The sequence below is a fragment of the Aegilops tauschii genome, chromosome 5, assembly GCF_002575655.3.
Source record: "Aegilops tauschii subsp. strangulata cultivar AL8/78 chromosome 5, Aet v6.0, whole genome shotgun sequence".
NCBI lineage: Eukaryota > Viridiplantae > Streptophyta > Magnoliopsida > Poales > Poaceae > Aegilops > Aegilops tauschii.
Window position 1 is genome coordinate 80999137 of NC_053039.3, and position 60948 is coordinate 81060084.

Here is a 60948-nt window from a genome sequence, read left to right on the forward strand (position 1 = left end):
CGTGTCATAATAAACAAAACGGTGGAAAGTTGCATGGCAATATATCTCGAAATGGCTATGGAAATGCCATAATAGTTAGGTATGGTGGCTGTTTTGAGGAAGATATATGGTGGGTGTATGATACCGGCGAAAGGTGCGCGGTATTATAGAGGCTAGCAATGGGTGAAGGGTGAGAGTGTGTATAATCCATGGACTCAACATTAGTCATAAAGAACTCACATACTTATTGCAAAAATCTATTAGTTATTGAAACAAAGTACTACGCGCATGCTCCTAGGGGGATAGATTGGTAGGAAAAGACCATCGCTCGTCCCCGACCGCCACTCATAAGGAAGACAATCAATAAATAAATCATGCTCCGACTTCATCACATAACGGTTCACCATACGTGCATGCTATGGGAATCACAAACTTTAGAACAAGTATTTCTCAAATTCACAACTACTCAACTAGCATGACTCTAATATTACCATCCCCATATCTCAAAACAATCATAAGGAATCAAACTTCTCATAGTATTCAATGCACTTTATATGAAAGTTTTTATTATATCCCTCTTGGATGCCCATCAATTTAGGACTAAATTCATAACCAAAGCAAATTACCATGATGTTCTAAAGACTCTCAAAATAATATAAGTGAAGCATGAGAGTTCATATATTTATTCAAAATAAATCCATTGTCGTGCTCTAAAAGATATAAGTGAAGCACTAGAGCAAACAACAAACTACTTCGAAAGATATAAGTGAAGATCAATGAGTAGTCAAATAATTATGCAACTATGTGAAGACTCTCTAACATTTAAGAATTTCAGATCTTGGTATTTTATTCAAACAGCAAGCAAAAGAAAAGTAAATAAAATGACGCTCCAAGCAAAACACATATCATGTGGTGAATAAAAATATAGCCCCAAGTAAAGTTACCGATGAACGAAGACGAAAGAGGGGATGCCATCCGGGGCATCCCCAAGCTTAGGCTCTTGGTTATCCTTGAATATTACCTTGGGGTGCCTTGGGCATCCCCAAGCTTAGGCTCTTGCCACTCCTTATTCCATAGTGCATCGAATCTTTACCCAAAACTTGAAAACTTCACAACACAAAACTTAACAGAAGATCTCGTGAGCTCCGTTAGCGAAAGAAAACAAAACACCACTTAAAGGTACTGTAATGAACTCATTCTTTATTTGTATTGGTGTTAAACCTACTGTATTACAACTTCTCTATGGTTTATAAACTATTTTACTAGCCATAGATTTATCAAAATAAGCAAACAACAAACAAAAACAGAATCTGTCAAAAACAGAACAGTCTGTAGTAATCTGTAACTAACGCAAACTTCTGGAACTCCAAAAAATTATACCAAAATAGGAAGACCTAGATAATTTGATTATTGATCTTCTGCAATTGGAATCAGTATTTTATAACGTTCTGGTGATTTTAAACAATTGTTTTTGTGAACAGAAAGTTTCTGGAATTTTCAGCAAGATCAAATAACTATCATCCAAGAAGATCCTATAGGTCTTACTTGGCACAAACACTAAATAAAACATAAAACCGCATCTTAACAGAAGCTAGATGGATTATTTATTACTAAACAGAACCAAAAAGCAAGAGACTAAAATAAAATTGGGTTGCCTCCCAACAAGCGCTAACGTTTAACGCTCCTAGCTAGGCATGATGATTTCAATGATGCTCACCTAAAAGATAAGAATTGAAACATAAAGAGAGCACCATGAAGAATATGACTAGAACATTTAAGTCTAACCCACTTCCTATGCATAGGGATTTTGTGAACAAACAACCTATTGGAGCAAGAATCATCTAGCATAGGAAGGAAAAACAAGCATAGCTTCAAGATTTTCAACACATAGAGAGAAAACATGATATTATTGCAATATGTAGAAGCATATGATCCTCTCTCATAATAATTTTCAGTAGCATAATGAATGAATTCAACAATATAACCAGCACCTAAAGAATTATTTTCATGATCTACTTGCATAGAAATTTTACTACTCTCCAGCAAATTTTTTCTTATTCATAATATTGGGAGCAAACTCAACAAAATAACTATCATGTGAAGCGTAATCCAACTGAAGATTAAAATCATGATGACAAGTTTCATGGTTATCATTATTCTTTATAGCATACGTGTCATCACAATAATCATCATAAATAGGAGGCATGCTTTCATCATAATAAATTTGCTCATCAAAACTTGGGGGACTAAACATATCTTCATCAAACATAGCATCCCCAAGCTTGTGGCTTTGCATATCATTAGCATCATGGGTATTCAAAGAATTCATACTAACAACATTGCAATCATGCTCATCATTCACATATTTAGTGCCAAACATTGCACTTGAGCAGAATTTTCCTTTCCATCATTCTCACGAAAGATATTAAAAAGATGAAGCATATGAGACAAACTCAATTCCATTTTTTTGTAATTTTCTTTTATAAACTAAACTAGTGATAAAACAAGAAACTAAAAGATTCGATTGCAAGATCTAAAGATATACCTTCAAGCACTCACCTCCCCGGCAACGGCGCCAGAAAAGAGCTTGATGTCTACTACGCAACCTTCTCCTTGTAGACCTTGTTGGGCCTCCAAGTGCAGAGGTTTGTAGGACAGTAGCAAATTTCCCTCAAGTGGATGACCTAAGGTTTATCAATACGTGGGAGGTGTAGGATGAAGATGGTCTCTCTCAAGCAACCCTGCAACCAAATAACAAAGAGTCTCTTGTGTCCCCAACACACCCAATACAATGGTAAATTGTATAGGTGCACTAGTTCGGCGAAGAGATGGTGATACAAGTGCAATATGGATGGTAGATATAGCTTTTTGTAATCTGAAAATATAAAAACAGCAAGGTAACTAATGATAAAAGTGAGCGTAAACGGTATTGCAATGCTTCGAAACAAGGCCTAGGGTTCATACTTTCACTAGTGCAAGTTCTCTCAACAATAATAACATAATTGGATCATATAACTATCCCTAAACATGCAACAAAGAGTCACTCCAACGTCACTAATAGCGGAGAACAAACGAAGAGATTATGGTAGGGTACGAAACCACCTCAAAGTTATCCTTTCTGATCGATCTATTCAAGAGTCCGTAGTAAAATAACACGAAGCTATTCTTTCCGTTTGATCTATCATAGAGTTCATACTAGAATAACACCTTAAGACACAAATCAAACAAAACCCTAATGTCACCTAGATACTCCAATGTCACCTCAAGTATCCGTGGGTATGATTATACGATATGCATCACACAATCTCATATTCATCTATTCAACCAACACAAAGAACTTCAAAGAGTGCCCCAAAGTTTCTACCGGAGAGTCAAGACGAAAACGTGCGCCAACCCCTATGCATAGATTCCCAAGGTCACAGAACCCGCAAGTTGATCACCAAAACACATCAAGTGAATCAATAGAATACCCCATTGTCACCACGGGTATCCCACGCGAGACATACATCAAGTGTTCTCAAATCCTTAAAGACTCAATCCGATAAGATAACTTCAAAGGGAAAACTCAATCCATTACAAGAGAGTAGAGGGGGAGAAACATCATAAGATCCAACTATAATAGCAAAGTTCGCGATACATCAAGATCGTATCATCTCAAGAACATGAGAGAGAGAGAGAGAGATCAAACACATAGCTACTGGTACATACCCTCATCCCCGAGGGTGAACTACTCCATCCTCATCATGGAGAGCGTCGAGATGATGAAGATGGCCACCGGTGAGGGATCCCCCCTCCGGCAGGGTGCCGGAACAGGGTCCCGATTGGTTTTTGGTGGCTACAGACACTACAAAAAAAATACACTTCCATGATGATACGTGTTTGTCACAGTAGGTCGCGTTTTTTGTCATGCATGTACATCCATGACAAATTTATGACAGAATCAAGATAGTCATACATCTGCTGTCGTAGAAGTGTTCCATGACATTACCAAAATTATCATCACGGAAGTGTCCACTTCCATGACGATAAATCGCGCGTCACAGAAGTGCTTTCGTCAAGGGTGACCGACACGTGGCATCCACCGTAACGGAACACCGTTAAGCTATCGGGTCGGGTTTTGGATCCAATAACCCGTTAACATCCCCGACCAATGGGGATTTTCCACGTGTCGGCTCATCGTTGGGACAGATGTCATCCACTCATTGGACAGAAGGCGCCTATGATACTTCGACACGTGGCACGGCCCAACAGAGGCCCATTCCTGTGAAAAGGCCGGCCCGTTTGACTTGGTCAAAAGGTGGCGGGTCGACCCATGTAAAGCCTGTTAACGGCCTGTTCGCATATAGCCCATTTACAGCCCGCTAACCCAAGGCACGTTACGCCCTATCCGAATTAGGCCCAGTAGCGTCATCTGGGCCACCCAATATGATTCCAGCCCGTTTTCACTTCTGGCCCATGTATGGCCCATGACGTCTTTCGGCCCATATGAGGCCCTATGTAACTCCTGGCCTATTAACGGCCCATGGGGAAACTGGACCGTAATGAACAGTGTATCACTTTACACCCATTAACGGCCCGTGGTGAAACTGGCCCGTAATGAACAGTGTATCACTTTATACGCATTAACGGCCCGTTATTCCGTTGGGCCGTTTCCAGCCCATGTTATCTTTCGGCCTTCTCAGAGCCCATTTATTCTTGGGTTCATTTCCAGCATTCGTTTACTTATGGCCCGTTACTGTCATTTTCTGCTTGTGGGCCAAATTCAGCCCGTGGTTACAGTCGGCCCGTTTGTGGTCCGTTAATACGTTGGGCCATTTTCATAGTGTCATCAAATACGGCCTATTAACAATGGCCCGTTATGGTCGGCCCATGAACGGACGATTCCAACTCTAGCCCGTTTACGGCCATAATGCGGCCTCTTATTGGCCCATGTTTGGCCAATCGATCATACTGCCCGTATAAGGCCCATTGATGATACGGCCCGTAGAAGGCCCATTGTTTCTACGGCCTGTAGAAGGCCCATTGTTTCTACGGCCCGTAGAAGGCCCACTGTTTCTACGGCCCGTAGGAGGCCCAGTGTCACTACAGTAAATATTAGCCCATGGTTATTGTGGCCTAGTTTTAAAACACATAGCTACTGGTACATACCCTCAGCCCCGAGGGTGAACTACTCCCTCCTCGTCATGGAGAGTGCCAGGATGATGAAGATGGCCACCGGTGAGGGATCCCCCCTCCGGCAGGGTGCCGGAACAAGGTCCCGATTGGTTTTTGGTGGCTACAGAGGCTTGCGACGGCGAAACTCCCGATCTATTCTGTTCCCCGATGTTTTTAGGGTATACGGATATATATAGGCGAAATAAGTCGGTCAGGGGAGCCATGAGGGGCCCACGAGGGTGGAGGGCGTGCTTGGGGGGTAGGCGCGCCCCCTGCCTCGTGATCTCCTCTTTGATTCCCTGACGTGCACTCCAAGTCCCCTGGATTGCTTCCCTTCCAAAAATAACTCTCCCGAAGGTTTCATTCCGTTTGGACTCCGTTTGATATTCCTTTTCTGCGAAACACTGAAACAAGCGGAAAAACAGAAACTGGCACTGGGCTCTGGGTTAATAGGTTAGTCCCAAAAATAAAATAAAAGTGTTTAATAAAGCCCATAAACATCCAAAACAGATAATATAATAGCATGGAACAATCAAAAATTATAGATGCGTTGGAGACGTATCACTCAACGCTGGCACCAAATAACAATTATTGAGGTCTAAAACTAATCTCGAAGGTAGATGTAGAGGTAACGTGCCGACGGCGATCACATTGGCCTTGGAACCATTCCCGACGCGCATCGTCACCTCGTCCTTAGCCAATCTTCGTTTATTCCGCAGCTCCTGTTTCGAGTTACAAATATGAGCAACTGAACCAGTATCAAATACCCAGGCACCACTACGAGCATTAGTAAGGTACACATCAATAACATGTATATCAAATATACCTTTGTTCACTTTGCTATCCTTCTTATCCGCCAAGTATTTGGGGCAGTTCTGCTTCCAGTGACCATTCCCTTTGTAGTAGAACCATTCAGTTTCAGGCTTGGTTCCAGCTTTGGGCTTCTTCACGAGAGTGGCAACTTGCTTGCCATTCTTCTTGAATTTCCCTTTCTTTCCCTTCCCCTTTTCCTTGAAACTAGTGGTCTTGTTAACCATCAACACTTGATGCTCCTTCTTGGTTTCTACCTCCGCGGTCTTAAGCATTGCGAAGAGCTCCGGAATCGTTATCGTCATCCCTTGCATATTATAGTTCATCACGAACCCTTTGTAGCTTGGTGGCAGTGACTGAAGAACTCTGTCAATAACACTCTCAACTGGAAGATCAATTCCCAGCTGAGTCAAGTGGTTATGATACCCAGACATTTGGAGCATGAGTTCACTGACAGAATTGTTCTCCTCCATCTTGCAGCTACAGAACTTGTTGGAGACTTCATATTTCTCAACCCGGGCATTACCTTGAAATATCAACTTCAGCTCTTGGACCATCTCATATGCTTTGTGACATTCAAAACATCTTTGAAGTCCCAGTTCTAAGCCGTAAAGCATGGCACAATGAACTATTCAGTAGTCATCAAATCGAGTCTGCCAGACATTCATAACATCTGCAGTAGCTCCTGTAGCAGGTTTGTCACCTAACGTTGCATCAAGGACATAATTCTTCTATGCAGCACTGAGGATAATCCTCAAGTTACAGACCTAGTCTGTGTGGTTGCTACCATCATCTGTCAACTTAGCTTTCTCTAGGAACGCACTAAAATTCAGGGGAACGGTAGCACGGGACATTGATCTACAACATAGATATGCAAAAACTATTAAGACTAAGTTCATGATAAATTACGTTCAATTAATCAAATTACTAATGAACTCACACTTAAATTAACATCCCTCAAGTTATCTAAGTGATACATGATCCAAATCAACTAACCCATGTCCGATCATCACGTGAGATGGGGTAGTCATCAATGGTGAACATCTCTATGTTGATCATATCTACTGTATGACTCGTGGTCGACCTTTTGATCTGCAGTGTTCCGAGACCATGTCTGTACATGCTAGGCTCGTCAAGTTTAACCCAAGTATTCTGCATGTGCAAAATTTTCTTACACCTGTTGTATGTGAACGTAGAGTCTATCACACCCGATCATCACGAGGTTCTTCAAAACGATGAACTTTGGCAACGGTGCATACTCGGGGAGAACACTTTTATCTTGAGATTTAGTGAAGGGATCATCTTATAATGCTACCGCTGTTGTAAGCAAAATAAGATGCATAAAGGATAAACATCACATGCAATCAAAATATGTGACATGATATGGCCATCAGCATCTTGTGCTTTTGATCTCCATATCCAAAGCATCGTCATGATCTCCATCGTCACTGGCTCCACACCTTGATCTCCATCGTTGCGTCGGGGTCATCTTGCCAACTATTGCTTCTACAACTATTACTAACGCATAGCGATAAAGTAAAGCAATTACATGGCGTTTGCATTTCATATATACAATAATTAAGAGACAACCCTAAGGCTCCTGCTGGTTGTCGATATTACAAAACATGATCGTCTTATACAATAACATATATCACATCATATCTTGACCATATCACATCATAACATGCCCTGCAAAACAAGTTAGACGTCCTCTACTTTTTTGTTGCAAGTTTTACATGGCTGTTACGGGCTTCTAGCAAGTACCGTTCTTACCTACGCAAAAACCACAATGGTGATTATCAAGTTTGTTGTTTTAACCTTCTTCCAGGACCGGTCGTAGTCAAATTCGATTCAACTAAAGTAGGAGAAACAGACACCCGCCAACCACCTTTATGCAAAACAAGTTTCATGTCAGTCGGTGGAACCGGTCTCATGTGCGTGGACATGTAAGGTTGGTCTGGGCCGCTTCATCCCACAATGCCGCCGAATCAAAATAAGACATTGGTGGTAAGCGGTATGACCATCACCGCCCACAACTCCTTTGTGATCTACTCGTGCATATCATCTATGCATAGACCTAGCTCGGATACCACTGTTGGGGAACGTTGCATGGAAAATAAATAAAAATTAAGCACACGCAAGATCTATCCATAGAGATGCATAGCTATAAGAGGGGAGAGTGTGTCTATGTACCCTCGTAGATCGTTAAGCAGAAGCGTTTATCAACACGGTTGATGTAGTCGAACACCTTCGCGATCCAACCGATCAAGCACCGAACGTACGGCACCTCCATGCTCAGCACACATTCAGCTCGATGACGCCCTTGCCTTCTTGATACAGCAAGATGGGCGAAATAGTAGATGAGTTCTGGCAGCACAATGGCGTGGTGATGATGGTCGTGAACTTGTTCCCGCAGGGCTTCGCTGGGCACTGCGGAAAACTAGATGAAGGACTAAACTGTGGAGAGGGGCGCCGCACACGGCTAAGAGATTGCCGTGGGTTGTGTGGCGCCCCTCCCTCTCATATATATAGGTGGGGGAGGTGAGGCAGCCAGGGTGCGCCCCAAGGTGGCCGGCCGGCCCCCTTGGGCGCGTGCCCTTTGGCGCCCCCCCCCCCCCTCCTTGTTTGCTTGCGGGGGGGAGGCAGGAGGGGGTGGCGCCCCCCCCCCCCCCCTCTTTCCTTCCTCTTTGGTGGAGTGAAGGAAAGAGGGGATAGCCCTCCCCCCTTTCCATCCATAGGGTCGGCGGCCAAGAGGAGGGGCGTGCCAATCCCTTGTGGGCTGGTGTGTTCCCCTCTCTTGGCCCACAAGGCCCATTAACCTCCCGGGGCTTCCCGGAACCCCTTCTGGTGATCCAATGACTACCCGATACAATCCGAAACCTTTCCGATGACCAAATAGCATCGTCCTATATATCAATGTTTACCTCCAGACCATTCCAGAGCTCCTCATCATGTTTGTGATCCCATCCAGGAGTCCGAACAACATTCGGTCACCAAATCACATAACTCATATAATACTGTATCATCAACGAACGTTAAGCGTGCGGACCCTATGGGTTTGAGGATGATGTGGACATGACCGAGACGCCTCTCCGGTCAATAACCAATAGTGCAACCTGGATGCCTATATTGGTTCCTACATATTCTATGAAGATCTTTATTGGTCGAACCTTATGACAACATACGTAATTCCCTTTGTCTGTCGGCATGTTACTTGCCCGAGATTCCATCATCGGTATCTTCATACCTAGTTCAATCTCGTTACCGGCAAGTCTCTTTACTTGTTCTGTAATACATCATCTTGTAACTAACTCCTTAGTCATTTTGTTTGCAAGCTTCTTGTGATGTGTATTACCGAGAGGGCCCAGAGATACCTCTCCGATACACGAAGTGACAAATCCTAATCTCGATCCATGCCAACTCAACAGACACCTTCGGAGATACCTGTAGAGCATCTTTATGATCACCCAGTTACGTTGTGACGTTTGATAGCACACAAGGTATTCCCCCGTTATCCAGGAGTTGCATGATCTTATAGTCGAAGGAATGCGTATTTGACATTAAGAAAGCAATAGCAACAAACTGAACGATGATATGCTAAGCTAACGGATGGGTCTTGTCCATCACATCATTCTCCTAATGATGTGATCCCATTATCAAGTGACAACACATGTCAATGGTTTGGAAACCTTAACCATCTTTGATCAACGAGCTAGTCTAGTAGAGGCTTACCAGGGACACGGTATTTGTTTATGTATCCACACATGTATTTAAGTTTCCGATCAATACAATTCTAGCATGAATAATAAACCTTTATCATGAATAAGGAAATATAATAATAATAACTTTATTATTGCCTCTAGGGCATATTTCCATCACTGTGATGATTTTTCTCGTGGTTCAGATAGTTGTCATTATCCTACTCCACGTTGATGGAGTCTTCGATCCATGAAGGATCTAAGATCACGAGGATCAAAGCAGAAAGTTCCACGAAGGACAATCACTATGAAGAGTCAACAAAAGAGAAACCAACCTATGCCATCATGGCGTGCCCCCATGAAGTACAAGCCTCAATTGGGGTAGATGTTCTCCAATTAGGCGATCTCCATGCCCTTACAAACTTTTTGGTTTCTTCACAATCTTCAAGACTCTCAAGCACCTAGTCTACCTATGAGGCGCACACCCTCCAAAAGTAGTATAATTGAGGTTGCTTGATGATGAACCCCTTCTCTGGTGCTTCAAAATATAATCTCCTCCACACTCAAACTCTCTCAAGATTTTTTCCGTATTGGAGAAGCGGGAGTGGGAAGCAAAGAGGCGATTGGATCTCAAAGAGGTGGCTTGATGGTTGCGCTTGAAAGTCCTTTGAAATCAACATAAGGAGGTGGATTTCTCTCTTAGAGCATAGGATATGAGTTGGGTTTGCTTCGAGTGAACTGATGGATGTGGAGGGCATATATAAGATGGACTTAAAATATCACTATTACACACGACTTTAACACGGTTCGGAAGGTCCGGAGTGAACAAATCGGAGGCACCAAAAACTACTAGAGGTGGAAAGTTTAAAATGACTTGGATGGTCCGACCGGATAGCTGATTGCTCTACATTTTACGCATTTTTAGATCTCATTTGATGCATGTTCTCTCCATATATTATGTCCCATTGAACCAAATATGTGTCCATTATACATGATTACCTATTTTGCACTTATCATTGTCAGCAATGCATATTTTGTATTTTATTTAGTTTTTATTAGTTTTCTTTCTTTTCTTGTGTCTATAGGTGTTTTAGTGCAGCCTTAGGACCAAGCACAATGAAAGAATCAAGGATGGGTTCAATACGGAGATAAAGGTCATTTTTTAAAGTTTTCCAAATCAACATCTAAGACCAGAAATGGATCAACGCCATTTGTACGAATCCAATGATCCCAAGAACATCAAATTCCAAGTTCGTGTGTAAAAATGGTAGCCATTTTACCGGAGAAGTTCAGAACAAAAGATGGCATTTCATGAGACCGTGGCCGGTCGTTTGGCTGGTCGTATGACGTGCAGACGGCTTCAAAAGTTTCCTCTCCAAACGGGATTCTTCATTGATTACATCCCCATTTGTTCCCAGGAGATCCTTGCCTCATAATGAAGGGATTGGGAGAAGATAAGGCTCATCTTGAGCCCTTGGATGACCATATCAATAGATGAGACACCGGGAGGCCTTCATATAAGCACCTCCAATCCTATACACCTCGATCATCAATTCACATGCAGCCATCATCCATCTACATCTCTGCTCCAAGAACACCTCCATAGAGAAGAGAAGGGCCAAAGTCAATAGGATGAAGATGGGGCGCCCCCACCACGCACACCGACCTTTGGGCCGGTGCGGTCTTCATCACCGGCGCCGCCACCATCACTGTCTCCACCACCGGCGTTGCTGCCATCGTCACCGCCGCCATGCTCCTCTCCTCCACCGGCTTCGTGCCAGCTTGTAACTTGCCTTCTCTCTCTCCTATGTTTGAGTAGTTATATTAGTTCTTGAGGAATTGGATGAACCTTTGCATGATTAGTACTTTGTTGAATAAGCGATCCGATCATTCTCTTTATATGCATTGCGTTGATTGTCTCGTGCTGTTGTGAAGGGCGCCCACATAGCATTAGCCACTTATGGGCTTGAGGTGATTTCTGTTGGTGAGCAGGCTAGTTGTGGAGGGTAGGTGGTGACAGACATAATCTCCCTTCGCCCCTGGTGATTGAAATAGGGATTAGTGGAGAACCCCTAAACTTAAGGTCGTCATCATGGGGAGTTCACTCCCCATAATCATCGTTGTGGTAACCGGAGTGGGAAAGCATGATGGTGGCACGAGTGTACACGGTAACCGGAGTGGGGATGCGTACTTTATTGGTTCCTCCCACGCAAGATCATATACAAGTGGATTAGTGATATAGTTAGAGAGCCATGTCTATCATGTGTTGTCAGTATCATACTTTTAGTGATGACTCCAATTTGCTCGAGAACGTTTACTAATCAAGCACTATTTCCCTTAGCTTAGTCTCTTTATTTTTCTGCCTTTTATTTCTTTGTTTGTAGTTTAGATAAACGCAACCCTTTTATTTGTCTTCCTAGCAACCTACTGTAATAGGCTATTTCCAAACTACAGTTTGGGTGTGTATGTAAGTGCGTAAGTGACAGCATAGTTGTTGGGTTTGTAATTCCTTTTTATTTGCTCCCTGTGGGTTCGATCTTCACTTATCAAGAAAGTGCTACAACAACCTTGTGCACTTGCAGGTCATCGGTAGCATTCGGAGGCTCCGAGAAGATTGCCACATCTTTGTCATACTCTTTGTAACCGCTTCAAAAATTCTTAGCAGATGGTTTCAAAAATTACAAGACAGAAACTCCAGACGCTTCGGTGGTTTCGAGTACTTGGCAGCTCCTAATAGGTAGGTTTTGCAATGGCTATATCTGGACGAACTGGTTGGCGGTTCTGACTAGAAGATCTTAGGGTGTGTTTAGTTGCTGTCATCAGGTGGAACGTCATAGGTCCATCCAGTTCCTATTGCCCATTCTCATGTTTAGTTAGTCCAACGGGCCGGAACCCACCAATCCTAGAAAACGGAATATTCCCTCTATATGCGGAACCGAGGGATACCTCCGATTCGGGGGGGCGACAGGGAACGAGCCCCTCGCATGCACCCAGCCCTATCCTCTCGTGACTCCCTCTCTCAGCGCCGCCAACCCTCCCGCGTCGCTCCCTGATCTCGATCTGCCCCCTCTCTCCCTCTCCGGCGCCGCAATCCCTCTCGTCCCCGTCGTCTTTCCTCCGTCATGGTGCGCATCAGGATCTTGGCGGCAACCTAGCAGAGGGTGGGGACTGGCAGGGCGGCCACTTGCAGCGGGGCGGCAACTGGCGGCTCGGCGGCCACATGTAGGGATGGCCACTTGCAGCGGCGAGGCGACTTGCAGCAAGACGGCGGGAGAGCAAGGAACGACCGGTGCGGCTGCTGTGTCTAGTTCTGCTACTAGCAATGAAGGGGTGGTACATCTGGTTCTGCTGCTAGCAGCCAACGAGCAGTGAAGGCGGCAACTGGCTGCTAGCAGTGAAGTTGGCATGTATGGATGTAGTGCACTTGTTGCGGGATGATTCGGTATTGTAAACTCATGTATGGCAGTGAACTTGGCATGTATGCATGTATGGATATATTGTTATGATGTTTATCTTTGAAATACAAATGAAATGCTGCCAAAATTTCGGGTTTTATGGGGTTCTATTTTTCATTCCATCTCTCCAACCAAACATAAGAACGGAACCAACTCGTTTCGCTTTTTTGTTGGTACCAAACACAGGAATGGAACGAACCTGTTCCTGTGGAATGGAACCATTCCATTCCGTTCCACTTGGTTCCTCAACTAAACACACCCTTAGCAGATCTGAGGTGTGAATTTAGATAGATAGAGTGGAGAAAATGACAGATTTTGAGGGCGTTGGAGTTTGATCTTTAATCACTAAGAGAAAGAAACACAGCTTAGCAACCCCATTCCCCTTTTGATAGTATCTGCATGCCTAGTGTGATCTTGGACGCCCCAGATTCAATCATACACTAATTATACACGCAAACGTATACGATCAAGATCATGGACTCACGGGAAGATATCACAACATAACTCTAAAATAAAATAAGTCATACAAGCATCATAATACAAGCCAGGAGCCTCGAGGGCTTGAATACAAGTGCTCGATCATAGACGAGTCAGCGGAAGCAACAACATCTGAGTACAGACATAAGTTTAATAAGTTGCCATAAGATGGCTAGCACAAACTGGGATACAGATCGAAAGAGGTGCAGGCCTCCTGCCTGGGATCCTCCTAAACTACTCCTGGTCGTCGGCGGCGGCCTGCACGTAGTAGTAGGCACCCTCAGTGTAGTAGGAGTCGTCGAAGGTGGCGTCTGACTCCTGGGCTCCAGCATCTAGTTGCGACAACCGAGAAGAATGAAAAGGGGGAAAAGAGGGAGAAAATCAACCGTGAGTACTCGTCCAAAATACTCGCAAGCAAGGATCTACACTACATATGCAATGGTATCAATGAAATGGATAGTATCTATGGACTGAACTACAGACTGCCAAAATAAGAGGGGGATAGCTAGTCCTATCGAAGACTACACTTTTGGCGGCCTCCATCTTCAAGCAGTAGAAGAGAGTAGATGGTAAGTTAACCAAGTATCATCGCATAGCATAATCCTACCCGACGATTCTCTCCTCGTCGCCCTGTGAGAGAGCGATCACCGGGTTGTATCTGGCACTTGAAAGGGTGTGTTTCATTAGGTATCCGGTTCTAGTTGTCATAAGGTCGAGGTACAACTCCGGGTCGTCCTTTTACCAAGGGACACGACTACTCGAATAGATAAACTTCCCTGCAGGCGTGCACCACATTACCCAACACGCTCGATCCCTCTGGCTGGATACACTTTCCTGGGTCATGCCCGGCCTCGAAAGATCAACACGTCACAGCCATACCTAGGCTCAACAGGGAGGTCAGCACGCCGGTCTAAATCCTATGCGTGCAGGGGTCTGGGCCCATCGCCCATTGCACACATGTATGTTGCGTACGCGGCCGGTGAGCAGACCTAGCAACCTCCATTACAAAGGAAGTTGCATTACGCGGTCCAACCCGGTGCGTGTTGCTCAGTCGCTGACGTCTAGGAGGCTTCGGCTGATACCACGACGTCGAGTGCCCATAACTGTTCCCGCGTAGTTGGTTAGTGCGTATAGGGGCCAGTGGCCAGACTCAGATCAAATACCAAGATCTCGTTAAGCGTGTTATTTTGAAGTAACCGTGGACACCGAGCAGCGCCAGGCCCACCTCTCACCTAGGTGGTCTCAACCCGCCCTGTCGCTCCGTCGCAAAGATCCACTCAGAGGGTCGTCGGGACAAATGTCCTTTCAGCCCCCAATCCGTGAATCACTCGCGGGTACTCTACGAGCCGACCCGATTTTAGTCAACACATGCACCATATATTATGTATATAAGTATATACTCGTGATCACCTCCCGAGTGATCATGGCCCGATAGTATAGCATGGCAGACGGACAAGAATGTACGGCCACTGATGATAAACTAGCATCCTATACTAAGCATTTAGGATTGCAGGTAAAGGTAACAACAGTAGTAGCAAAGACAGGCTATGCAGTAGAATATGATTAACCGAAAGCAGTAACATGCTACACTACTCTAATGCAAGTAGTAGAGAGAAGGAATAGGCGATATCGGGTTGATCAAGGGGGGGCTTGCCTGGAAGCTCAGTCGAGAAGGAGGGGTCGTCGACACCGTAGTCGTACTGGGTAGCAGCGGCGTCGGTCTCGGTGTCTAACGAGAGAAGAGGGGGAAGAAACAATAAATATAATGCAAACATATGCATGACGATGCATGACATGACAATGAGCGGTGCTATGTGTGCCCTAATGCAGTGCTACACGATACCGAGGAAGGGGGAACCCATCCGGGATAGTTTTCCCGGTTCTGGACAAATGTCGGACAAGTGACAAGAGGGGGAATGTTCCAGGTTCGGATAGTTAGAGGTATCCGGCAGGTATGTGGGTAGCGTATGGTGGTTCGACTCGTCGTTCTGAGCAACTTTCATGGAGAATGTTTTTCGATCCGGGCTACGGTTGAATTCCTATGAATTTCCAAAGTTTTTTGAAAATCTCCGAAATTCTGCCAAGTCTGAGAAGCCCTCAGTTTTAAACACCACTTAGCCGTTTTCCGGAGGCTATTGCTATTGATCTGTACATCCTATGATTTTGTGCATTATATCAATTGTGAGGATTTTTCTGTGATCTACATGTTAGTATCACTTTTATCCATATTAGAGTTCATTAGCTTGATCACCAACAGCTCTAAAGTAGCCATGAAAATAAAGCTGTTTTTAGTCTTTCACTTAACAGAACTTGACTTTTGCCATTTTCATAGCATTTCAACCTCACACCTTTTGAATTTGGTCCAACGAAATGTTTTGAACCTTGACAAGTGTACTACACATCCTTATAATTTTTGCCCACGTTCGGAAAGGTTTTGTTGTTGTTTTGCTGCTGTACAAATTGGCATCCAGTGTAGATTTGCAAAAGCTAGTACGCGCTACAGTGCACACACCAAACACACAGCACGCACACACTCGCACGAAAGCTCAGTCATGGCTGGTGTGCACGCACGGGCACTGAGGCCATGGCGGCCGAGGCTAGCAGCAGAAGGCACGGGAGCGGGCGTGGCCCGGCGCGCCTGGGCGGCGCAGCCCGCTTAGGCGGGCGCGGGCAGGGATGGCCGCAACAGCAGCAGGCAACGCCGGCAGTGAGAAAATTACCAGCAGAGGAGCATCCACCAAAACAGCCAGGACCCGACTCCCGCGTCGCCTCCCTGGCGGCTCGGGGGAAACAACCCTAGCCGCCGCAGCTTTCTCCCCCTCATCTTCTCGTCCCGCCGCCGCCGGAGGGCTCATCCCAGCGAAGCTCGGGCTGGCCCAAGGAAGGTGGCGGCTGGGCAGCTTTGGGCGCGGAGCGCGGGCGCGGGGCACCGGGCTGCAGCGAGGTGTCCTTCAGATCTACGCGGCGACGCGACAGAGGCATGGAGCTGCGGGCGGCGGTGCTGCGGCGTGGGCTCCGCGCCAGGAAGCTTGGGCGGCAGCCCCAGGGGCTCTCGACGGTGGTGCCGCCGCTACGGCTGCGGGGGGGCAGCGTGGTGGGCGCCCGTGGTGCCTGCTCGCGGCGGATCGGGCGTCCCCTGCTCAGATCTGGTCCGGCAAGGGTGGTGGTGGCATGGGCACTCGCCGGCGGCCCTGCTCGTCCGGCGTGATGCTGGGACATCGTCGGTGCCACGGGCGTGGTGGATCTGGAGGTGGTTCAGATCGATGGCTGGCGTTGTTGCTAGGGGTGCGGGCGGCGGGCGGCCTCTGGCCTGGAGCGGCCGGATCTGGAATTTGGCGGCTGGAGGCCCGGAGGTGGGTCGGCTAACGGCTATCTGCAGTCAGGTTGCGTGGTGGCTTCTTGCTGGGATGGTGGTCCGCGGTGGCATGGTCGGGGCACGGCCTTTGGGTTGCTCTGGCTTGCACGCTGGCGGCGCTTCGGCTGGTTCTTGGGCGGTGTAGCAGGTGGCGTCTGCTGCTCCAGTTTGGTGGTGGTGTGTTGGAGACGCCGTCTCCGGCATAGGTGCTCGGCTCCCTGACGAAAGTCATGCTCGACTTTGGTGTGGGATGGTGGCGAATGATGCCTTCTGGTGTGATTTTGCCTTGTTGGAGGCACCATCGAGGGGATCCGACACCTCTCCCTCCTCCGAGTTCTTGTCTCCTGGTGAAAACCGTGTGTAATGGTGGCGCTGTTGGCGTCATTACTTTGTTGGAAGCATTGCCTTGGAGTCAAGTCGGTTGCCGGGAGCACTTGGTAGTGGTGGTGTGGTGGATCTGAAGCGGGCAGCGTATTGGTATGCTTGGAGCCGTTGGTGGTGCATCCGTCTAGGGCCGGTCATTGGTCGGCAGGAGTGTGGCAGGAGCTCCCCTCGGTGGCATGTCCATCGGAGGTGATGGTGGTGGCACTTGGAGCACACACGACATGCTTGTGGCGTCATGCGAGTCAGGTTGGGCGCCCTCTCTAGGATCGGAGAGGCACATGTTCGCTCCTCTTTCGTCAGACATGTCGTTTCTCTCCGGCGAACGGTGATGTCGCCTTACATGCTCGTGGGGGTCTTTTTTGGCCTTTAGGCATTTCTTGTATGTCCTGTTGTGCTCGAGCCTAGGTGTGGTATGCTCTTTGTAAAGGTTTTAGCTCGGTTTCCCTTAATTAACCGAGCATTGGTTTCTTTACCGCTTCCTCTAATCAATCGAAATACACAGCTCTCCTGCGTCTATTTCAAAAAAAACGGCAGAGGAGCAGGCAGCAGCGACTGCAGTTGTGCGCGAGCAGCGGCGGCAAGGAAAGAAGCAACAGCAGTGCGGCAAGCAGCAACAGTAGCATCATCAGCATGCAGGGAGCAGCAGCAAGCAACAAGCGGCGCGTGGAGCAGCACCAAGCATCAGTAGCAGGCACCCGTAGTAGGACGCACGCAGCAGCGAGTAGGGCTCAGCAACCGGAACAGTAGAACTGCGGAGCGGGGAAGCGGGAGGGAGCGGTGGCCGGAGGCAGGCGCGACAGTGGCGGTGGTCAGAGGGCGGAGCTCGATAGATCGGCGACTACGGGGCACACGAGCTTCCCTGGGTCCCCAGGAGCTCGTCGGCGGGATGAAACAGAGAGGGGAAAGGAAGCGGAGGCTCACCGCGAGCCTGTAGTTGTGCTAGCGTGGGCTCGGGGGAGGCGCGGGGTAGCCGGAATCGACAGGGATGGCGGTGGTGGCCGAGGAGGAAGAAGTTGGTGCGGGCGTCGATGAGGTGGCCTCCCGTCTCCGATCCAGTGGCGAGGTAGACGAAGAGGACGTCGGCGGAGCTGATGGACACAGCGATGCGGTGCGATGAGGAAGGTGGCCTCGGCTACCCGACGACCACGGCCATGGGAGCGTTCGGATGGGGCGGATCTGAGGAGGGGGAGAGAGGCCGAGAGGGAGAGCGAGGTGGAGTGGGGAGGAGAACCCGAGGAGGCATGGGCGTGGCGTTCTTATCCGCCCGCCGTCGACGATGAGGTGGTCGGGCGGGGACGTGCCCCTGTTCCGACCCTGGTCGGGGGAACAGGGAAGGGGACGGCAGGGGGCGGGCCGGCTGGGCCGTTGGCCCAGTTGGCCCGTGGGTTTTCCCTTTTCCTTTATTTTTTTTGTTTACTGTTTTGTTCTATTCTTTTTATTTATATTTTCTTTTATTGTTTTCTCTTAGTTTATAAATATTTTAGTTTTAGAAAAATATAAAAGTTGTACCTAATTTAGTATATTTAATTATGTCACATCCTGAATATTTTAGTTTCAATATTTGAAAACTTTTGTTGTTTGCCCTATTTTGAATCTGAATTTAAATCAGTTTTTTAACTAACACGATTAGCAAATATTATCTGTAACACCCGAATTTGTATCGGAGGTGACGTGGTATCATTGACAGAGTTTCACTGTAGCTTAATTATCCGGGTGTTACAGATCTTGGATCACTAAAATAAAGAGGCTAAGCCCTTGGCTTTCCAACACTTGTCTTCATGAGAATGTATGGGTGTCACCTTACATCTCCTTTGTTTCAACCTAAGGGAACTTTCCAAAAATAAGCTAAATCTAGTAAAATCTTAGTCCCTTAAGATATGTTGACATTAATTACCAAAATACATCATAGGAATTTTTTGCACTTTTAGGAACTGGTCACTGCTAGGTATATAGCCTAACAGCTAGTTGCACTCCCAAGAGCAGGAGTTTATCGTAAGTAGAAAGATTTCCCTTGCTGAGAAACCAAGGTATGAATCCACTGCAATAAGCATAATTTCTGCAACACAAATAAAAGTTCACTTGTGTCCCGAATAGTGCTAACAAAGGTATCAACCATGCTAGAATTGCTAGTTGCACAAGACAAATAAAAGATAATGTGGTAGATAATAAACTAAAAATAAAGTGCGTGTAAAATTTGTTGGAAGGTGATTATTGTGATAGATGGATTTCTATTTTCGTGCCCCCGGTTCTCAGTTTTGTCCAAGCCAACTAACTTTGCTCACTTTTCCCCTCCCAACTCCACCACCTGCTCACAAAAGGCTGAACGGAGCATTTCCGTTGGGTCAATCCCGCTGACCGTTAGATGGACGAGTTCATGACGAGTGGGACCATTAAAAATGTTGACACGTGGGGCCGCTTAAAATGTTGACATGTCAACGGGCCCTTGCTAAAAAACAAACCCACTCCTCTCTTTGAATATCCATTTTTTTTAGCCTAGGCTCATCTGCACCCTGTGAGGAGAAAGCTCAAAACAAATACCAAAAAATTCAAAAAATCCAAATATTTTGCATGGAAGACAGTTTAGTGTGTGAGGTGCGCACCAAATTTCACATGATTTGGACACATGAGTTTATCTCAGAAAAAAAAGACAAATTCGGTAAGAAAAATACATGAACAGTAAACTTTTTCACAGACTCCAAATTTGTATTTTTTTGCCGAGAGCTAGTTGCATGTCCAAATGATTTGAAATTTGGAGCGCACCTCACGCACGAAATTATCTTCCATGCAAAAAATTGGAAGTTTTTGAATTTATGTACTATTTTGTGAATTTTCTGCTCACCATGGGTGCAGCTGAGATTGGGCACCGAATCACCTCGTCAGACTCCAAATTTGTCTTGTTTGCCGAGAGCTCCTCACATGTCCAAATGATCTGAAATTTGGAGCAGACCACATGCACCACATTATCTTCCATGGCAAAAAACATAATATTTTGGATTATTCTACTAGTTTTTATGAATTTTCTGCTCATCACAGGTGCAGCTGAGCTTGGGCACCGAATCACCTCGTCATCTTCTCTCTCTCTCTCTTTCTCTCTCTCTCTATATATATATATATATCTATTACATGTGGAACCAATAGTGCAAGGGGAAATCGGAAGAAAAAAAGCTCCCTATCTCTCTGGCCATGCCGGTGGCCACTGGACATCGCAAAGGTGGCTCAGTGGCTGGAGGCAGCCTGCAGACTCCCACGTCAAGGACGCCCTCCTCGCTCTTCTCTCTCTCGCCCTTGCTCGCACGCTCCATCTCCATGTCTGCTATCTCCTCCTGGTGGAACCCTAGTGTCGGCTTGGTCGGAGTCGCGCACTCGTCTCCAACCACCCCAACGAATTGAGAGCACCTCCAAGGCCGCCTCACCATCCTCGTGAGTCGTATGTGCTTTGATGTAGTGTAAAACCGAATCGACCACTTCATCCCCGACTCCGGCCGCCGTAATCTAAAAATAAGATTGAAATTTGAAATTTTCAAATTTCACAAGAAATGGACCATATCCATATCATATTTCCATAGATTATATGCAGTATTCACAAAAAAATTGAAAGATTCAACCCCTTTCTATGAATAGTCATGATGACAATGTTGAAAAATGAAAAAAGATTCAAAAACATGCAAACCTTTTGCATATGGAGTCCTTTTATGTGTACTACTTTCCAGGAAAAATGATAAACTAGGAATACAATGATTATTCAAAAGAAGTGTTCACAAAATGGACTATCATCTATGAAGGTTCATGGCTTTCAAGCCAAATGACCAACATCATGGCTATATCCATGTCATATTTCCCTATAAGGTGACAATATTTGTCACAAACATGGGCCTTACCATGCCAAATAAGATTGCTAAAGGGAGATTCCAAAATTTTGTTATAAAAGTAAATAAATCATTTTTCAAGTGCCAAAAATATATTTTTTGTGAAGCAAGTACAACAGAAAAGATTGGCAATTGAACTTTTGCAATGTTCACATGAAATGGGCAATATTAGAGGCCTACTGCCGGAAGATTTTGAGTTTTTGAGCTTTTTTGCTATATTCCATTGATTAAATGAATTTCTGGACATTTACTGAAAGTAATTCAAAATTGAACTACAAGTGTGTCATAGTTGAGTTACAAAAAGTGGAAAAAATAATTTTAAGGTACTTAGGTAGGATTATATGCGGTATTCACAAAAAAAGTTGAGACATTCATCCCCTTTCTATGAATAGCCATGCTGACAATGTTGACTCCATTTTGCAAAAGAAAATGAAAAAAAATCAAAAAATGCAATCCTTTTGCATAAAGTCCTTTTATGTGTACTACTTTCCAGGAAAAATGATAAACTAGGAATACAATGGTTATTTTAAAAAAATGTTCAGAAAATGGACTACCATCTATGAAGGTTCATGGCTTTCAAGCCAAATGACCAAGATCATGGCTATATCCATGTCATATTTCCATATAAGGTGACGATATTTGGCACAAACATGGGGCTTGCCATGCCAAAGGGAGATTCCAAATTTTGGTATAAAGTAAAAAAAATCATTTTTCAAGTGCCAAAAATGGTGTTTTCGTGAAGCAGGTACCACAGATAAGATTGAAAATTGATTTTTTGCATTTTTCACATGAAATGGACCATATTAGAGGCCTACTGTCAAAATATTTTGAGTTTTTGAGCCTTTTTGCTATATTCCATTGATTATACAAATTTCTAGACATTTACCAAAAGTAATTCAAAATTGAACTACACGTGTGTCATAGTTTGGTTACAAAAAGTGGGGAAAATCCTTTTAAGGTACTTAGGTGGGATTATATGCAGTATTCACAAAAAAATTGAAAGATTCAACCCCTTTCTATGAATAGCCATGCTGATAATGTTGACCCCATTTTTTTGCAAAAAGTGAATGAAAATGAAAACAAATTCAAAAAATACAATCATTTTGCATGGAGTCTTTTTATGTGTACTACTTTCCAGGAAAGTGATAAATAGGACATTTTTGTTAGAATTAGATTATAACTGCCATAAGAAGTTACTTTATGCCCAAAGCGCTACATACGCCTTCTTTGTATATAGGCACCTGTTCCCTACGAACAGGCATCTTTTCATCTAAGAGACGCCTCCTCTTGTTACCGACTTCCCGAAGAGACGGGACCTTGTATAAATACCTCCTCCTACGAACAGGCATCTTTTCATCAATGAAAGAACAAGTTTTCACTTCATTCTTTACACGTTATCAGCCACGTTAGTTCTACCGAAGAGCAAAACCAACGAGAGGAAGGGAGCGAGCACTCGCCGATGGTAAGATGTTCGGCCTCATCTCGTTCCTTCCTTCGCCTCAGCCACGAGGACGGCCCTCGTTGCCGTCTCGTCGCTCATTGCCGCATGCAAGCCATCCGTCAGTTCGGCCGTCACGCCGCTGGACGAGGCGCACGTGGTGGTGATATGGCCGCAGGCTCCTGCGCCGCTGGACACAGCCTCGATGCCGCTGCTCATGCACCGCCGGTGAACATGCGGTTTGACCCCTTGCTGGTGGCCGGCCCGAGCGCCCCAATGGTGCACGCGGACGCCGCCGCGCCTGCACCAGTTCCCTGGACTACGCCTCCACCCCCTCCTCCGCTGGTGGATAGGTTCGCGCCACCGACGGCGACTGCCGCAGATGAGGCCGCCGGCTGTAGCCACGCCCCATCTTGCTTCACCCCTGTGCCGATGCACGCCGCGGTGGACGTGCGTGACGAGCCCTTCCCGAGCTGTGGAGGCGGCGTCGTCTGCGGCCGCGGCCCTCGGGCAGACCTCCGCTGCGGGACTACGGCCTCCAGGTCGGCTGCCGCTCCCGCTCCGCCCGGCCGTGCCCGTGGCCGCCCAGCCTCGACTAGCCGCCGCCCGGCCGTGCCCGTGGCCGCCACCGCGCCTACCGTCCCTGACGCCGGCCACCCTCTCCAGCCCGCCGTCGGCTTCGCCTTCAAGCGGCTGCGGCCGAGGCCGCCGTGCCGGCGCGTGGAGCCCGGCCGCGCTTGGGCTCGCGAATGGCGTCTCCAACAGCGTCGCGCCGGGCACTCCACTACCCGGAGGATCCTCCGACGAGGACAGGCGCGGTGGGAGCTCCTCCCGTCGCCTGTAATGCGGCCATGGCGATGTCCGTCTCGGTGCTATCGAGAGTTTTGGGGATGAATCGCTGGGATTTTTTTCCTTGGGTTGGCTCTCCTTATCCACTCCTTTGACCAGCGCCGGATTGCCCTACGTGGCCTGGAGCCCATGTGTTGTCGCTGGGCACCCATGTGCTGCCGACGGTAGGCATCAACGGGATTTCTTTATTTGCTATTTGCTTGATCGATGCATTAGTACTATTTCACTATGTGAGCAAATAACACTAGTTCAAGCAGTAGTTTTATTCCTGTTTAGGTTGTTAAATTCAGTACAACTATTTTAAACAAAATGAGACCAACCCAAGAGCTAATCCTCGTTGGCTTTTCTTTATAGGAGAAACTCCGTGAGCACCGGGTGTCCGTGCCGGAACTCGAACTCGGGTGGGCTGGCAGCAACCTCAGCTGCCCAGCCAACGGGTCGACGCCCCGTCCTTCAGTACAACTATTTTAGTACTGTTTTCTGTTGAGTGCCGATGTATTTCAAATCCTAAATTAATGTAATATATTTTCATGTTTGCCACGTGTCGAGATTAATTGCATCTATTTGCAGTTGAGATTTCAAATCTCTTGCAAAATATATTCAGTACCTTTATAGTACTGTTTCTCTATTGAGTATGCAGTATTCCGGAATATTTCTATAATGTATCTATTTCCATGTTAAACACATGTCGAGAATAATACATCTATTTGCAATTGAGATTTTCAATTTCTTGCAAATACATATGCAAAATTCAAGGTGTCATCTTTAGCAATTTGAGATTCACACTAATGATTTCGAGCCATCTTCTTGAAATCTACTAATTTTGCAACATTAAGATGTATTTATATTACGCGATCTGCAATATAAATAAATTACCAGTTTTTCACCGGAGATGATATGTTCTATGTGTTTACCACATTGCCATTCTTCATGAACATGTCATAGCGGTCGAGATTGATTTCTCCCGCAAAACAAACTTGTAAATTTTTGACAATAACATCTCCCTCATTATATTAGGAAAACACAAGGTAATGAGTTGGATCTACTGCCCATGTGCAGACTATTTCTATTACTGTGAGATCTGTATGATCTTCAAGGTGTTATGTTCCCATAATTGAGGTTGAGCGTTTTCAAGTTATACACTTGAGAGAAATTTTTGCATTCTTATTACAAAACCATGATGGTTTTTAATTTACTTCTTGTAAATTAATTATCTCTGGGTTGCCCCTATAAGTAATCAATGGCTAACAATTTGAGGCTCTTGCCCTCAATGGCCACAACTTACTTAAGCGGGTCAAGGACATCAAGATCAGTTTTGCATCTCATGGTATAGCGCGTGCAATCCAAGCCACGCCACCGGGATGCAAAGGACCTCGAGGGTAATGGTTTGAAACTCACTTCAAACCCTCAACCTGACACCATCAAACTGTCACGAGACCCTATGAGCATGGAGAGCATGATGATTGAATATGCATCAACCGACATGTTTGGAGACTATACATTTAGTCCCTTAGTCTCCTTAGTGATCTATTTATTTATGTCCATTTATGATGTTCTAATAAGAACATGATTATTGTTGTCATTATATATTGTATATCACAATAAACTGTATCAGCACTTTGATACAAATACATTTGTATGTATTCTATATATCTGATAGTGATTTTTATATTGAGAATCTTCATGTCTATATATAAATTTCTACGGGAGTCAATCCGATGAAAAATGATATATGCCTTGTGGACATATGCACCACAAACTTTATACTCTGGGAAGTCCAGTGTTTCCACTCTCATTGAGAGAAAGGAGATATTTAAATCGCTAGACGCGATGCGGTATTTGTTGGCTCAACTCGAGTCATATTTACTATCCCTGTGGGTACTCGAGTAACATGTGGACGCTTTATTGCTTCCCAGGTTTAACTCGTACCCTACTAAACTATGAAGGTATCCGTCAAAATAGTTTCCATAGCGAAACTTATGATGACAACAAAGAGAAATAACTTATCTTTACCATATGCAACGGATATGGCAAGCACACTCTTTGTGTATCATTTGGATTGTACTACACATACAACACAACTCGTAGCACATGTTGTGTACGAGATAGTTTTCCAGAGTGTCTTGTACATGACAAACTTGGCATACTCGCCTTGGTCATCGAGACATTGGGTTGAAACCGAAACTATCAGTAATTCCAATAGTTTATGATTATTATGATGCTAAACTCTAATAACATTTGGATTATATGTGCACTACAAGTGACACACGGAAGCTAATTTTAAGGCTCGCACACCTTAAAGTCGACGCTGAACCACTCAGACTCCTTGAATGCATCAAGTCGAGGTAAGTGGCTCTTCCTAGCCATTGAGTAGACTATTCAGGTATTTAAGTGTGTGCTTTATTCAGACGAAACCATTGGCTCATTATCCTGACATCGATTTCAAGCAAATCGAATGGATAACATTGCAGAATTCTCCTTGAGGGCCTTCTCTATGGCTTTTTGGATTGAAGTTTAGCAATTTGTCCTAATGTCTAGACTCAAAATGGTTTGGTAGAATCCTATCCAAAAAGTTAAGCTCATTGCATTATCTTTACTTTGGAATTGCAACTTGCCAACTTTACGTTTGAGTCATGCAGTTTTACACGCTCATGACAGAACTGCATAATATTATTCCCCTCTATCTTTGATATGTGGATATCTACCAAGTATTTCCTATCTACGGTAATTCGGTTGCATACCGATATCACCACCCGGCATACAACATTGGCCCCTCAACATATAGTTGGGATCTATGTGAGGAATAACTGTATTTCCATCAATACCTCAAGCCCCTCGCATGGGGAGTTATTCAAGGCCAGTATGCTGATTCAATGAGGAACATTTCCAGGCATTAGGGGGAGATTTCAAGTACCATAAAGAATGCCAGGAAATTAGTGGAATGTTCAACACATTTCTGCCTCAAATCCACGTACTCAAAGATCTGAACCATGCGTTCAGAAGATTTGCAACACATTGCAAATAACCTGTCAGATTCATTTACTGACTATAATGGTGTCACACAATCCTAAAATCCTGCAAAAGTACGCCTGAGATAGTGGAGGTACCAGCAAAATCCACTCCACTCCCCGTTCAATGCAACAAGGGGAGATGTATGGCAGAAATACATCAGGATTCAGCTTCTCGCAAGTAAGGATATCAAGGCCTGTGAATCAGTAAATGCAAGTCAACTTCACGTTGACAGACATCTAATGGGTAGTATACACCCAGTGGACGGGAAACCTCCACCAACCCAGGTCATAGTGCACACAATGACCGGGACATCGGAATACCCGACTCAATCGCATTAGGAAATCGCGAGCAGTCACCATGGGTAACAATATTTCCATCAACTATATATTGATATATAGATTCTGAAGAAACATGTAACCGGAAGTCTACAATTGTCAACATACATTTCTCAACTATATTGAAAAAACCTTTCAAGTGATTCAGATCCAAAGACCATGGCCATGGCAAAGTGTGAACAACACTCGAACTGAACTCAAGCAAAGGGCATAATCTAGGTAAAAATAATATTGCTCGATAATGGGAAGGTATTCATAAGCAATACCTACACCCGTTTTCTTCTGGAAACAGAATTGAGAACAATGAGGTGGTGAAACATAGAGCAAGTATTGTAGCACAAGGGTTCACGCAGATACCCAACTATTCTCTAGAGATGGAATCTCTTTCCGATAACTTATATCATTGGCAGTACAAAATCATCTATCTCTGCAGTTGATAGATGTAGTGATCACATATCCATGTGGCTCACTAGATTCAGACATATATGATTGGTTTCCGATGTAATCTCAGTTCTGAATCGAAGTACAAAATGCAACATACATTGTGTAAAAATCAGTAAGTCACCATACGACTTATTGTTGTCGGTACATATGGTACAACCGACGTAGTGAGTTCCTTACACACAAGGATTACTCCTACAATTATGATTATTCATGTTTGCGTGTCTACAATGACGACACATGTAATCATCTAAATGACGGAGTTTAAAATGAAGGATTTGGGTAAACCAAAATACCACTCGTTACTACAAATCGAGCACCTTCATTCATACATTATGGTATACTATGTTGTCTATATCCATAATATATTGAAGAAATTCATTGTGGACAAATCTTTTCCACCCATAACTCTCATGGTAGTTCACTCTCTAGACGTACAGAAAAATCTATTTAGACCATGAGATGATGGAAATGAGATATTGGGACTCAATGTTCCATAATGCCATTGGATCCACCAAACACAATTGGTTGGTACTTAAGAATATTTTTCGATATCTCCAGGGCATCAAACATCTTGTCCTGATTTTTCATTTTCACAGAAATGTGAACACCGATATCATTGGATACATCGATCAGATCCCCACTATGTCAGATCGTAGATAAGCTTAGTGTTCCTACTAGGTGTGGTAGCCCTCTCATGAAGAGTATTCGAAACAGACCTCATGGCTACATCCACCAACCATTATCTCAAAGATAATGTTTCTTGTATTGCCCAGATGCAAACAGGTTACATAATAAGCAATATCACTATATTACATATCTTGCAAGTCAAATCATGTTACTGATTTGTTCATCAAGTCTCTACCAACTTTTACATTCCAGAGATAGATTCATGGGATTGGTATGTGACGGCTTCAGAATTTGCAAGAATCAGGGGGAGTACCTTCCTGGATTGTTCCTCTTCAAAGCATCATATTATACTCTTTTTCCCTTCATGAGTTTACTTTACAGGTTCTCATAAAGGTTTTTAATGAGGTAATATCAACATGAGATAATATGTCATGCTTTCCGTTTTCCCCACCGGGGTTTTAGCAAAGTATATACGACATATTTATTGTCCTCTAAATTCTATGAATATACTTCATATCGAGTTAACAGAGGCTATAATCATTATATGTTGCACCATTTTCTCCTTATGTTTCCACTGGGTTTAAAGGAGTTTTAGCAACATATTATACACACTACTCTCCTCATATTTTTCCCACGGGGTTTTTGGAGGAGTTAATCAAGATAATATACACTTGTGATCAAGACGAAGGTTTTCAAGATTATACAAGGAATTCAAGTTCATACAAGAAATACAAGAAGAAACTTTGTGCAAGGGGGAGTGTTAGAATTAGATTATAACTGCCATAAGCAGTTACTTTATGCCCAAAGCACTACAGACGCCTTCTTTGTATATAGGCACATGTTCCCTACGAACAGGCATCTTTTCATCTAAGGGACGCCTCCTACAGGTGCCTCCTCTTGTTACCGACTTCCCGAAGAGACGGGACCTTGTATAAATACCTGAGTTATTGATCAATGAAAGAACAAGTTTTCACTTCATTCTTTACAATTTTGTTGAAAACAAATATTTTTTTATTTTTCAAGTGCCAAAAGAGGTTTTCATATGTGTGAAGCAAGTAGCACAAATAAGATGCAAAAGTTCACTTATCCAATTTTCACACAAAGTAGACCATATTGCCAAAAGATTTTGAATTTTTGAAGTTTTTTGCTATATTCCATTGATTGTATGAATTTCATGACATTTGAAGAAAATAATTCAAAATTGTACTACAAGTGTGTTATAATTTGGTCCAAACAATTGGCAAAAATAATTTTCAGATACTCAAGTAGGATTGTATGTAGTATCCACAAAATATTTGAAAGAATTAGAGAGCGGCCATTCGGTGCCCAGCACCCACGCTGAAGAAAAATTCAAAAAAATCTAGAAAAATTCAAAAAAATTAAAATTATTTTGGCATGGTAGATAATTTGGTGCGTGAGGTTCGCTCCAAATTTCATATCATTTGGACATCTGAGTAGCTCTCGGCAAAAAAAATTAGATTCTGTAAAAAAGTTTATTGTTCGTGTACTGCTTTGACTTAATTTTTTTTTGCTGAGAGCTACTCATATGTTCAAATGATTTGAAATTTAGAGTGCGCCTCATGCATCAAATTATCTACCATGCAAAAAAACATTGGATTTTTTATTTTGGCAAACTAAAAAGCAAACAAAGCAAAGACTCATATAATTCATGACGCTCCAAGCAAAACTCATATCATGTGATGAATAAAAATATAGCTCCATTAATATTACCGATAGTTGGTAGAAGAAAGAAGGGATGCCTTCCGGGGCATCCCCAAGCTTAGATGCTTGGGTGTCCTTGAATATTACCTTGGGATGCCTCAGGCATCCCTAAGCTTAGACTCTTTCCACTCCTTATTCCTTCATCCATCGTGATCTCACTCAAAACTTGAAAACTTCAGCACACAAAACTCAACAGAAAACACAGGAATCATCTAAGGTTGTAATCTCTGTATGTAGATGGCTGGCTGATTTGGCTTCAGAAGGGCATTGCATGAGAGTTACTGCATTGGGCGGCTAACAAGTTTGGCCATCTGGCACTTCTAGCCTGATTTCTTCATATAGCTGCCCTCTTACATTGTTTGTGAACTTTTTTGGTATGGTCTGCAGGAATAATGAGATAGGAATATGTTTTACTTGTGAGCTAAGAGAAACTCTAGCAGACCCCACATCCCGCCCCGGCCGGTAAAATAACCGCCAAAATGCGGGCCGGGGCGGAAAAACCCGCCCGATCAGACCCCGCATCCCGCCCGGCCCGCAAAAAATTTTAGGGGGCGCGGCAAAATCCCGAGCCCAACCCGGGAAAACGCGGGTTTCCCCCTCACGGCTGTGGTGCCCTGCATATAAGCGGAAGCGGTTGGTGGGGGACATTTCATCCCGCGCTTTCTCCCACCAACCACCTCTCCTCTCCCCTCTCGCGTCGCCGCCGGCCGCCGCCCAAGATTCCGGCGACCGCAGCCGGCAGGAACACGCCGGAAGGCCGCCACGCGCACGAGGCCTTCCCCCCTCCCCCCTGCGTCGGCGGGCCGTCGGATTTGCAGATCTGCGGCACTTCATCGCGGGCCCGCCGGATTTGGCTTTTTCCGGCCACTGGTTGCTGCCCCAAGCGATGGAGTGGTCGGGGAGCCTCTCCCGCAGCCCAGGCAAGGGCGCATCGCCGCATGCAGGTGCGAGTTCGTCCGCCCGCCGTCGCCGAAGGTTTGCGGGCATGGACTCGTCCGGCCGTCCACCGGGCTCGGTGCTCGCGCAGCGTCTTTGTGGCTTGCCGATGCCGCTCATAGAGTGCGACGACTGCACGCGAAAAGTGCTGCGGCTCACTTCGAGCACGCCGAAGCACCCCGGATGGGTGTTCTTCAAATGCAAAAATGACGGGGTACGTGCACTTGCGGTAGCTCGTTTCACAGTTCATTCTTTAGCTAAATTGCGGTGGCTCACTTCGAGCTTGCTCATTCTTTTGTGTAGGACGAAGGATGCTCATTTTGGTTTTGGGAAGGGCAATACATTGATTTGTTGATAGAAAGAAATTTAATAGATGTTAGTGCACTCCTTAGCACAATCGAAGGCAATGATGCGGCTGCATGTGGAACTAGAGGGGAAGCAACATCTACTTCTTCCGAACCAAAGATGAAGAAAGAAGACTGCAAAATCAAGAATCCGAAGATCAACAACGAATGCATGGAGAAGATATTAGTCCAACTAGTGGGAGCAGTTATGGAAATTGGAAATCTTCTAAAATGCATACTTGTAGTTCTTGTTTTCTTTGGTCTTGCTATTCTAGCAAAGATTTGGTGATGCTTTGTGTATCCAATGTTGTTATTTATAAAACAAAGCAATGCAATATGCTAGATCAAATTAAGTTGCAAATTTAAGTTTTGCGGGCCGGGAGGAGATGCGCCAGATCAGACGCCACAACCCCAACCCGTAAAAAAGCATATTCTGGGAATATCCTTTTTTACGGGTCCATTATGCGGGGTCTGCAACTGCGGCCGTCCGCGCCGACCCACAAAGACGTTTTTCCGCGACCCGCAAAGACGTTTTGCGTGTCGGGAGGATGCGGGGTCTGCTAGAGTTGCTCTAAGGCAGTCACTATAAAGGCAATCAAGAGAAGCCTACAAATTTAGTTTGTCACATGAGATTAAATTACATTCTGTTCTTCAAGATGGCACATAGCTTCTGAAATATTTCTTTTATTTGGATCAACAACTATCCAATTGTCAGTTTGTCTTCATGCGTATTCAGCTATCCTAAAGCCATGAACATTCCATAATCATATGTAGACTTCACCACAAGATCGTGGTTCTTGAGGTTCTGGTTTGAAATCCCATCCCCCTCCAAGTAAACAGGTACATAGTTCCCTCCTGTGCAATCTCCTTTTCTTTTGTATACAGAAAATAGCTTAGTGCTGGTAACTTCGCTAGAAAATCAAGAGAAAGCGTGTTAAAGTTATGAACATAGAACTTTGATTATTCAGACATGCTTCATGCAATAATTTAATTGTTCAGTTAAGTATATTGAGAGAATGGTTTTGAAACCCCCAACTTTGGCATGAAATTTATAGAATTGCTGGATCAGTTCGTTCCCAAAAATAACAAGCTGAAAAACTATAGAAGGTGTATAATTGACAATGTCTTACCACTCCATTTTCTGAATCATTGACATCCATCTTAACCATGAAGAAACGCATTTTATCCATATGCTGCCAATAGTGAAATACAGAACACCCCTTGCATGTTGTGTGACATTTGCTCCTCATGTTACCAGATCTACCATGTTAATTGAGATGAAATTGTTAAAGAAACTTTAGATCCGATTTCACACATGCAAGTGTTGTGCACACGCGTATACATATGCTGCACAAAGGTAGACGAGCTAGTATGCCGCACATAAGACTAAGAAAAAATATTAACTTTACTAATTTATAAAATTATAGGCAAGAATATCAAATACTCTCTCTGTAAAGAAATATAAGAGTGTTGTTGCTGACCTTTCATTTCTTGGTGATTGCATATGATTATCCTGAGACATGTCCCTTTCATTGACACAAGAAGTGTTGTTCATGGTAACACATGACAACTCTTTCTCACAGCAACTTTGATCGAATATTCGAACATCAAATCTGGAGCTCCCACTATACTCAAATAACAAGATGTCACCCTGTTCAAGTTCATAAGCACTGGCAAACGTTTCCCATCCAGATTGAAAGACTAGGTCATTCCCTTCCTTGGAAACCCGAATGTTAGATGTTTTACTATCTGGCACTTCTAGCTTGACTTCATCAGCTATACGCTCTCTGATATTGTTTGCTAACCTTCTTGGTACATCATGTAGGAACAAATAAATAAATCAATGGGAGCTTTCTTGATTGAAAAAAAAAAAACATATTTCCTGTAAAGGCAATCAAGAGTGCTCTATAGAAGTCAGTTTGTTAGATAAGACCAACACTCATTTTATTTCAAGAAGATAACACTCATCAAATCAAATCATAATGTAAAGTCATATCAGTACCAAGCAAAGACTAGTTTTGTGTGACTACATGAACGTTTCATGCAGCTAATCCAGTATATTATAGAGTTAGAACTTTTAAACTGCATTTTTATAAGAGTGGAAAATATAAGGTACAACATCAGAGGCACCTAATCCTTAGTTCATCACCATGTCCATGACTATTTTTTATTCAGTAATATGTACTCACGCGTCACTGTTCTTTTCTAAACAATTATATTGAGATTTCACTTTCTGTGACATGTGACTTTGATCACCTTAGAAAAAAAATAGATGGACCACTTTTAGAAAAAAATTACCACAGGTTCTCAAACATCATTTTGAAAGGAATGGATGGATTCTTCCCCACCCCATGTAACTCTACTCTTTGTAATTGCTTCAGCTTGGGTAATATAATTAAGGTTCAGGCCGGCATAAGCCCGCCGTTGACGCGTCAAAGAAAAAAGAATGGAGGGAGTACTAGAAAACCAAGTACATCGATGTTCAATATTAGAAGAAATTTGATTGTCCAGACATGCTATGAGCATTGTTTTGGCTAAGTATTTATATCAAACGGCCTAGAAAAGAAACTGTGAGCCTAAAGTCTATACATGAGACACCTTGCTGCACAAGAACTGTGAATGACAAGGTCTTACCATGAAATCAGCAGTCACAATCTTGATGAAACTCTTTTTCCAGTCACCCATGCGGTGCCAATTATGGTATACAGTGCACTCATTGTGTCGGAGTAAATGGCCACGGGTAGCCTAACCGACTCCTCCTGGCTCTTCAAAAATTACCAGGCCAATCAAGCCTTCAAACATCCAGAGCACAGGGCCGCCTTCCCCTGGCCGGCTATCACCTAGGCCGACTAGCAGAAGGCGACCTGGCCTCAAAAACCTTCCCAAAGAGAACTACAAGATGGCCGACTCCAGGAAGCCGGCCCCAAGAGGACCGACTCCCAGAAGCTGGCCATGAAGAAGTCCGACTCCCAGAAGCCGGCCAAGACTGCACCCTCAAGGGCTACACCCACATAACGGTGATGAGACGGGGCGTGGCTACAGTACAACCTGCCACCCCCCAATCCCGGAGCACGCGTGGCCACAGTACGCCGTACGGGTCGGCCATCCCCCGTCCGGCGCGGCACTGTTGCCATGTTGACCATGACACCACCCACGACAGGCGCTAGTACGGCCCGCGGGCGGCGGGCCCCTTCAGCCAGAGAGATGCTCGAAGGCGCCTAGGCCTCCCCCAGTCGGCCTGGGGCGTAGCCGGCTCCCAACAGCCGCCTATTCCCCATTCTCGAAGTATGTGCATCATTAAGGAGACAAGACGAGGTGAGGCTACAGTGAGAGCCTGCAAGGCGGCGGCACTGTGGCCATGCTTACCTCGACAAAGCCCTCGTCATCAGAGGCAAGGCTACAGTAACCAGCCACCGACAAGACCCCCAGGCGGTGGGGCCGGCCTGTCGGCCATGAGGCCGGCAGCCGGCGGGACCCACCAGTCGGCGGGCCCGAGCGGTCGGCGGAGAAGCCGGCGAATACAGACACTGACGGCTAGGACGCGCGTCCAGCCGGATTACCATTGTACCCCTGTGGGGTAGGCCTATATAAACCCCCAGGGCACCCATGCAAAGGATTGATCTCATATAGTTTTAGACACCACGTAGAGAGAAAAGGAGAGCTAGCCTTGCCCTTCTTCTTCCTCTAGCCAAACAGCTCAAGGAGCCTCTTGTAGCTACTTGTGTTGATCTAGTGATCATGCGGAGACCCCGCAGAGTAGGATTAGGGGTGTTATCTCCACGAAGACCCCCGAACCTGGGTAAGATTCGCCGGCATGCATGCCTTCGCCTTATCCCGTTTCTAGGCACCGGCGATGTCTTACTGGCTCCCACAATGATAAGCCACCCGTTGGCATATGTCGCACCTACCATCCGACATTTGGCGCCCACCATGGGGCCAGGTGCACCGTCGTCCAGAGACCTGTTCTGGACGGGAACCCTTTTCCTCCCCCACGAGCGTAGCCAGCCCGCCACGCCCGATGGCGCCCTCCCCGACGCGCTGCAAGGCGTCGACGACGCCTGCGCGGCGAGCTGCCTCGCCGATCTTCTTGGCAAGGCTCGCATGTCCGACGAGCCTGCGTCCGATGGGGGCACAGACTGCCCCGAGAGCCGCCTCGTCAGCCTTCTCGACCAGCTCCACGTCTCCAGCGAGCTTGCTGTGGACTTGGAGTCGGTCGGCTCCACCGACCCGATGCTGGTCGACTCCGACATGACATCGCTTGACGCCTTCCCCACCAACATGGTGATCATCGACGACCCTCTCCCTCGAGCCGACAGTGGCAGCAGCGCTGTCACTGAGGTATTGGTCATCAGCCACGGCGCCGTCTCCGGCGAGAACGCCCACGACGCCCTACAAGCGGCGCTGCACGACTTGTCCGTCCCCATCCTGGCCGATGCCGACGCCGAGACACTGGAGGCACGCCGCCTCGCCCTCGTCGCGGAAGGCCAGAAGATAGCATCCATGAGACGCCTCACTGAGGCTCACCAGCGCGAAGTCGACCGCGCCGCCTTTGGTACACCGCCTCCTGGCGGGCCGAGCCGAGTCGGCTTCGTCAAGAACCGCGGCGCAGCCATCGCCAGCATGCTAGGAGCAGATCGCCCAGTCTACGCCACGCCGCTCGAGAACCTGCGTGCCGCCCAGGCGGCCGCAGACGAGCTGAACGGGCTGGGGGCTGACGAGCTCCCCTACATGACTAAGCGCATCCAGCAGCTGATCGACGCGGCCGCAGGGCAGCATGAAGCCAGCGCCCGCGCTGAAAGTCCTCACCCACGCCGAGAGCACGGCGCGACATCCCGGACGCCGACTGCAGACGGCGCCCGCGCAAGAAAACACAAGGAGTCGGCTGCTAGCCGCAGCCGGACTCGGCTCACCGTCGAGCGCGACGCAGAAGGCCGCCCCCGAGCTGTGGAATGACGAGGCGATCCGCCTCCTCCCCCGCCTCGTGGGGAGAGATATCCCACCCCGCCACCTGTCACACATCCGACTCTCGGCGGCCGACTAGGCCGCCGCGAGGGAGTCGGCGAGAATGATGCCCGCCACCGGATCGACCGCCTAGCGCGATCCCTGGCGCTAGAAGAAGAAGATGATGTCGGCCTGCCTTGCTTTGGCCCCCGCATCCGCGACGAGCCCTTCCCCAAAGAGTTCTCGCTCCCAAGAGACACGCCAAAGTACAACGGCTCCGTGAAGCCGGAAGACTGGTTGATCGACTACTCCACCGCAGTCCGCATAGCAAACGGCAACAGGCGCGTTGCTGTGAAGTACGTCCCGCTCATGCTTCAAGGCACGGCACGCACTTGGCTGAACAGCCTCAAGCCCTACAGCATCAACAGTTGGCTAGACTTCACGGAAGTCTTCGTCCGCAACTTCACCAGCACGTACAAGCGGCCTCCCAAGCCCCGCCAGCTCTCCTTGTGTGTCCAAGGGCCCAGCGAATCGACTCGCGACTACCTCACGCGTTGGGCCGAGCTCCGCAACTCCTGCGAGGGGGTGCACGAGGTTCAAGCCATAGAGTACTTCACCGCCGGGTGCCGAGAGGGCACCCTCCTCAAGCACCGACTCCTCTGCGACGAGCCGACTACCCTCGACGAGCTGCTGATCATAGCAGACAAGTACGCCACTGCCGACTCCTCGATGAAGACCGAGCTTCGAGTGGATGCCTCTAGGAAGGTACTCGCTCCGGCTCCCAAGACGCCGGCTGGCGACTCCAACCGACGCCCTTACCAGAACGACAACAAGCGCAAGGCCCCCATGCCGCCTTCCACCAGTCGGCAAGTAGCCACAGTCGAAGACGAACAAGCAGAGGAGCGGCCCGCTCCCAAGAAGCAGAAGGGCGGCAGGCCGGCATGGCAGCCGGCTTTCTCCTACGAGCAAACCATTGATGCTCCCTGCAAGTTTCACAGCGGCGCGAAGCCGTCCAACCACACGACACGGAAGTGACATTGGCTCACACGGATCTCCAAAGGCGAGGGGCTGGTGCCGCCTCCACCTGCTGGCCCGCCGCCTCCGGCCCCTCAGCAGCCGGCTGTTCGCCCCGCAGTCGGAGCCATTCAAGATGAGTTCCCAGATGAGCACGCTGCCTACGTCGTCTTCACGAGCCAAATCAAAGATAAGCGCAGTCGGCGCCGACAGCACCAAGAAGTCAACGCAGTCGCCTCCAACAACCCAGAGTTCATGCATTGGTCTGAGAAGCCCATCAGCTGGAGCCAGGCTGATCACCCAGAGGTGATGCCGTCTCCTGGCTCCTATGCATTGGTGTTGAACGGCACCCTCGCGACAGAAAGGCGAGCTGCCCGTTTCTCCCGTGTGCTGATTGACGGCGGGAGCAGTATCAACATATTGTACCGTGACACCATGGAGAAGCTGAACCTCAAGACGAAGCAACTCATGCCAAGCCAGACTGTGTTCCATGGTATCGTACCCGGCCTGTCCTGTTCCCCAATCGGCAAGATCAAGATGGATGTTCTCTTCGGAGACAAGGATCACTTCCGCCGAGAGGCGATCTGGTTTGAAGTGGTGGATCTAGAGAGCCCTTACCACGCACTGCTTGGCCGACCTGCCCTGGCCAAGTTCATGGCTGTGCCCCACTACGCCTACCTCAAGATGAAGATGCCGAGTTCGAAGGGGATCATCACCATAGCCGGAGACTACAAGAAATCTTCTGAGTGTGCTGCAGCCAGCAGCCAGCTAGCCGAGTCCCTCGTGATTGCTGAAGAGAAGAAGACGATGGACCGAGTCGTGGCCATGGTCGGCAAGCAGCCGGCCCTGTCCCCCGATCCCAAGGAGTATGACGCTCAAGGCTCCTTCCAGCCAGCCAAGGAAACCAAGAAGATACCGTTGGACCCGGAGAACCCGAAGAGGTTTGCTGTCATTGGGGCAAAACTGGATAGTAAATAGGAAGGCGAGCTCGTCGACTTCCTCCGTGAGAATCGGGACATCTTTGCATGGTCCCCAAAGTACATGCGAGGTGTTCCAAAGGATTTCGCCGAGCACAAGCTACACGTTCGAGCAGACGCAAAGCCAGTCAAGCAACCTCTCCGCCGACTGTCGAAGGAGAAGAGAAGGATAGTGGGTGAAGAGATAGCCCGGCTCCTGGCAGCCGACTTCATTATGGAGGTGTTTTTACCAGAATGACTTGCCAACCCAGTCCTAGTGTTGAAGAAGAACAACAAATGGCGCATGTGTATAGATTACACTAGCCTCAACAAAGCCTGCCCCAAAGATCCGTTTCCCTTACCCCGAATTGATCAAGTGATAGACTCCACAGCCGGATACGAGCTGTTGAGTTTCTTGGATGCCTACTCAGGCTACCACCAGATCAAGTTGGATCCAGCCGACCGCCTGAAAACCGCCTTCATCACACCATTTGGAGCTTTCTGCTACCTGACTATGACATTCGGCTTGAGAAATGCCGGTGCCACTTTTCAGCGTTGCATGCAGAAATGCCTCCTCAAGCAACTCGGCAGAAATGCCCACGTCTATGTAGACGATATCGTGGTGAAGACGGAGAAGCGCGACACCCTGCTGGAAGACCTCGGAGAAACATTTGCCAACTTGCGCCGGTTCCAGATCAAGCTCAACCCTGAGAAATGCGTGTTCGGAGTACCAACCGGCCAGCTTCTAGGCTTCTTGGTCTCCGAACGCGGCATTGAGTGCAACCTAGTGAAGATCAAGGCCATTGAGAGAATGGAGATTCCTACCAAGCTGCGAGACGTCCAGAAGTTTACCGGGTGCCTGGCCTCCCTAAACCGCTTCATCAGCCGGCTAGGAGAGAAGGCTCTCCCCCTGTACCGACTCATGAAGAAGTCCACCCACTTCGAGTGGAACGACCAGGCAGACCAAGCTTTCCACGAGTTGAAGAAGATGCTGACCACACCGCCTGTCCTGGCAGCGCCGACTGAGAAAGAGCTCATGCTCCTTTACATTGCCGCGACTAACCGAGTGGTCAGCATAGTGATTGTGGTCCAACGCCCAGAAGAAGGCCGAGCTCAGTTAGTCCAGAGGCCGGTATATTATTTGAGCGAAGTACTGTCCACCTTGAAGCAAAACTACCCGCACTACCAGAAGATGTGCTATGGAGTATACTTCGCTGCCCAGAAGCTGAAGCCCTACTTTCAAGAGCATCCCATCACGGTCGTATGCACTGCCCCGCTTGCCGAGATCATAGGCAGCCGGGATGCATCCGGTCGGCTGGCTAAGTGGGCCATTGCGCTGGCTCCCTACACGATCTCCTACCAGCCCCGCACCGCCATCAAGTCCCAAGCATTGGCCGACTTCCTTGTCGACTGGGACGAGACCCAGTACCTACCGCCGGCTCCCGACTCCGCTCATTGGCGGATGCACTTCAATGGATCCAAGATGCGCACCGGCCTGGGAGCCGGCATCGTCCTCACCTCTCCCAAGGGCGACAAACTCAGATACACATTGCAAATTCATTTTGCCGCCTCCAACAATGTGGCCGAGTACGAGGCGCTCATACACGGGCTCCGGCTAGCCAAAGAGGTCGGCATACGCCGGATCCTGTGCTATGGCGACTCGGATCTGGTAGTCCAACAATCATCCGGCGACTGGGACGCCAAGTACGCAAACATGGCGAGCTACCGATTCCTCGTCCAGCAAATCAGCGGATACTTTGAAGGGTGCGAGTTCCTCCATGTGCCACGGGCCGACAACGAGCAAGCAGATGCCCTGGAACGGATCGGCTCCACCCGACAAGCTATACCAGCCGGCGTCTCTCTTCAACGCCTCCTCAAACCATCTGTCAAGCCGTCTCCAGAATCAAACTCCATCTTCGTACCGCCTGCCCCTGATGCAGTCGGATCCGGCTTGGGGAACCCAGCAGGCGGCTCGGGGACTTCGACAGGCGGCTCGGGGACTGCCGTAGTCGCACCCGGCTCAGGGACTTCAGAACCCGGCCCGGGGACTGCAGCAGTCGGCCCGGGGACTGCAACGACACAACAGGCGGTGGCCGACTCCAACTCTTCAGCACCCAACCCACCCACCCTGGTCGCAGTAGCCATATTGGCAATAGAAGAAGTCGCAGCTCCATCATGGGCCGAACCCATCCTCAACTTTCTAGTAAACAGAGAGCTGCCTAGTGATGAGATCTCGGCAAGACAAGTTCAACGCCGAGTCGGAGCATACACAATAATCAACAGAGAAGTCGTTAAGCGTAGCGTCACTGGAGTCTTCCAGCGCTGCGTCGAGCCAGAGAAGGGCATAGCAATCCTCAAGGACATCCACCAAGGCGAATGCGGCCACCACGTAGCCTCAAGGTCACTTGTCGCCAAAGCTTTTCACCATGGTTTCTTCTGGCCGACTGCTTTGGAGGATGCCAAGGAATTAGTCGAATGCTGCAAAGGGTGTCAAGTCTTCAGCTCCAAGCAACACCTGCCGGCTTCTGCACTCAAGACCATCCCCCTTACCTGGCCCTTCGCCGTCTGGGGGCTGGACATGGTGGGCCCATTCAAGACGGCGCGCGGCGGCATGACACATTTACTTGTCGCCGTAGACAAATTCACCAAGTGGATTGAAGTGAAGCCAATCAAGAAGCTGAATGGGCCGACTGCCATGACATTCATCGCAGATATCAGCACTCGGTATGGCATACCACATAGCATCATCACCGACAACGGCACGAATTTTGCCAAGGGAGCACTGGCACGTTTCTGCATGACACAGGGCATCCGACTGGACTTAGCGTCCATTGCCCACCCGCAGTCAAACGGCCAAGTCGAGCGAGCAAACGGTCTCATCCTCTCCGGCATCAAGCCCCGACTGGTCGTACCACTGGAGCGTTCGGCCGCCTGCTGGCTCGATGAGCTGCCGGCTGTCCTCTGGAGTCTGCGTACTACCCCGAACAAGTCAACCGGCTTCACCCCTTTATTCCTTGTATATGGTGCCGAGGCGGTCATCCCAACTGACATCGAGTTCGACTCGCCTCGAGTCACCATGTACACGGAGGCGGAGGCCCAGGAAGCGTGAGAAGACGGCGTTGACCTGCTGGAAGAGGGCCGACTGTTAGCACTCAGCTGGCCCGCCATCTACCAGCAGGGTTTGCGTCGTTACCACAACCGGAAGGTCAAGCCAAGGTCCTTCCAAGAAGGCGATCTTGTGCTCCGGCTGATCCAGCGAACAGCCGGCCAGCACAAGCTCTCGGCCCCTTGGGAAGGCCCCTTCGTCGTCAGCAAGGCCCTAGGCAACGACTCCTACTACCTGATCGATGCACAGAAGCCGAAGGCACGCAAGAGAGATGATTCCGGCAAGGAGTCGGAACGACCATGGAACGCCAATCTCCTCAGAAGATTTTACAGTTGAAAGCAGTATGTACCACACTACCTTTTTGTATTAAGTACAAGACAACGGGCCCCCGAGGTGTACTCGGGGACTACCCTCTTTTATCTATGTATGACGAGTGTCATACCTATGAATGTATTGTTACATTTGATTTTCTGTCCGGCACCGGGTTCGACCAGTCGGCCCGGGGACTTGCCGCCTTGAGTTATATTAAAGTTCTACCTGCAGTCAGACAAGTAGTGTGCCAGCACCCGAGCCCTCTCTTGTTGAAAGTCGCAGCTCGAAGAACCGACTGACCGACTGGCAAGAGCCAAAGGCAGGAAAGGATGCCCACACGAAAAACGGCTAAGGACTAATGAACCTATATAACACAAGCCGGCCTCCCAGCATGCCTACCGGCTGTCAGAATAGCCAGCCGGCCGGCTACCCATTCACTTTGCTACAATCTAAGAAAGCTAGAGTACTTGCCCTCCCAACCGGCCAAGCACTTCTCCAGCCACAGACTGCAGAGCAGCTGTCCGGCTGGGAAGGCGGTGACCAAGGGAGGGTGGCAAAGGAAACAACCAAAGGATGAAAAGTAAGAACAATGGGAAGCCAAACACATGCATGATTATATTTACACAAAAGGCCTTCGAAAGGCCGGCATTTAACATAGTTTGAATACACCCCCAGTGGGTGGAACTGTGCAAATTTAACAAAATATTGTTCAAAGAGTAATAAAACAGGAAAGTAAAGGCGGCAGATTAGGCTAAGGGCGCAACAGGCGAGCCAGGCTGGTCGGTGGAGACGGCAGCGCCGGCTGGAGGAGTGGCCGGCTGGCGAGTCTCGGCTTAATCATCGCCGGCTGCAGGCGGTGCACTCGCACGCGCCTCGTTGCTGGAGGCACGATCAAGCTGAGGCTGGCCGGCTGCTCCACCATCTGGCATGGCGTCTTCACCATCCTTCTCCTCCTCCTCGCCCTCGTTGCTGGAGTCGATCTCCTCCGCCGAGTCCTCGCCATCTGCTGGGTTCAGCCCGAACCACTCCTCCGGCTGAGCAACGCCGTTACCATCCACCTCAAGAGCAAAGGCGCTGGTGTCGGTGTAGTCGGCGATCGCTGAGGCACGCTGGATGATAGCCGGCCGCGCCGGCTCCAGCTCCGTGTCGGCCTCCTGCCGCCAGGTGGCCAGCTGGTCCAAGCTCAGCTCAGGATACAAGGCTTTGACGAACTCCAGCGCCCGCGTGGCGCCTGACCGAGCTGCAGAAGCCTTCCAGGCCTCGAAGCGGCCGGCCGCTACCTCCAGCCAGTCGGCAGTCCGACTGGGGGCGCGGGGAATCACCTCGCCGGGCCAGAGAGCGGCCAGCACTTGCGCCCCAACACGCTGAAGCCGGCAGAGCATGCGGTGAGCCGGCTGGAGGCAGGCTTGAATCGCCAGGAGCTGTTCCTCAAGCGACCGGCGAGCGTTCGGCGCGATCTTAGTGCCAGCCTGCCTTTGCGCCTCGCGGTGGGCCTCGATGACCTGGTTGGCGGCAGTAGAGTAACCAGGGAAGTACTCTGCACAAGAAAGAAAGAAAGAGAAGGAGGAGAAAAATACAAAGTTAGAAAATGAACCAAATGGCAAGCGGCAAGCAAGGAACGAAGAAGAAGGCGGCCTACCGTCAACCAAGTCTTCGATCTGGCCGTAGCCGTTGATCAACGACTGCCTCGCTTCAGCCCAGCTCGCCGCCTCGGTCTCGTACTCGGCTTGGAGGGCGGCCTTGCTGTCCTGCACCGCCTTCATGGCCGCCTTGTGGCTCTCCTCCTGGTCGGCTAGCTTCTTGACCAGGCGGTCACGCTCCTGAGCCAAGGCGTCGAACTCGGCTTCCTTAGCGCAAAGGGTGGCCTGGGTCCCACCCAGCTGCTCCCTCAGTTTGGCGTTGGCCGCTGCAGATATGGCAAAGAAGAAAAAAGCAATAAGAAAGAAGTCGTCAGGAAAGATCCGGCCTGATTGCTCAGCAGTCGGCCCGAATCTCGGGGACTACACCCAGTGGGTGCGCTGACGTGCCCCCACGCAAGATAAAAGAAAGGAAGCACCTACCCCGGCTCTCCGTTAGATCAGCGGTCTTCTGGGACAGTTCCCGAGCCTGGGAGTTGAAGGCAGCCGCACAGAGGTTATGGTAGTCCTGCAAGTCGGATAGAGAAGCGAGTAAGAACAAGATAGCAAATAAAGTCTACCAAGAAGTTCCAAGCCGCCTGCTCAGCAGCCGACTCGGAACTCGGGGACTACACCCAGTTGGTGCGCTGACGCACCCCCACGGAAGAAACCAAGATCAAGAAGCAAAAAAACGGGAAGACTCACCCGAATGGCTGCCCGTGTCGCGAGGAACTCGTCATTGTACTACCTCAGCACGGCGGCCTAGGACTGAAGCCGGTTCCGGACTTCTTGCGCCGCCACATTCACCACGGTCGTCCCACCACCCGGCGTCCACCCCGAGCTGGCGCTGGCCGTCTCCACGTCCTGGGCCGACGAGCTGGAGCCCGCGGTCTTCTACGGGTCCGGTGCCGAAGTTGCCTTCCCCGCGCACTGGCGTGATGGCGGCCGGACCACCAGGTCCATCCTTGCAGCCGGCTCGCCTCCAGCCGATTGCGGAGGCGGCGCATTAGGCCGGCTGCCTTGGGCCGCCCCAGTCGGCGATGGCGGTGCCGCATCCCTCTCCTGGACGACGACGTCGTCCTCCTCCCTCTCCATCCCCGGCAGGTTGCCACCGGCTTCCTCCGGCGGGGGCTCCGGGATCTCGGGAGCCACGGCGCGCAGGGGGGTGACAAGCAAGGCCCCGGGCGCTGCAGCCTCCGCCTGAGCCTTGGCCACCGCGTCGGCTTGTGCCTTCACCGACTCCTCCACCTCCTCCTGCGCCGCCTTGGCGGCAGCTGCCCTCAGCTCTTCCGCCTCCCGCGTATTTCGCTCCGTCGCCGCTTGAAGCTCGGCGCGGGGGTCCACGCGGCGGGTGCTCCCGGATCCTCCCGGCGATCCAACCACGGAGGCGGCAGCGACCCGCTCAAGAGAAAGCGGAGCCCTGTTTTTTGAGTCAAGACAACGATTCAGAAACCGACAAGAAAAGAAGAAGGAATACGCGAGAGAATCGACACTTACGCTGAAACCTTTTGCGGCTGCTTCACCACCTTGCGGAAGCGGGCCGCCTTCGCGGCCGCCTCTTCCCGCCTGGTCGCTGCCGCCCCGCTCTTGGGCTTCTTCGGCCGACTGCCGAATAGGCCCGACGCGGCCCGGCGCTTCTGCGCGCCGCTTCGGACAGCCGGCGCGGCAGATGAGCCCGCGCCCTGATCAGACGCCGACTGGCGGCGCGGGACGATTTCCGCCTCGTCGTCATCCGGCCAGTCGTCGAAGCTGGCTCCAAGCCCGGAGCCGCCTGCTTCGCCGCCTCCCATCTCGGTGTTGTCGTCCATGGCGGCCGCTCCCAAGTCGGGGTCCTCCAAGTCGTGCGCCACCCGGTCGGGGAGAAATTGGCTATCCGCCCCCGCTGACCCGGCCGCCGGTCGAAGGAGAGGGTTCTGCCAAGACGAGCCGACTGATCAGAGCCGGCCAAGAAAAACTTGGTGATAAAACTAAAGAAGAGAAGATTTAGAAAGCGTACCATAGGCGGAGGATTGGCGCGAGAGTATGGCTCCTTGCCAAATTGCCACTCCTCGGAGAGCTTGCAGTTAGCGAGATAATTCACCATGTGAGCTACCTCATTATGAGGCATCTCCTTGGTGCACATCCGACTCGGATCGAGTTGACCGCTCATTTGACTGATCAAATGAGGGCGGCCTTGAAGTGGGAGCACCCGGCGCACCACGAAGGCGGCCAGCAGGTCGGACCCAGTCAGGCCCTCCGACTGGATCATTACCCGAAGCCGGGCGACGGCGGCGGCCCCAGCCTGCGTCAGCGTCCTGGCCCGATAGGACCACTGGGGCCGCCTCCCAGCCGGCGGGCCGGCTACGTAAGCCGGCAAGTTGACGTAGTCGCCTTGCGGGGCGATGTTCTTCACGTAGAAGTACGACTTCTGCCAGAGCTTCACCGACTGGATCAGTGTGATGACAGGGAAGGGGTTGTCGGATGCCGACCTCCGCATCGCGATGAAGGCGCCGCTCTGAGCTGGCACGCCCTACATCCAGGTGCTGAGCTTGGATTGGAAGAATTTCCCCCAGAGCTCGAGGGTGGGAAGAACGCCAATGAAGCCCTCGCACAGAGTGACGAAGGCAGACAGCAGCACCACCGTGTTTGGAGTGAGGTGGTGCGGCTGGAGCTGGTAGAATTCAAGGAAGGAGCGGAAGAAGGCGCTAGCTGGCAGGCCGAGGCCACGCAAGAAATGCGAACGGAAGAGTACCCGCTCGCCTTCCTCCGGCGCCGGCGTGATCTCCTTCTCCGGCGCGAGATGGGCCTGCACCAGGTCCTTGCCGGGCAACCGCCGCGTCTTGCGGAGGAAGTCGATGTGGTCCGCGTGGACGTTGGAGCCGTCCCAGTCTCCGCCGTGCTGCATGATGGCAAGAAGCTGACGAGAAAGGGTGCGGCGGCGGAGAAACCACGGCCCCGCGATGGCGAGGTTGCGGGGTAGTGCGAAGCTTGGTGGGACGGGGCGGCGACGAGAGGCTGCTGCGATGGAGAGAAGGAGGAAGAAGATGGCGGAGCGAGGATGAGCGTGCGAGCGTCTGCCGCTCCCCCTCCTCCCCCTACTTATAGCCTCGTGCGGCGAAGCCGAGGAGGCGAGGCGTGGGGGGGAACGTGGGATTAACTGCGCCCACTCCCCCACGTCCCGCGATTATAGCGCCCTAACGACGTGCAGAAACTGTCGTCGGAAGGCGAGCGGCCCGCTTTGGGCCACAGAAAATCCACGCCTGGGCCTAGGCGTGGAAGTGGTGGGCCCCGGCCTGCGGCGGCGTCCCGTCGCGCGCGTGGGCTGGCAGGCTTTTCTCGGCCGGAAGGTGCCACGTGGCGCGCGGGCGGCGAGCGGCCAGCCCGCAGCTCGGCGAGCGCACCGGCAGGCTCCCGCTTTCAGACTGCAAAAAAATTCACCAAGACGGCGCACCCAACCGAAGCCGGCTCCTAGCTGCTGGCTCTTCAAGATAAGAAGCTGACCGAGCTTCTCGACCTCCTCTTAGCCTCGAAGCCCAACCAGCTTCGGGGACTACTGTCGGAGTAAATGGCCACGGGTAGCCTAACCGACTCCCCCTGGCTCTTCAAAAATTACCAGGCAAATCGAGCCTTCAAGCATCCAGAGCACAGGGCCGCCTTCCCCTGGCCGGCTATCACCTAGGCCGACTAGCAGAAGGCGACCTGGCCTCAAAAACCTTCCCGAAGAGAACTACAAGATGGCCGACTCCAGGAAGCCGGCCCCAAGAGGACCGACTCCCAGAAGCCGGCCATGAAGAAGTCCGACTCCCAGAAGCCGGCCAAGACTGCACCCTCAAGGGCTACACCCACATAACGGTGATGAGACGGGGCGTGGCTACAGTACAACCTGCCACCCCCCGAATCCCGAAGCACGCGTGGCCACAGTACGCCGTACGGGTCGGCCATCCCCCGTCCAGCGCGGCACTGTTGCCATGTTGACCATGACACCACCCACGACAGGCGCTAGTACGGCCCGCGGGCGGCGGGCCCCTTCAGCTAGAGAGATGCTCGAAGGCGGCCAGGCCTCCCCCAGTCGGCCTGGGGCGTAGCCGGCTCCCAACAGCCGGCTATTCCCCATCCTCGAAGTATGTGCATCATTAAGGAGACAAGACGAGGTAAGGCTACGGTGAGAGCCCGCAAGGCGGCGACACTGTGGCCATGCTTACCTCGACAAAGCCCTCATCATCAGAGGCAAGGCTACAGTAACCAGCCACCGACAAGACCCCCAGGCGGTGGGGCCGGCCTGTCGGCCATGAGGCCGGCAGCCGGCGGGACCCACCAGTCGGCGGGCCCCAGCGGTCGGCGGAGAAGCCGGCGAATACAGACACTGACGGCTAGGACCCGCGTCCAGCCGGATTACGATTGTACCCCTGGGGGTAGGCCTATATAAACCCCCTAGGGCACCCATGCAAAGGATTGATCTCATATAGTTTTAGACACCACGTAGAGAGAAAAGGAGAGCTAGCCTTGCCCTTCTTCTTCCTCTAGCCAAACAGCTCAAGGAGCCTCTTGTAGCTACTTGTGTTGATCTAGTGATCATGCGGAGACCCCGCAGAGCAGGATTAGGGGTGTTATTTCCACGGAGACCCCCGAACCTGGGTAAGATTCGCCGGCGTGCATGCCTTCGCCTTATCCCGTTTCCAGGCACCGGCGATGTCTTACTGGCTCCCATAATGATAAGCCACCCGTTGGCATATGTCGCACCTACCACCCGACACATTGCATCTCATAAAAGATTTCTCCATCTTGTGTTCAAGACAAGTGATACAGCGTGGCATTAATAGTAAAGCACACCAATAATTAGCTTAGTTTTTACTCATGGAAGAAATAAGGGTCTGAAAAAAATACTTCTATCAAACTTTCTCCTTTTTCGGATGCAAAGAAGGTTGATAGGGGATGTATGGTTGATTCTGGGGCAGCCATATTTAGGGCTGTGGGTGATTCTGTGGCAGGTGAAGCCCTTTTCTCCCAAAAGAAGAACAAGGGCCAACTGAATGTGTAGGGGCAATGCAAGGCTGGGCTAGAAAGAAACAAATAGCATTGCCGGTGGTACCAGCATCTGGCATCAATCATGTTGTTTTAGGCAAATAGTTCAAAGAATGGAGACAGAAAGTTACAAGTATTTGAAAGAACAAGAGCCACTTTTGTAAGAGTACTGCCATTCAATCCTACTCTTCTCAGGAAGCACATTTACAATACCCAATACAACATGTATCACAAATATCCCATACAAGAGCCATCTTTTAGGGCACTAATAAGGAGTCAGCCATGCACTCTGCAATGCCGGCCCCTGCATGATCTGAAAATCCAAAAAGTAGAAAGACAAGAAGCCTCTTACCTTTGCTAAGAAGCTCCACGAGCCAATGCTTCTGCAGGGAAGTGGCCACAATGCCATTGAGGTACCCAAGCCCAGGGCCAGGCCATACATCCTTGCATGAACAGTACACCATACTGACTGTACAGACGTACCTCATTCAAAAAGTCACTCAAATGCTGCAGATGAAAGCATGACATAATAAGACCGAAAACTTTTGGTTTCTGAGCACAAGGAATCTACTGACATATGTTATAATCATTCTCTGCTTTCAGTACAGTCTAATAACTAGAGTGTCGTAGGAGATTGTCAGAGTATCTTGTGGTGCAACTGACAACTAGCAAAGACAGCAACAGAGCTCGGAATCAGAGTATCGAATGTTCAGATACCCTATCCACATATTTATGTCAAGTTCAAGTTTTGTCCCTTTATGACAAGGTGCCCAACTCACATTTAACACTCTATGTACATTTATGGGAAATAAACTCACAGTACTCAAAAGAAGTAGGACTTGACCTGGAGTGAATACCACAGATAGGGAAGATTCTCCTGCATTGCTGTCAAACTCAGTGAACAGAATAGGGCATGAGCAGTCACTTATCAGGACTGAACCAGCCAGGCAGTCAGGCATAATCAGGTTAGAATCTTTCAGAGATTTGTTTCTTCAACAGGCATAATGAAGCGCATAAAGCATGGTAATTTTGTCTCTGCACTGGAGATATTAAATAAAAATGCATTTGCAATAAGTAAAATTCTTTCATTTTCCGTAACCCAACGTTGCATTATTTAACTCAGTTTTCAAGTTAGGTTTTCACCATCAATCAACTTAGCACAATCATAAGTACAACGACAAAGCTATACTCTCCATCTACTTTCAAGACTCTGCTGCCATTCAACAACATCCTGCTAGACAAAAAAATGGTCCTGATTTTGACCCAGCTAAAGTCTAGTGAGGGATTTTTGTAGTTGCGCGCCTTCCGAATTGCAGCTTGCTTTCTTTTCAGTTTTTCCATAAAATGTTGCACTCTGGGATCTTCATTAGACATGGGTTGCTGTGTACAGTGCATGTCAAGCTCAGTTTTTGACCTTGAGATTTTTGTAACCCTTTTATCAGGAAGCCCAATGCTTTGGTGATTATTCCCCTGCTGCTCATCAAGTTCATTCTCATTATGTACATCTCTTGAGTGTCTGCAGGAGAAAGTTAAGGCAAATGTTAACCTTACAACATTGGAATTGATAACAAAAATTTGAATTCATGCATACCTGAATGAGTCAGTTAAATCAATCCTTTTATCTTCCACAGAACTCCCTGCTTCCCCAGAGGATGGTACAGCTGACATTTGTTGCCTGACTTTCTGCAGCTCCACCTCTAATTCTTCTCTCTGCATTCTTTGGCGTTCTGCTTCCTTCTTGATGTCGCGCACCTTAAGGGAAATAACCACTGTTATTGTTAAGAAAAGTTACAGCAGTAAGTAACAATGAATCAACACTGAAGTAGAAGTAGACAACTCACCAGGTTCTCCAGAGCACATACATCACTTCCAAGATCATCAACTGACATCTCCAATAATTTTACTTCTTCATCCTTCTTTTCAGCATATGTCTTCCTTTCATCCGCTATCTGTAGAAGTACAACAGAAGGGTTATACAAGAAAATTAACGCAAGCGGCATTAAGAGATACGCACCTGTCGAGCATCCATAGCAATTGCTTCACTTTTTTCGGCCACTGCCTGAGCCATCTCCAGCTTCTCTTTCAGCATAAGCACCCGAGAGTCACAGTATTGTTTCTCGTCGGAAAGCTTGGAGAAGTCATTTTGCAAATTTTGAAATAAGTTGTTCCTTTCATCAAGTAAATTTCTCAGCTCAATCAACCCTTCTTCCATTCTTTCAGTGGAATTACTTCTATGGGCCAACTCCTCTTTCCTAGAGTAACTAATCCGTTCAATATGGTTGAGCTGAGACCCCAATCAGTGTTCTCCATAGAAACTGCATTTAGTTCACCAACTGTACTTGCTAGTTGCTCCTCTAGCACCGAAATCTTTTCATTACTCTTCATGATTTGAGCTTCTAGTAGTTGGCTTCCAGAAACAAGATTATCAAGATCATGTGATTTAGAAGCAGCCTCATGTTCTAATGATTTAATTGCTTCGGCCAACTCAATAAGTTGATCTGCTTGACCTTTTGCAACAGATGCTGACTCCTGTAGTAGGCTAAGATCAAATGACATGCCCTTTGCCAATTTATCTTTCCTAGCTAGTTCAGACTGTAAAGAGGAATTATGGGTGCTCAATTCCTCAACAGACAATTGAACCAAGTTTAAGTCATTGGACAACTTCATCATCATGGTCAATTGTTCATCGATGTACATTTGTACTTGAGCAGTAATTTGTTCCAAACATGCTTGAATGGAGACAGATAACTTCTCCATATCAATATTAAAAACGAAATCAACCATCCTCTTGTCCTTGCGCAGAATATGTAGCATTTCATGTCTCAGTGAATCATTCTCTGACTTCAAAGCATTTTCAATTGAAATTCCGAGTTCAATGACCTTGGCTTTCAACTCAAGCTCTTTACATAAGGCTGCATGGGAGCATTGCAACTCCATAAGAGCTTTGGCTTTTCCATCTCGATCTGTTTGCAAGGATCTGATGTTGGACTCTAAGGAGTCAATTACATAACTAAGTTTTGGGTTTTCCTTGCTCATTGCAAGTAGGCTTTCCATAACTTCATCCTTGTCCCGCTTCAGGTTCTTCAAATGAATCACTATATTACTGTTCTCCTCATGTAAATCATAAATTGCAATACTGCCCAAATCCTGGTCAACTCTCCACAAAGTTACTTCTGTCTTCATCCGTTCAAGTACTTCAGTAAACATAAGGTTCTGTTTTTGCAGTTGTACCTTGTGTTGCTCCAATTCTGAAGCAAAAACAAAAGATTCAATATCATTTTTAATTGTATTGATCATAACCGACTTGTGGTGGTAGTTTACAAGCCAACTGCACAACTCAAATTCATTGCACCCCTTAATATCATTTGCAGGTATACCACTGTTCACTTCAGGCAGACTCACAACCTCAAGCATTGTGTCCTTTAACATTCTATTGAGAAACAAAGCTTTGTCCAACTGGTTATGCAGCTCTTCTTTTTCTTTGGATTGAGCTGCCAAAGAACCCCTATTGGTAGCATCAATCTCTTCAGTCAAAACGGATAGCTCATTATACATGGAACCTGACCGTACCAACATTGCTTTTTCTTGTGCTTGCAAATGCATAACTTTTTTCCCGAAAGAATCCAATCTTGAGCTCAGTTCAGTTGCTTCTTGTTCCTTCTTTGCAATACGACAAAACCTGCTGTTGATGTCAAGTAGTACCTTGCTTTTGAGAACACTACACATTTCCAGTTCATTCTTTGCTTTGTCATTGTGCTCTCGCAGCATAGATATCGAAGAATCAGATTCGCGGATCCCACGCTGAAGGAGACCATTTTCTGCATGCAGCCCAGTAATTCTCGCTGACAAAATCCCCATATGGCACAGGTGTAACACAGAAACAGCATAATCTTTTCCAATTATCTCTAACCAATTCTCCTCCAACCAAGCTCTTGCCAACTCTGCAAACTGCTGAAGTTTTGACTTCATCCATTCAATATTAGACGAAACAAACTCAAGGTTCTCCGTTAGCGAATTCTTCAGGTGTCTGATGCCATCTTCCAGTTCAAGAGCTACCTCATTTGCTTCAAGCAGGCTTGATCCAAATTTATTTTCCATATCCAGGTAAGTTAGTTCCTTCACATCCAGCAGCATCTTCAAACTACTGACCTCACTTAGCAAGTCATCCTTTTCAATAGTAAATGAAGATTCCTTTTGCTTGTACTTCTCTGCTTGATGTTTTGCATTTTCATTCAATTCCACCAGTGCCTTGACTGTAGAGTCTGCATCAGCTATAGTTGCCTGTGCTTCTTGAAACTTGGCTAAAAGAATTGATGCCTCAATTGATTTCTGTAGGGCAAGACATTTTGCCTCTGCGAGCTCAAATTCAAGTGCCTTGACTGTAGAGTCTGCATCAACTATAGTTGTCTGTGCCTCTTGAAACTTGGCAAAAAGAATTGATGCCTCAGTTGATTTCTGTTGTGCAAGACATTTTGCCTCTGCGAGCTCAAATTCAAGTGCCTGAAAGAATTATCACATTTGAAAACAAGAAATAATGATCGACCAACTCAACAAACTGAATTATTAAATATAACAATTTATCCTCGAACACATGCTCTTTGTTGCTTGTATGCCAAAATAAATTAACAAATGCATTGATCCAACCACATCGAATTCCATCATGTCTTGCAGGGCCAACACAGTGGTGAATTGATCCAACCACATCAAATTTCACAGAGTTCACTATTTATCATTCGCCAGAAGATGGTTAGGACTCAGGGATATTCAGCAGATGATGCTAAATTACGCCATAGGTTCTTTTGAGTTCTTTGATAATTTTGTTTCATGTCTAAAATATAAAACAAAATTTCTTGAAGAATAAACCTGGCGATAATAAACTTTTGTATGAGGCAATGTCAGTATGTCACATAACCTAAAGAAGGACAGATTTCTGCAAAAATCCATAGAGCACCATAAAGCACTCTCCTACTACCTATTACTTTACACATTAAAACCATTTTACCTACTTGTATAAAAAATCTAGTAAAATCCTTACTGGAAAAAGAAATGAATCTACTGTGTGTTAGAGTTATAATATAGGTCATGTACCCCTTTGTATTTATCCCGTTGTATAAGGGGTTTCCTGCATATGTTCCACACCTGTACATGTATATATATCGGCCTATGGCATCATGGGAATACAAGTTGCTTATTCCTAACATGGTATTAGAGCTCTAGGGTTTCTTTTTCGCACGCCGCAACTCGTGCTCGATCCCGTCGTGACGGCCACCGCTGCTCCGATCCGCTGCCCCGGCCGAAGCGTCCCCGCCCGAAGGCCTCCTCATCACGCGCCGGGCGCTCTTCCGCTTCCGCCAGCCCCGCACAGGTCGCCGGGTGCTGCGCTGCTCCCTCCGCACGTCACAGCCGCCAGCCCCGGTCTCCCGCCTGCTCGTGGTCCCCGGCCGAAGCGTCCCCGCATGAAGGCCTCCTCATCACGCGCCGGGCGCTCTTCTGCTTCCGCCAGCCCCGCACAGGTCGCCGGGCGCTGCTCCCTCCGCACGTCACAGCCGCCAGCCCCGGTCTCCCGCCTGCTCGTGGTTTCCCGCCTGCTCGATCTCGCCAGTCCGGTGCTCTGTTGATTTCGGGTCTCGGATTCTGCTGATTTCGGGTCTCTCCTAAAAATAAAATAAATGTCTGCTGCATCGGGCTATGCTGCTGTCCCTCGCTGTCCGGTGATCTTCGATGGTACTAACTACACCGAGTTCGCTGGCTTCATGCGCATTCACATGCGTGGCATCCGTCTCTGGGGTGTTCTTTCTGGCGAGGTCTGCTGTCCGCCACATCCGGTTCCTCCGATGGCCCCTACTCCGCCGACTCCACTGGTTCTTCCTACGGATGCTAATCAGGCCGCCAAGGATGCGGCTAAGATTGCTGATGAGGCTGCTGATCGTGCCTATGATGAGAGGGTTTTGGCTTATGAGGAGGCTCTTCAGACGTATCATGGTGCTTTGTCTGTTTACACCCAGTGGCTTGATGATGATGCCCGTGCTGCAGCTGTTCTCACTGCTAGTGTTCTGCCTCAGTTTGCTTCTGAGTTTCTGGGTCTTCCTACTGTCTTCCAGATGTGGACCTGTCTTCGTCAGCGCTATGAGCCCTCTGGTGATGCCTTATACCTTTCTGTGGTTCGTCAGGAGCATGCTCTTCAGCAGGGTGACTCTACTGTTGATGACTTTTATGCACAGAGTTCTGCTATCTGGCGCCAGCTTGATTCTCTCCGCAGTGCTGGTTGTCGTACTTGCCCCTGCTGCCAGGCTATCCAGGCCGATTTGGAGTTTCATCGCGTCTACGAGTTCCTGTCTCGGCTCCGTAAGGAGTTTGAGCCCCGGCGTGCTCAGTTGTTTGCTCGTGGCCGTATTTCTCTCATGGAGGCGCTTTCAGAGATTCGTGCTGAGGAGACTCGCCTACGTGGTGCTGGTTTGCTGGAGGTTCCCTCTATGCTCGCTACTCGGGCTTCTTCCACTCCACCTGCTGCACCGCCCCATTCTCGCTCGAGTGCTCCGCCGCTCTTGCCCACTCCTTCTGGAGGCTCAGGTCGCCCCCGTCCACACTGTGACTACTGCAACAATGATGGTCATATTGAGTCCCAGTGCTACACAAAGCGGAAACACCTGCGCAAGGCGCGATCATCCTCCTCAGGGACTTCGTCATCTCCCTCGCCAGCTTCAGCCATTGCTTTGACTGAGCAGGATATTCTGAGACTTAAGCGTCTGCTCGCGGCTTCAGGTTCTTCCTCGACGGGTACTGCTGGTTCTGTGACTGATGCTTCCCGCACTGAGCACCCGCCCTCTACACAGTCAGGTACATCCCCATGGGTTCTGGACTCTGGAGCTTCTTTTCATATGTCTTCTCATTCTTCCGCTTTGTCCTCTCTTCGATCGCTGGATTCTCCTGTTCATGTCTTCACTGCTGATGGTACTCCACTTTCTGTTGCTAGTAGAGGCCATCTTTCCACTCCTTATTATGTTCCTGATGTTGCTCATGTTCCTCGACTTACCATGAATCTGTTTTCTGCTGGTCAACTTACTGATTCTGGTTGTCGTGTCATCCTTGATGTTGACTCTTGTTCTGTCCAGGATCGTCGCACGCACACTCTGGTTGGGGCTGGCCCTCGCCGCCGTGATTCTCAGGGTCTTTGGGAGTTGGACTGGCTTCATGTTCCTTCTGCTGCCACCACCATCGCCAATCCCTCCGCTGCTGTCGCCTCTGTTACTGGTTCCTTCAAGCAGTGGCATCATCGACTTGGTCATCTGTGTGGTTCTCGGTTATCGTCTTTAGTTCGTCGTGGTCTTCCGGGGTCTGTCTCAGGAGATGTCTCTTTAGAGTGTCAGGGTTGTCGTCTTGGCAAGCAGATTCAGTTACCATATTCACATAGTGAGTCAGTGTCTAAGCGTCCTTTCGATTTAGTCCATTCTGATGTATGGGGTCCGGCTCCTTTCGCTTCGAAAGGTGGTCATAAATACTATATTATTTTCATCGATGATTTTTCTCGTTACACATGGCTTTATTTCATGACTTCACGTAGTGAGGTGTTGTCTATTTATAAGCGTTTTGCTGCCATGGTTCATACTCAGTTCTCTTCACCCATTCGTGTTTTTCGTGCTGACTCCGCTGGCGAGTATATCTCTAAGATGTTGCGTGGTGTTCTTGCTGAGCAGGGTACTCTTGCCCAGTTCTCTTGTCCTGGTGCTCATGCTCAGAATGGCGTGTCTGAGCGCAAGCATCGTCACCTTCTTGAGACGGCTCGTGCTATGATGATCGCCGCCTCTCTTTCGCCTCATTTTTGGGCCGAGGCTATCTCCACTTCCGCCTATCTCATCAACCTTCAGCCGTCCACTGCTTTGCGGGGTGGTGTTCCTTTTGAGCGTCTTTTTGATCGTTCTCCCGATTATTCGATGCTTCGCTTGTTTGGTTGTGTTTGCTATGTTCTTGTTGCCCCTCGCGAACGCACCAAACTGACCGCTCAGTCTGTTGAGTGTGTCTTCTTAGGCTACAGTGATGAGCATAAGGGCTATCGTTGTTGGGATCCTATCGGTCGTCGGATGCGTATCTCTCGAGACGTGACTTTTGATGAGTCTCGTCCTTTCTACCCACGCCCATCTTCTTCGTTGTTTTCAGTGGAGGATATCTCTTTCCTCACTTTTCCTGACTCACCTATCACCCCCGTCGCGCCTGTGCCTATTCGTTCCACTCCCTCTGCTTCTTCACCCCTCGTCGATTCGCCGCCACCATCTTCCCCGGTCTCCTCACCTCGCATCTCACTGGATTCTACACCTTCATCTCCGGTGACTTCTTCCTCGCCACCCCCCGATTCTACCTTGGCGATTCCTCCTTCTCTTGTTCCCTCTTTGCCTCAGCATTACACTCGTCGTTCACGACATGTGGATGCTTCCTTTGATGAGTCGTCCTCTTCCTCTCAGCCTACTTATGGCTTGCGTTCTCGTCCTCGTCCGCCTATTGATCGCTTTGGATTTCCCACTGCTGGTGCTGCTGTTCTTGAGCCGACTTCTTACCGTCAGGCTGTTGTTCATCCTGAATGGCAGTTTGCGATGGCAGAGGAGATTGCTGCTCTTGAACGCACTGGTACCTGGGATCTTGTTTCTCTTCCTCCCGGAGTCCGTCCCATCACTTGTAAGTGGGTCTACAAGGTTAAGACTCGCTCCGATGGTTCTCTTGAGCGTCACAAAGCTCGTCTAGTGGCTCGTGGTTTTCAGCAGGAGCATGGTCGTGATTATGACGAGACTTTTGCTCCTGTGGCCCATATGACCACTATTCGTACACTTCTTGCAGTTGCCTCTGCACGCCACTGGTCTATATCTCAGCTTGATGTTAAGAATGCCTTTCTTAATGGTGAGCTGCGTGAGGAGGTGTACATGCAGCCACCACCTGGGTATTCTGTTCCTGCTGGCATGGTGTGTCGTCTTCGTCGCTCTCTCTATGGCCTTAAGCAAGCCCCTCGCGCCTGGTTTGAGCGTTTTGCCTCTGTGGTCACTACTGCTGGTTTTTCAGCAAGTGCTCATGATCCAGCATTGTTTATTCATCTTTCTCCTCGTGGCCGGACTCTTCTTCTTCTCTATGTTGATGATATGGTCATCACTGGGGATGACCCTGAGTATATTGCCTTTGTAAAGGCCCGTCTTAGTGAGCAGTTTCTTATGTCTGATCTTGGACCTCTTCGCTACTTTCTTGGGATTGAAGTCTCTTCTACCTCTGATGGCTTTTTTATATCCCAGGAAAAGTATATCCAGGATCTTCTTGCTCGTGCTGCTCTTACTGACGAGCGCATTGTTGAGACTCCTATGGAGCTCAATGTTCACCTCCATGCTACTGATGGTGATCCTCTCCCTGACCCGACGCGTTATCGTCATCTTGTTGGCAGTCTTGTCTATCTAGCTGTCACTCGTCCGGACATCTCTTATCCGGTTCATATTCTGAGTCAGTTTGTCTCTGCTCCCACATCGGTTCACTATAGTCATCTCCTTCGTGTTCTCCGATATCTCCGGGGCACGATCTCTCATCGTCTATTCTTTCCTAGCTCTAGTTCTTTACAGCTTCAGGCCTATGCGGATGCTACGTGGGCTAGTGATCCTTCTGATCGCCGTTCACTTTCTGCTTACTGTGTTTTTCTTGGCGGTTCTCTCATTGCCTGGAAGACGAAAAGAAACAGATTGCAGTTTCCCGTTCGAGTGCTGAGGCTGAGTTGCGAGCCATGGCTCTTTTGACGGCAGAGGTGACTTGGTTACGGTGGTTACTTCAGGATTTTGGTGTTTCTGTCACTACACCGACTCTGCTCTTATCTGACAGTACAGGTGCTATTAGCATTGCGCGCGATCCTGTGAAGCATGAGCTCACCAAGCATATTGGTGTTGATGCTTTCTATGTGCGCGCTGCTGTGCAGGATCAGGTTATTGCTCTTCAGTATGTGCCTTCCGAGCAGTTGGCGGATTTCCTGACAAAGGCCCAGACTAGAGCACAACATGGCTTTTATCTCTCCAAACTCAGTGTTGTTCCTCCACCATGAGTTTGAGGGGGGGTGTTAGAGTTATAATATAGGTCATGTACCCCTTTGTATTTATCCCGTTGTATAAGGGGTTTCCTGCATATGTTCCACACCTGTACATGTATATATATCGGCCTATGGCATCATGGGAATACAAGTTGCTTATTCCTAACACTGTGAATATATGCTAATTTACAAGTCGAACTGTTTAATTTGTTCAGGAGGACACAAAACGAATTATGCAATGAGAACTTCAATAGAAGCCTAATGGCCTTTCAAGACGTTACCTCTTTCTCTTTATGCCATAAAATAAGTGATGCTGTGGCATCACAATCCTTTTCTTGCATATCTATCTCCAATTCTTTCATTCTAGCTTCATAGCCCTTCTCTTTGTCAATTATTTCTGACTTCAATTCAAGGACCTCAGAACTTAAATCTTTAATAGTTCTTTGACTCCGGAGATGGCATTCTTCCGCATTTTCCTTTTCTTGCAGAAGCTTGGTAAATTGAGACCGCAGCATCTGCAATTCGCAAATGGCAGATTCTCTGTCCTTACATAGATGACAAACAACCTCAGCTTTGCGCTGCTCTTCAGTTTCAAGGGCTCCATGTGTTCGAGGCACATCTTCAAGGTTGATGACAGCAAGCTCCTCCTGATAAAATGATCTTTCAGTTTACAGCAGTGTTATACAGAACGAAAGTAGGACTAAAATTCTGCAGACATAACCTTCAGGACATGTATCTGATGTTGCAAAGCACGCACATCCCCTATAGCATCTTCATTGACAACCGCCTTCAGAATTGAAGAGAACAGAAATTTCAAGTGATGGTAACCTATGATATATGTGTAACAAAAGAAACTGACTTAAGAATGAAATACATACATTGTTCTGAATGAGCCTTGCACGCTGAGAAAACTTGAGAGTACTGAGTGTTCCATTACTTGAACTAAATGAACACACAAGAAGTTGTATGAGCATACCAAACAAGATCTCATGCTTTCTTCAGTTTGGATCAAAGTCACAAAGTTCCTTACCACAACAAAGGGCTGACGTTTGCAATGATCAATGTCTTGGAGTTTCCACCAAGTGAATCCTGTAAGCAATGAAGGGAGTAGAATGACACTAGCTAGACATCAAGGGAAAACAGCAACAAGTAAAACAATAGCATGGTATTGGTATCTCGAGGTTCTTACCTGGAGAAGAAACGTCAATCTTGAGTCCCTGTAAGGAACCTTTTTTTCCATGTGTAAGATCAACTAAACTCATTATCACATGGCTGAAATTCACAATCCAGGAAAGTAGCCATGACTGAATAAAAGCGTAAATAATCCTTTTTCATATTAAAATATGTTTTGCGATTTTGAGTGTTAATCACGAACCTGAGTGTTGATAATGATTTGTTGATATTAGAAGCTTCCTTCAGCTTCTCACCTTCAGCACCAGATGACGTTTGCCTGTTTTAAATGCATATATCAACGGATTGGGATTTCAGACCCGGCCAGATAAATTGTGAGGCAAGTGAGAATATTGATCTACCTTTCAGACCCGGCGAGATCAACTATATTCAATCGTGCAAACCGTGTGTTAGATATGGAACCCTTCTCCCACCTACTCTCAAGAGTGCATGTGAGAACACTGTGGGAGCGGCTACTTGCATGATTCATATGCGTCATAGAGACTTTCCTATTCGCAGAACCCTGCAGTAGGTTTCAGGCATATGCACACAGACAGTCATCATAGGATACTTGCAAGAAGAAAAAAATCCTAGAACAAACGTATTTACCTGCATCAAAAGTGTTATGATGTCACTGACGCACGTAACTTCACGTTTAGTCACATTTTCAACATAGACACCAACCCTCGTATCTTCTCGGAGCTGCACATCAAGTTTCATGCTTAGTACATCGCACTACTAGATCATACACTTAAAGCAACAGCAAGAAAGCATACTTGAAGATTTGTGGATGAAGGGTCAAGAAGATCTGTAATTTGTTCATTGTAAATCTCCAGGAAAGAACACTCGCAGTTGTACTTAAGGTTCTCATCCCTCCTGCTCTCTTCTTCCTGCAATCTCAGGATTCACACATAACAGATTTGTAATCCATAGCAGTATAAGACACATCACAATGTCGTCAGCAACAAGTCTTGTGTTATCAATCAACAGAGGAAGAAAAATTACCGCTCTGATTCTCGCAATCAGGAACTCAAAAATACGCGGTGTCATGCCACATTCTGGACCAGGCTTCACTCCCAACTCACTGATTTCGCCAAGCATTGTGTGTGTCTTCCCACTTCCAGTCTGCAAACAACTAAAATGTTTAACCGCATGAATATAATTTTACATTATAAGTGAGAAAAATTAAGGTTATAACTTATAACAATATACCTGCCCATAAGCAAATACACAGCTATTGTATCCAGCCATACAGTTCTCAACCATTGGTAAACCAGCAACTTGGAAAAGCACTTCCTGCAAATTCAAGATTTGATCACAATCCAAGGATTAGCACAAGAGCATGAATCAAATTGTTTTGAAGCTGAACTTTGATCACGATCCAATAATTAGCGCAAGAGCATCAATCAGATTGTTTTGAAGCTGACCTGATTCACTGACTCACAAGCAACGTGGTCAAATGTGAAAGGAGTTTCTGGCTATCCAATCCATGTGATGCTCTGCGCACTTTCTTGTTTCAAGCACCGACTGTGACCATGAAGATTTTTCTCTGGGTCGTTTAAAGGACGGACACGGATAACAACCTGGATATTAAACCACAAATGTAAAGAATTCGTATAGCAAAGCTGACTCTCCAACATGTGCGCTCGCCACAGGGCTCCCATCTGTCGCCGATCATCTCCAGCAAAGCAGGTTACCCAGCCGCCGCAGCGCCTTCCTGCGCCGTCGGGTGCGCCGCCGCCGATGGTTCAGTGGGTCCTCGTGGGCTCCAGCGCCGGCGGCGGCGCCGCCGCCACGTTTGCTCTCCTTCCCGCGGGGTGCGGGGTTTGATTCACTCTCCTTGGGCCGGGTCGTGCTTGCTAGGTTCGCCCCCGTCCCTTGCTACTTGCTCACTCTCCACAATTT

The 60948-nt window shown here is 48.2% G+C and overlaps 1 long non-coding RNA gene and 1 pseudogene across 1 annotated transcript; one reads left to right on the plus strand and one right to left on the minus strand.

Moving 5' to 3' along the window:
* Positions 1-20183: 20183 nt before the first annotated feature.
* Positions 20184-24191, plus strand: LOC141023295 (uncharacterized). Its single transcript, XR_012184185.1, has 2 exons — positions 20184-22640; positions 23820-24191. It is a non-coding gene; the product is annotated as an uncharacterized lncRNA (long non-coding RNA).
* A 24746-nt stretch (positions 24192-48937) lies between these two features.
* LOC109736719 (kinesin-like protein KIN-12F) lies at positions 48938-60683 on the minus strand (annotated as a pseudogene).
* Between the last annotated feature and the right edge of the window lie 265 nt (positions 60684-60948).